Here is a 72,089-nt window from a genome sequence, read left to right as displayed (position 1 = left end):
TCAGCGTTGTCACACAGGAGAGAAACTGTACCGGCAGCAGTGTGGAAAGAGGTTCAACACCAAAGCTGATCTGAACCGACATCAACGTGTCCACACAGGAGAGAAACCGTACAGTGTGTACAGTATGGAAAGAGCTTCAAAAAATAAAAAATAAAATAAACTCAAACTACTACAGCATATTCACACAGGAACTAAACTGTACCGCTGTCCACAGTGTTTGAAGAGTTTCACTTGGTCCTTACAGCTGAAGACACATCACTGCGTCCAAACTGCTGATTAAACCTCCTTGTGTTGATTCTGGAGTGTTTCCAACCAACAAGTGTTTGGCTCCCATCCCCAGAGCTGTTAGTGTAGAGCTTTGTGGAACGTCTCCTAGAGCTCAGAGCATTTGTTCTATAAATTAACGGCAATCACTATGTATAATCAAATAAACAAATAACCATTCATTGGAACACAGCTGGTGTCTGCCCCACACAGGAACATTAAAGGACACCTACTGTCATCCCCCAGTTCCTTTCTCAGTCATCTGGAAGTACTGCGGATGGTAAGAGCGGAGACAAATGCAACAGTAACAGGTTTCATGAACAGTAATGTGTTGCTTATTCTGTATGATAGATAAATAAACATGTTTTAAAATTTGAACCTGCAAAGACAATATTTAATATTCATCAATAACTGATTGAAATAACTCCTCCGGACGAAAACATGATAAAATCGGAACAATCTAAAATTAATGTGACAATAGCAGCAAGAAAAGAGAAATGTGTGTGTGTGTGTGTGTGTGTGTGAGAGAGAGAGAGAGAAAGAGAGAGAGAGAGAGAGAGAGAGTCATTCATGACATTAAGAGGGCAACCCTTTCCGAGATCAATCTTGCTCACTGCTACTTTTATTTTATTGAATTAAACTCTATAACTTCACCATGCATTGGTTGGTCAGAACTTTATTTTTTAGAAATTCCTTATATATTGAAATCAACAAAAGATCATATTTTAAAATGAATGATTCTATAAAACCACCATTTATTTTGTAATTGTTTCTATATAGAGGTCTTCTACAATGATTTGGAAGGCTTGGAGTGTGTTAAAAATCAGCCAAAAACTAGATGAAATGTTTCCTCCTTAACCCAAATTTTCCATACATGATCTCAAATAATTTATTTTCAATATTTATATTTAAACTCTATATTTGAATTAGACACTGTATATTAATAACATGAATAATATTTTAGTTTACCTTTCATCTGAGTAACACAGACTGTTATGAAAAACAGCTGTATGATGACTCAGTGTAAAGAATACACATTTGTTTTTAATCTTTACAATTGTATTTTGATGTGTGATGTGTGGTTCATATATGTCAGAAGCTCTCCAGGTGCTTTTAACTGGCAGCATCCAAAAGCTCACTTGGGAATCGAACCTTCAAATGTACAAACCAGAGACTCTCACCCATTAAAAACCATTAATTGAGATGTATTTACACGTAATTAAACCTTGTACTGTTCTCAGGAGACTTTAGTGAGATCAGGTTGAGTTTCTCCATGAAACACCAGTCACATGGAGACACGGGAGCTCCAAGAAATATTTTGCCACAAGAGGTCCCAGCGGTCCCCATCAAAATGATTACTAGTTAAAATGATTCCTCTGGATCTTAGACTAAATCTGATCAAAAGTGGTCTGTGGCGTATGCACCATATCTAATTATAAAATATATTTTTTAGTAATATTAGAAACTTGGATTTGTAAACGTTTACTAACAACAATAAATTGTTTGTTCTACTCCTAGAAGCAGTAGTGCACCGTTCCAAGTGGATCTGGGCCTTCTGCAGAACGTCATAAACCAGAACTTCACTCAAATAGGCCCTGGTCCATTTTAAATTAAATACTCCACACACAAATTCATTATTTTATAAATTCATCCTCCTCACCCTCCCACCATTTTGCAGTTCCATTTCAAGAACCATTACTGTTCTCGAATAAATACTTGTCATTTCCTTTATGTAAGTTTCATGTAGTTACACATCTCCGCCACGAGATTGTTGTAAATCATCGTGGACTGGCCTCAGAGGCTTCAAGCTCTTGGGGGGAAAAAGATCAAAGTTTGTCATCAAACTGAACTCATTAAGATAAAGTTTTAAGATGTTATATAATACATCTTAATGGTAAACTGTTTAAAATGTATGTAGGGTGTAATTATATATTTAGTGAAATTAAATGCATCTGTGGAATAATGGCTTATATTTTATATTGCGAAGTTGTCTTCTACATTTGTGTGGATCATATAATTAAGTCATGTCTTAGTAAAATTGTAGATGGATCGGATCATATACTTTGGTTATCCATCTGACCTTATCTGATTTGTTAAAAAAAACATCCTACTGGAAACAAATAACTCAGTTCTGCAAGATAGAAATGTTACTAATGAAACGTAAAATGAATCTACTTCAATTGGAACAAAGAACACAGAGAAAATGCAAATTGTATTGTGAGTTATTTTTAAATGAAGTGGCAAAATACCGAAGGAAAAAGAATAGCAACTTATTGAAAAGAGGTAGACCTGCATTTGTCTGCAATATTATGTTTATTATGTATTTTTTTCAGATATAATTGAATAAAATTTTCCAGCAGAAAGACTAAAGCATGTTTGTATGACTTGCAGCGTAGGGCCAGTGTGGCCTCCTCTACGTCCACTGTGAAGCTTTAACACCAGGACTGAAGCACAGGGAGTCATTACAGCTTGTTCTATTTGTCCGGCGAACAGCTTAGGGTTAGTGGCACATACTCAACTCAAATACGACATGCTAAACGGCCAGAACAACAAACCACCATCCGCTGTATGGCAAATATTTACACTTTGCTATGAATACACTATGGTTATATAACATCTTCTAATCACAATACTATAATATATTTGTTAATATATTGTATATTATACTATTGTCAGCATGCAAATATGATCAAAGTATCCAGAGTTTCTTGTTTGCATGTGTTGAATGATTTATGTACACTTCACAATAAATGCATTATAATTGTGTATAACATGTCCACATACCACATTGTTTATTTATATTTATGTGAATTGATTTAGTATTCTATTATTTAATGTCAAACATGACTTGAATTCCGTATTTGATGAAGCTGCAGCTTTATATTTATGCTTTGCTTCCTATGACTCGATTCTATTCAATGTCAAACATGGATATAGATAAGTGGAGTATTTCTTGTATATGCTCCATATTTGTTTTGTTTAATGTTTCCCATAAATTGAAAACCCAATACATATGCAGAGATATAAAGGAATACATGTTGGTTGAACAATACAGGTATAAAATTATATTTAATAGCTGATAATTTATATTTATGAATTAATATAACAATCTACAGTAATCACTGTACGAAATGTAATCTTTACTGGTGTGTTCATAATATATTTATAAACATACAGGAATGAATAATGAACTTGTATCATGTGACTTTTGAGAAATGGAAAAGCCTTTTTTGAGAAAGTGTGGGTGGTCCTGAAAAGGACCTTTGGTTTCAGGGTGAGCACTGGGATTACTTGGAGCTGGTGTACTTGGAAACAGCCTTGGTGCCCTCAGACACGGCGTGCTTGGCCAGCTCTAAGGGGAGCAGCATGTGGACGGCGGTCTGGATCTCCCTGGAAGTGATGCTGGAGCGCTCCGGTCCGCTTGGTACTGGCCATCGCTCAGGCTTCTCTCAACTGGTTTAGGAACAAGAATGAATCGCAGCGGTGGAGCTCAGATACATATATAGTCCCTGCAGCGCTCGTGCTGTGTGCTGACTGGTCCATGGCACTTGTCACGTGACCATGATTCATGAAAGTTCCGCCAAAACATTTTGAATGGTTGACGTTTTTTATTAGTTTATGGAGTTATTTTCAATAAACACTGATGGTAAATTTACATGTTAAATATGTGTCATGGAGTAGAGAACAATATGCATTATAATATAATGTAATTTTAAAAATATATATATGAAGTGAAATCTTATACTATCACATCAACTTAAATAACTGAAATAAATAATTTAATGAATGAACATTTTGTTTTTATTTTACAGTTTATAAATATATATTATATGAAAACGTTTTTTTTTATAAATATAATTGATATTATTTTTATTTATTAGCAGTGGAATATGTTTATTATGAATAATAACTGTCAAGTATTATTATATTATAATTATCTAGATGATTCTCTGTACAGGCTCCACATCAGTGTTGAGCCAACAATGAGTGTTATTTTCTTTTGAATATGGATTTATTATGATTATTGTTTCTAAAATGCCATTTTTTCCATCGATAGTTGTCTAATACGTGCTGTTTATGAGGGTGTGGGAGGCTCTGAAAAGAGCCTTTGTGGGTCCAACGGGATGAAATGAATTTATTTCTTCTTTGGAGCTGTCTTCTTGGCTGCTTTGGGCTTAGCGGCCTTCTTAGCTGGAGCTTTCTTAACTGGAGCCTACTTGGCTGCAGAGGGTTTCTTCACTGCTTTCTTGGCTTTTAAGTGGCTTCTTGGGGCTTTTGGCCGCCTTCTTGGGGCTCTCTTGGGTGACTTCTTGGCGGCTGGAGCTTTCTTAGCTGGACTCTTGCTGGGCTTCTTGGCTGCAGAGGGCTTCCTGGCAGCGGGCTTCTTGGCTTTGGGAGTGGCAGCTTTCTTAGCGGGCTTTTCGGTCTCTACCTTGTGGATCTTGAAGGACCCGGAGGCGCCCTCCCCTTGACCTGGACCAGAGTTCCATTAAGCACCAGGCCCTTGACGGCCATCTCGACACGGGAGTTGTTGTTCTCCACATCGTAGCCCTCGGCAGACAGAGCCTTCTTGACGGCGGCCAGAAAGACGCCGCTGCGCTCCTTGGAAGCGGACACCGCTCTGACGACCATCTCTCTCACGCTGGGTCCCGTTTCTTGGGACGCGGGGCATTCTTCTTGGGGCTTTGGCCGCAGTGGCTGGAGCAACTTCTGCCATTGCTCCTTCTCTCCAGGCTGATTGACAAAGTTTTCTGTGGAGGCGGAATCGATAGAGGCTGAACCGAGGCGGGATTTGGACTTAAACGCATCATGAGAACCGCAGAGACTCAACCCGTGCAGTCGTTCGCGCTGCGGCAGAAACGTCTCCTCAGTTTTCTCTGCTGACCTTTGGGGATAAAATACACGGATCCAGTGATTGCTGTGTAACGTACACAAAGACACATGATTAAAGTGTCAAATTAAAAAAAATAGATTTCAACAATTCATCTCAGAATTTTGAGAATTAAGACAAAATGTACAATTCAAATCTAATAATTCAAAGTGTGGTCGAGTGGTGCTGTGGTCACAGGCTGAAATGTTGAAATTGAAAATAAATTGCAAAGGGGAATTATTCTATATTTATTAATAATAATTTGTATACAAAATATACAAACCAATTAACAATAGTGTAAATCATGATTATTGATTATTGATACAAATAATAATTATACTCATTATTTTTATTATTATTATTATTATTATTATTTAGTAAACGTACAGGATGATGTTATCGCTTGCTGGGCATTGCTGCCTATCACACCTCCTCCGGTGCCCATGGGTCAGCTGCAGGGTCATCCGCCAGAAACCACCATTCACCAACGTTTCGCTCCTTTAATTCTGGAACGTCTCCTGGTGGTCACCCCCCGCAGCTGATAGTTGTCCTCCCCTGTTGTCTGGGGCTAGATGTTCTTTCCCCATCACCTCTCCTTCCTCCTCAGCCAGAGCCAAAAGCTCCCTTTCTCAGCCTCCTCTGCTAGGTCCTTTGTTGCCCTCTTTAGCCTACCTCCGGTCACTTCTGCATCCCTCAAGAGGCGTGTGGTTGACAACCCCAAAAACCCTCGGCATCCCACCTCCACTGGGTAGATGGTAGCCTTCCAGCCAGCCTCCCGGCAATCAGCAGCCAGCTCTGAGTACTTGGCCTTCTTACGTTCGAGGCGGCCCTCATTCCCGTCGTCCAGTGGTACTGTGAGCTCGATGAGGTGCACAGATCCTGCCTTGGTTGACCACACAACTATGTCTGATCGGAGAGATGTGGTGATGATCTCTGTGGGGAACCGGAGCTGCCTGTCGAGGTCAACCCTCATGTTCCACTCCTGGTCGGGAGAGAAGGGCCTTGATTTTTCTGTTGGCCTGGTGTTTCTCCTTACCCCTCCTTCTGAGACAAAGCTGGTGTGGTCCTCTGCTGATGGTGGTTCTTTGTTACCCTGTCGACACACCTCCAGCACATCGGCTAGCTTTCTCAGGTCCTGGTCATGGCGCCATCTGTAGCGCCCCTGTGAAAGCGCGATCTTGCAGCCTGATAAGATGTGCTGGAGGCTTGCGTTGGGGGCATTGCAGAGTGAGCAGCATTCTTCTTTCCCAAACCACTGGTGAAGGTTCCTAGGACAGGGACAGGCGTGTCGCAGGTTGAGCGAATGAGGAAGCTGAGTCTTGCCTGTGGAATCTTCCACAGGTCTGACCAACTGATGTTCCGGTTAACAACTCCCTCCCAGGTTGTCCAGCTTCCTTGTCGGCCCTGCGACACAGCCTTGATCTTGGAGCGATCTTCCTCCATCCTCGTCACCTCTGCCACCACCATCTCCTTCCTCTCCTTACGGTTGACCTTGGACCAGAAGCGTGGCACCTCTCCCCATCCTAGCCCTGCTCTTCCCGTGTGGACTCTGCCCACTATCTCCCGGTGTTGCAGCCGACCGACAGCTTGGTCAACCTCGGTTTGGGCATTCCACTGATGGCCAGTTGGAACCTTGGCGTTTGTGTTCCTTACCGACTGGTCTGTGGACTCCCTTAGCTCGAGAACCAAACTTATGGACTGCAGTGGCAGCTGCAGTTTGTTCTTCCCGAACAGACCGGTTTCAGATAGGCACCGTGGCAGCCCCAACCACTTTTAGATGAATGAATTAGCTTTTCCATCCATTTTACTTGCGGTCGATTAGGGGATTGCACTCATTTTCAGGGGCCACATTACCCTCCTGTAGAGTGTGAACTGGTAGCACCAGACCTTATACTTCCCAGGATGTTGGCTTTGGTTGATCCTTGTCAAGCCGTCAGAGAGCTGTTTCATGACGGGTTTCCCCATCTGTTTATCAGACAGCTATGCAGTGTACTGCCTCCCCAGGCTTTTAATGGGTTGCTCAGATAGGGTGGGATTTTTCCTCCTCCAACGACAAAGATGGTGCTGTCATTTCTGACTCCTCTTCTGAGTGACAGGCTACGAGATTTGGAGGGCTTGATCTTCATTCTTGCCCACGACATCAACTCATCCATCCTTCTCAGTAGTCTCGATGTGCATTCTGCTGTCTGAAGGAGGCTGGTGACGTCATCCATGTAGCTCCTCAGTGGGGGTAGCCTCTGACCAGTTGGTAGTTTGATCCCTCCAACCATTTGTCTTGCTCCGATGAGGATTATCTCAAAGGCTGCTACAAACAGTATTGGAGAAATGGCACACCCCACGCTGTGGTGACCGGTGGTGAAATCCCCGAGGGAAAAGCACATCTGCAGATCGCTGAGGTACTGTGCTACCAAGTTCTTGATGCAGGTGGGCATGTGCAAGAATTCAATGGCGTAGTTGATCAGCTGAGGTGGGATTGATCCATACGGGTTGGCAAGGTCGAGCCAGATGACATGCAGGTCGATCTTCTCCTGCTTGGCCTTCTGGATCTGGTCCCAGATCATCGTGGAGTGCTCTACACATCCTGGGAAACCTGGGACTCCTGCCTTCTGGCAGTTGGTGTCGATATAGCCGTTTTCTAGCAGGTAGTTGGTCATCCTTCGGGCTAGTACTGAGAAGAAGATCTTTCCTTCTATATTCAGCAGGGCGATGTTTCGGAATTGGCCAATATCTCTGGAGTTTGTTTCCTTGGGAATGAAGACTGTTACCGCTCTCTGCCACTCGGATGGAATGAGTTGCTTTCTCCAGGCAGTTCTCATTAGGTACCATAGCAGCTCTAGTACCTTGGGTCAGTTGCTGAAGAGGACCTTGCCTTCTTCATGACTTGCCTGACTTCACTGAGCTTGGGGGCCATGATGTTGATCTCAGCTGTCGGGTGTGCAAGCCGAGGCACGTATCCTGGTGTTCCTAAGGGAACGCTCCTTTGCGGATCACTGTACTGCTCTTTAACGTGCTGCCTACAGGTTAGAACAAGATGGTTGTTATAAACATGTACAGTTATTGTGGTATATAACATACATATTAAAATAAACAGACATTTTCTTTACGGCTGGTTTCACAGTGTCTTGATCAAATGATGAGATAGAAAAATTCAGTTAATTGTTTAATTTGCCCCCAAAATCCATGTTCTAACCCTGGTGGGCAAACTTTTTGGCTCAGGGGCCACATTGACTTTTAAAATTTGACAGACGGGCCGGGTCAGCACAAGATGCATACATATCAAACATAAACAGAAAAAAAGCATTACAGTGTTAATACACTTACCTTTTAGTGGGAACAGTGTTGTTATTCACCCATTTTTGCCAGTGCATACAAGTCTGGTGTTAATTTTGTTGTGGCAATTCTCAGAACAGATCTGAGGTGTTCATCACTCAACTGGGATCTGTGGGGTGCTTTGTTGGTGTTCATCACACTAAAAGTCTGTTCACACACATACGTAGAGCCAAACAACACCAGCATCCTCTGTGCCATCTTCTGGATGTTTGGAAATTTGGCTGCGCTTAATGATGCATAAAACTCAAGAGAGTTGAACTCCTTTAAGACAGTGTCACATTCGAGATCAATCAGTTCCAACTGCAACTCCTGTGGCGCCGTTTCAAGGTCTTGTGAGAAGGGACATGACACCAGCTGAAGTGACTTGTCAATTTTTCCAAAATCAGAGAACCAACGGCAGAATTCTTCATGCAGGTCATCCAGTGATTTCCTGTATTTTTTCACATGTTGCGGAGCCTCTTTCAACGTAGCCAGTGTGGGGAAATGAGCCAATGACTTGTTTGGCATTTGCTTTGAGAATAAAGGTAGCTTGGTTTTGAAGGCTCTGACGTTTGTATGCATTTCATGCACAAACTGGTCTTTCCCTTGTAGCTTCACGTTCAGCTTATTCATGTGTGTCAGTATGTCCACAGCAAAAGCTAAATCACAAATCCAATTAGTGTCACTCAGCTCAGGAAACTTGTCAGCGTTCTCAAGTAGCTCCAAAAATGAGATAATCTCCTGTTTGAGCTCCCACACTCGTTGACATACATACTTTCCCCAAACTTAACCAGCGGACATTAGAATGGTAAAGCAAGTCCCTGTGATCAGCGTCAGTTTCTTCAAGAAACTTAATAAACTGGCGATGGGGAAGTCCCCTCGCTCGAATAAAGTTAAAAGTTTTACAACTGGCTTCACCACGTGGTCAAGCTGCATTACGGATTTACACAGTGCTTCCTGGTGAATTATGCAGTCTAGGAAAATTACCTCCTGCTCAGGGTTGTCCTCTTTCATCCTCTCCTGGATTCTTTTGAACAGTCCTACGATTTTTCCCGTTAGATTTGGCGATCCATCTGTGGTAACGTTTGCGAGTGTACTCCAAGGTAGCTTATGCCTCTTGATGACTGCCGACACACTGTCATACAAGTCCTCTCCCCGTGTTTTCCAAAAACCAAAGCCAAAAACTCCTCTGTTTTCTCAAAATTGTCATTAATCCCTCTGATAAAAATTTAAAGCTGAGCGGTGTCCTTTATGTCATTACTTTCGTCCAGTGCCAAAGAATATAATGTAAATGACTCCGCTTTTTTGTTTAGCTTGCTAGCTAGCTTCGTCAATTAATTCAACACGGCGAGTCACTGTCCTGCGTGATAAGCTAATTTTTTCAAATTTGTTCTTGCTCCCAGGACACAAGATACCTTCTGTCTCTACCATGCACTCTTTGAGAAACTCCCCTTCGGAGAAAGGCTTGCTGGCTTTTGCTAATTTGAATGCCAGCAAATAACTTACCTTCGTGCTTGATTCTTGGATGGGAGTTTGTCAGATAAAGGTGTTTTGCTGAGCCTGCAAGCCAGCTGCCAACCTCTGAGCGGGAGCCATCCGTTATGCGATGATTGGTTGTTAGCGTAATTAGCATGCTTGGTAGAAAAGTGAGGGCTGATGTATTCCTTTAAAACCGCAATCGTTTCTTGGCAAATAAGACATGCAGCCTTTGACCAGACCTAGGTAAAAAAGTATTTAGTTGTCCATTCCTTATTAAACACTCGGCACTCACTGTGGACTTTTCTTTTCTTTGGCCCACTCATTGTTGCAGATGGGTTCAGAGTAGTAGCAGAGTAATAACAGAGAGTAGCTCGGGCTCCGCAAAATCAAGTCACTGCGGCTAATGCGCAACCTGGTGAAACGCCAGGCATTACAGGTCAAGGTGAAATCAGTGCTGTCATAATTATGAATTCTGTACCAATCTTCTGTGGGCCAGATTAAAAACACCAACGGGCCGGATGTGGCCCGAGGGCCGTAGTTTGCTCATCCCTGTTCTAATGTCATTAGACTATTTGTGATTATTTGCAACTCTCTAGTGGCTCAAATATGTAACTGCATCACAAAGCTTTGTATTGGAAAATTGAATCGTCCTAACACATTTGTTTAGACGTTATTTCTCTGAAATTGAAAGAGCTATTATCTTCATGGTGACTTTGGCTCACAGAACATGTGGTGTGGTGCACATTTAAACTCAGGATCCAGGAGACCTGGACATGATTTATTGTACTCAGGGATGGATTGACATGGTTAACAGTTGGTGGATGATTTTTTTTTCATACAACGGAATATTAAAAAAATATATTGCAGATCTGAACAGTTTAAAATAAATAACATTATTATTATTATTATTATTATTATTATTATTATTATTATTATTATTATTATTATTATTATTATTAATAATAATAATAATAATAATAATAATAATAATAATGATAATAATAATAATAATGATAAATTAGGTGGCCCGCTACGTCCATAGCCAACTCTGCAGGCTCTTGTCGTTCCAGGGGATGGAGATGTTGAATGGGTTAGAAAGTACTTCCTTGTCCTTAAACGGATCCATGACTTCTACAGAATAATCCTCTCTATCTGGAAAACAATGTCCAGATTCTCCATCATCCTCGCTACTCTAAAAGAACTTCCTGTGAGTGTTGCACTGTCTGCATCTTTTTCCTTCCAGGTACAGCTGTTTTCCTTTTCTTTAGAATCGTTTTCACCGTTTCATTCTGCTATCCAACAAGCAGTCACACCTGGGAATAAAACATATTAGATTTGTAAATAAAAGGATTGGCCTAAGTCAAGAATAAAAGCACAGGATGAAACCCATCCAGATGTGCATCAACTTGCGGACTTGCTGTGATTTCTCATTTATATTTTCTAGTTATCTAGTTTCCAAAACTGAACAAATTTCATGAGCAAGTGTTGATCCATCATTGAAATACATGATTAAAGTGAACAAAGTCTCAGATTTGTTATGAAATTTAAAAAAATATCAATTAAACAATTTAACTTTAAATCTGGTACCACAGAGTTGAACAGCTGTGACTCACATCTGGATAGGCATTTTGGTGAATCGGACTCTTCTAACTTTAATGTACATTCAACACTAAATTTAAGAAACTGAACACATTACGCCAGTTCTCAAGTCTCTGCTCCTTCCTCCAGTGTGTCACTGAACTGATTTTAAATTGTTGCTTGATTAGAAATCTTTCAATGGCCTGGACCTGGTCTGCTAACTGTACTTGGAGAAAAGACCAATCCAGGAGAAGCGCCACTTTGTGACACTGCTTTCTTGCATTTTGTATGCACGACAAATGTGCTATACAATCAGAATCAGACTCAACAAATATATTTTCCCAAAACGAGGAATTTGTCGTGGTAAAGGTTGGTGCGTTGCACCGTCGGGTGCAGTTACATCTCTCAGCCACAAGCAAATGACTGAGAATTGGCATCATAGTCATCAAGCCACTGGGGAATCACATCAAACTCAACTGAAGTTATATATCATTCTGGTTATCGGTTGCTTTAGTCTGTGAGGAATAGGTGATTGATTATATTCATCTGCAATTAAATCAATCAAATAGCGACTAAATAAATTTACGATCATTCCCATTTCCAAGAAAATGACATATTTAGGTCAGTAGATGAGACCAAATGACCGTTATCTGTTTAAAAATATTGGATATGTATAATGTTTAAAAACAACACACACGATTAACATACAGAACATAATTTATTATTATGTTTTTCTCTCCATGCCAGTGAAGATGTACTCAGCTTAAAAAACTATCTTAGAAGGGGTGCACGACTAAAAAACAGTTGGACAACCATTGCACCAAAGAACATCTCATAACAAATATTTTCAATAAAAATAGTGACAATTAATGATTTGAGGTCATTTGATAAAGAACAAAACCTTTTATTTAATTTTTTTAATACACTGGCTTTCCTGTGGGTGATTGACATAGAAAAAGACACTTCCGACAAGAAGACTCCACCAGGGTTGCCATGTCTGTGCAAAAGCCAGCATTATTCCTCAAAAAAGTTAGTCTCTGGTTCATTGTCAGAAGTTTATTTTTCTCTCTCTCTCTATGTCTCTGTCAATGTCGATCAGCCACAGGAAAGCGAGGGGCAAAATATCTTGCAGTGTGTTAAAAATCAGATAAAACAGGATGAATTGTTTCCTCCTTCCTGTGACATACATGATCTGAAATTATTTTATTTTCAATATTTATATTTAAACTCGCTTATGTTTCTGATGTTTTGATTTAAGAACATTTTGATTTAGACACGGTATTTTAATAACATTAATAATATTGTAGTTTACCTTTCATGTGAGTGACACAGACTGTTATGAAAAAAACAGCTGTATGATGACTCAGTGTAAAGAATACACATTTGTTTTTATTCTTTACAATTGTATTGTGATGTGTGGGTGGTTCATGTACACTCACCGGCCACTGTATTAGGTGCACCTGTTCATTTGCTTGTTAACACAAATAGCTAATCAGCCAATCACATGGCAGCAACTCATTGCATTTAGGCGTGTAGACATGGTGAGGATGACTTGCTGAGGTTCAAACCGAGCATCAGAATGTGGAAGAAAGGGGATTTAAGTGACTTTGAACGTGGCACCTGGTGTGGCAGCAGAAGGCCACACCGGGTGCCACTCCTGTCAGCTAAGAACAGAAAACTGAGGCTACAATTGGCACAGGCTCACCAAAAAAGGACAATAGAAGATTGGAAGGTTGCCTGGTCTGATGAGTCTCCATTTCAGCTGCGACATTCAGATGGTAGGGTCAGAATTTGGCGTAAACAACATGAAAGCATGGATCCATCCTGCCTTGTATCAACGGTTCAGGCTGGTGGTAGTGGTGTAATGGTGTGGGGGATAATTTCCCGGCACACTTTGGGTCCCTTAGTACCAACTGAGCATGGTTTAAAAGCCACAGCATGCCTGAGTATTGTTGCTGACCACGTCCATCCCTTTATGAGAACAGTGTACCCATCTTCTGATGGCTACCTCCAGCAGGATAATGCACCATGTCACAAAGCTCAAATCATCTCAAACTGGTTTCTTGAACATGACAATGAGTTCACTGTACTCCAATGACCTCCACAGTCACCAGATCTCAATCCAATAGAGCACCTTTGGGATGTGGTGGAAGATTGGCATCATGGATGTGCAGCCGACAAATCTGCAGCAACCGCATGATGCCATCATGTCAATATGGACCAAAATCTCTGAGGAATGTTTCCAACACCTTGTGAATCTATGCCACGAAGAATTAAGGCCGTTCTGAAGGCAAAAGTTGGTCCCACCCGATACTAACAAGGTTTACCTAATAAAGTGGCCGGTGAGCGTATGTCAGAAACTCTACAGGTGCGTTTAAATGTGCCCTTGGGTTGGTAGCTTTCAAAAGCTCACCTAGGAATCAAACTCTCAAATGGACAAACCTGAAACCTTCATCAAGTGAGTTAACTCTTGAAGCCACTGAGTCTAAGCAGGATGCCGTCTCCTCCAATCGAAGGAAACTCCGCAGTGACTTGGAAGGAAAATTGGGACTGGAACCTGACTAAATCTGATCAAATGGGGTCTGTGGCGTATGTACCGTATAGAATTACAATATATAGTTTTTAATAATATTATAAACTTGGATTTGCAGGCGTTTACTAACATCAATAAACCATTTGTATTACTCCAAAGAGCAGCAGTGGACCGTGACAAGTGGATCGGGCCTTCTGCAGAAAGTCACAAAACAGAACTTTACTCAGATAGGTCCATTTAAAATGAAGTACCCCACAAACAAAATTCATCCCCCCTACCATTTTGCAGTTCCATTTCAAGAACCATTACTTTTCTAAAATAAATACTTGTCATTTCCTTTATGTAAGTTCTATGTAGTTACACGTCTCCGCCACTAGATGGCTGTAAATCATCGTGGAGGCTTTAAGCTATTGGGGAACACACACACACACACACACACGCACACGCACACGCATACACACACACACACACACACACACTTCAGACTTTTCCCCTGAGAGGTAGTGGACGTTCAAAATACTTTATCAAATAGCATGTCCTATACTTCTGTCTTGAAAGAATTAAAGATGATATACTTATAATCTTTTTATTGCAATATTGTCTTCTTCTAACTCGCTGAAGGTCATCTGAAGGTCTTCAGTTAGAAGAGTGAGAATTCTCATTTTGGTCTGCTTTTGTTCACTAGCTATGATTGCGTTTAGTAAAATAGAGAAGGGCCTCACATTGGTCTTTGCTGGGGCCTCAGAATCACTTAAACCGCCCCTGTGCTTCCATTACAAAGGTGGAAGATTTTACGGAGCAGAGTTTTCCTCCCGTTCCACCCTTGAATCCATGCCTGGTGTTGGTATTCAGAGTCAAGCCCAACATGATCGGAGTGTTACAGAAATTAAAGGGTCGCTTTAATCTGCAGTTTGTCAATGGGTGGGTCTTAAATAAAGAGGCAGACAACGTTGGTTTTACTTGTACAAGGGTTGGATCAGAGATGTGCTGAGGCGCAGCTCTCTGAGTCGAAGGGTTTATTGTGGGAAGTCAGAAACAATACATAGTCAGTTTGACGTTACTGGTCATTGGTGAACTATGTGACGAATGTTGTTCTCACTCTCCACAGCTGCGTCAAGGTGAGGCCTGAACACTGATAGCTGCGTCTGGACTCCAAGGCTTGGATGTCTGTGGGAACCTTATGTGAATTGTGGAAAATATGTGACTGGGGTTATATGAGGTTGTGTTCGTCAATATGTGTGTGCATATATGTTTATGTGATTACATAGATTTATATATATTGTGACATTATTTTGTTATAGGAGGATGGTGAGCCCCACCCCCCCCAGCAGAGACCAGGTAATTGTTATTGTTCAGCATTTTTTTATTTTTCTTCTATGTTTTTATATATTCAATTATTCTATTCACCACAGGTGTCAGTTGGTATTCAGATTTTGAAAAAAGCGTATTTTTCAAAAGTCTTTTGCTTTGCGGCCCACTGAGCCCTCTTTCTTGTAATAGGTAGGGCCTACTATTTTATAACAAATAATGAATAGTTGGATTTAATTCCAATTGGGGCCTAGATTAAATTTACATGAAGAAAATGGCAATTATTTATATTAGAAGATTCATCGTTCTTGAAAAGGAACTTCAAAATGGAAGGAGGGGGAGGGGAATTAATTAATGAATAAAATAAAGAATTTGTTTCATTTTCATTTTAAAAAGAGCCCATTTGAGTTGTAATTTAAGTTTCTGTCCAGCAGAGACCAGGCTATTTTTATCGCTCAGCCGTTAAAAAAAAAATAATAATCATTTCGGGGTAAAAGGATTTAAAACACGACAACGGCAGAACACACAGACATGGTTCTCAATAACTAACTTTGAGTACATCATTATAATAAATGTTATTTTTTGCTCGTGGAATAAATATAAACAATATATGTTATACAATTTAATATATAACAAAAATGATTGGAAGCCGTAAGAGGCTCTTTTCAGTGAGGGGGATCATCCAGTTCACTGAAAAGAGCCAAACTTGAACACACTGCAAGTGCATCTCTTCTCAGCGTCCGCTCTTTACCACATCTTTATTTTAGCTTTGATATCACAATCTAAATCAGAGCCATAACGTTAACAACTCTTACGGAGCACGTACCAGTACAAACCGGCACTTCAAACAAGCTGCCGGTCTCTGTTCCACCCTCTCAAGTGAATAAATCAAGTGGACATATTTTAAAATATATTGTATTATTGAATCTGCAGCGCATTTTTTATTTGTATTATTAGAACTCAGAAGCTGCGAGCACGACCTGGATCCCACAGCATGTCCCCTGCCACAGTTAAGATTTATGTGGCCTCTATTTCATCCACATACACAACATAGTCAATGGACGCCAGCTGTTAAGGTAGGAGGCATCTCCCTTCTTGAAAAGAAGGAAAATCACCCCCATAGCAATCGACCCTCCAAGAGCCCCTGCACGGAAGACCTCGGTCAGCACCTCCAGGACCACCGGACCAAGCGGCTAAAACTTAAGGCAATGCTATGGCGAGCAATTCCCCCTGGAGATCAATGACCGATGGAAGATGCTGTATCCCTTCCTGAAGGAGAACCGGCAGACGGTTTAAAGCGTATCAATGGTTGTTGATAAACTATATATAGACGGTCTGTTATACCGAGACTCCTCCATCACACCTGGTTATTTTGAATAATGAATGTGTCATACCTCCATCAATATCATTATATATTAGTTCAGTCATATTAATATATAAGTTGGAAAATTTGTAGCCCATGCTCAACATCTAGATTCTTCCCATGATGTTGATATAGGTGAGAGGAGGAATGGTGTTTGCACTGAGTGAGGCATTTTACTACATAAGAGGAATGGTCCGCACCATACTCCTCTTTAACTGAATGATTCAGAAATCTCCACCACATATTTTGTTGAAATGAATGTCCAGTGGAGTTACATTTTAACAATGATTGGTCTATGTTAGTGGCAGAACGTTCATTTCTCACTTGAGGCTCTTCTTCAAGATCTGATGTGAGTGAGAGTGGGGCGGGGGAGTGGTTATTCAAGTCTCGCTGCGGAACTGTGTTCCAGGGTTGGATGATAAACAGAATGATGGCAATGATAATGAGAAGGATGATCACACAGACGTTACCAATATTTTCCTGTTGATGGGGCATCATCCTTTTCATGTAGAAATACTGTAGTGGCATGTCCTCTTCACGGAGACCAAGGTTACTAGCACATATCCCGCCAGGATGTGATGATCTCAGTTCACGTCCGATGATTCTCTGTTGTCGTCGTTGATCTGGTCCTCTGGAAGGTTGCAGACTTTCTTGCAATGAGATGCGTGCACCCACGTTGGTCGTTCTGCCACCTTAAATGCTGCTGCAGTGGTGAGGAGGATCTGGAACGGTCCCAGGAATCTGGCAGAGTTCCAACTTTTCCTCCGCAAGTCACAAATCACCACCCAGTCACCTGGTCGGGGGTCGTGTAGTGGTCTTTCAAGTGGGATGGGTAGGGCCGCTTAGACCTGGGACCACACAGACTTCCAACACTTGGCTGAGAGACATACAATATGACAACATTACTTGGTCCACATTATGTAATTCATTCGTGGCTTTAACGGAGGGAGACCAACCTAATCGCATTGGCCTCCCTGTCAGCGCTTCATGCGGGACAGTTCTGTCACACCATGTGATCATCCTCGCATTCCCATCATTACTAATGGCAGGCATGGAACCCAATAAAGTTTGGTTTCAGCAATAGTTTTTGTCAGTTTATTTTTTATCATTCCATTTGCTCTTTCCATGGCACCACCGCTTTGTGGATGATAAGAGCAATAAAACTTTTTCTGGATCCACAGATAAGCGGATTGCAAAGTTTGCAAAATGACTACCATTATCTGAGCTTACCTTCACTGGGATCCCCCAGCGTGGAATGATGACGGTCAGTAGTGCTTTTGCCATGGCACGGGCGTCATTGGTCTTACATTGGAACACTTCGATCCATTTAGCGAACATGTCAACTATTTCCAAAGAATATTTTTTACCACGACAGGGAGTCAGCTCAATAAAGTCCATCATGAGGTGCTCGAAGGGAGCATTCGGACACATGGTCTTTACCATGTGTCAAATGTGCAAAGTAGGGAAAAAGCTGGCATGGGAGATATGGTTTTCCCTCCGGACCATACCAATCTCCTTGTCACAGTAACCTTTTGTCTTCCACAACAATAGTTCAGAGTGGGATGCCTGTTTTTGGAGGGATGCAAGGATAGAAAAAAAATCGCAGTCCTCTCCATCTGCGGGAGAGATGACCATTGTTAGAACATGAGCAGTGTTGAATACAGTGGCGTTGGCGGCTGCATTGGCAGGAGCGTTACCTTCAGATATGTAGTCGGAGGCGGAGGTATGAGCAGCGCATTTACAAATTGCAACTTGAGCTGGGAGGTTGATGGCATCCCAGAGGTTTTTCACAAGGTCAGCATTAGTAATTAATCTTCCAGCGGAGGTTAAGAACCCTCTGTGGTGCCATAGGGCACCAAAATCATATAGAACAACAAATGCATAACAACTGTCAGTATAAATATTTTCACTTTTCCCTTTGGCAAGAATGCAAGCACGGGTTCGTGCAAACAATCCTTCAGCCTGGGCTGAAAGATGTCCAGGGAGCCTGGCTGATTTCAGTCTCAAAAGGAGAAACAACCGAATATGCCACAAGCGGGTCACCAGCCGGTGACCTCTGTGCAGACCTGTCCACATAAAGTTCCATATCATAATTTAAAAAAAGCTTCAGCAGCAAGATCTGGGCGGGGAGAAACCACAATGGCTATCACTGCCAAACAATCATGCGGATCCCCATCGACAGCAGTGGGGGGAAGAGTGGCTGGATTAAGGACAGTACATCGCTTCAAGGTGACATGGGGAAGCGAGAGCAGCACATGTTGATGATGGAGAGCTGTTGCTGGAGAGAAACCAGCCGTTTTGCTCTGTAGCAAGATAGAGGCTACAGCATGTGGTACTAAAACAGTAAGTGGACTGTAGGCCACAAGAGAGGCAGATGCAGCCACTGCCATAGATACAGCACTTACCACACGCATACAAGCAGGCAACCCACTTGCCACGGCTCCAAGTTTCTGAGAATAATATGCAACACGATGTAATTTATCTCCATGGGATTGCAACAACACAGCAGATATAAAGCCATCCTTCTCATCCACTGTCAGAATGAAAGGGCGCGTCATATATGGTAACCCCAAACATTTCAAGATTCAAGATTCAAGAGGTTTATTCGTCACATACATATACATACTTTCATACATATATGCAGTGAAATTTCAATGCAACGCACCCGGTGATTACACACAACATGTCCTAGACTGAACACAGTAGCTATCTAAGAATTTCTACGAGACCAACTTACTGATTCTTAAAACGTAATGCAGTAAGTCGAAGTGAATAATAGAATAAAATAAAAATATATAGAATAAAATAAAATAAAATAGAATAGATAAAGGGAATAGGCTTACGTATATGGAGTAGACTTATGTATATGGGATAGGAAATTATGTATATACAGATACATATGTGCATTAAAGTGGCAATATGTGTATTAAAGTGGCAGTGAATAAAGTGAGGTAGCATTTGTGAGATATACAGCACAGTATACAACAGTACTGCGCAGCAATACGGTAACACCGAACAACCCAGAACAGTGACAGAGTGTGACACAGTATGCTACATACAGTACAGTAAGATAGTGACGCCTATGTGTGTGGCTCAGTGAGGACCCCTGGTGAGGTCAGCGTTGACAGTTGTAATGGCTTGCGCGAAAAAACTCAGTCTCAGTCTCTCTGTTCTCGCTGTGTGACTGCGGAGGCGCTTGCCTGACCGCAGCAGCTGAAACAGTCCGTTGTTGGGGTGATGAGGATCCTTCATGATCCTACGGGCTCTGCTACTACACCTCCTGGTGTATAGCTCCTGCAAGCGGGGGAGGGTAGTTCCAGTGGTACGTTCAGCTGAACGCACCACCCTCTGCAGGGCCCGCCTGTCCTGGGCAGTACAGTTCCCAAACCAGGCAGTGATGTTGCATGTCAGGATGCTCTCCACTGCTCCAGAGTGGAAGGACTTGAGGATCCTCACGGGCCCCGAAATTTCCTCAGCTACCTGAGGTGGTAGAGACGCTGCCTCGCCTTTCTCACCAGAGTGTCTGTGTGTACAGTCCATGTTAAGTCCTCTGTGATGTGGACTCCCAGATATCTGAAGCTGCTCACCCTATCGACAGAAGTCCCATTAATCCACAAGGGCGCGTGCGTCCTCGATTGTGATCCACGCCTAAAGTCCACAATCAGCTCCTTGGTTTTGCTGACGTTCAGGTGTAGGCTGTTGTCCTGGCACCAGAGTGACAGGTCAGCCACCTCCTCACGGTAGGCCTTCTCATCGCAGTCGGTGATCAGGCCCACGACCACGGTGTCGTCAGCAAACTTGATGATGGTTTTGGAGCTGGACCTGGCCACGCAGTCATGTGTGTACAGGGAGTACAGTAGGGGGCTGAGGACGCAGCCCTGGGGGGATCCTGTATTCAGGGTGAGGGAGCTTGACATGTACTTCCCCACCTTGACCACCTGGGGGCGGCGTGTGAGGAAGTCCAGGATCCAGGTGCACAGCGGACCATTCAATCCTAGCTCCACCAGCTTGACAGCCAGTCTGGTGGGAACTATGGTGTTTAAAGCTGAACTATAATCAATGAACAGCATTCTCACATAGGCCCCCTTCTGGCCATCCAGGTGCGTGAGCGTGGTGTGCAGTACCTGGGAGACCGCGTCATCTGTGGATCTGTTCTGCCGGTACGCGAACTGCAACGGGTCCAAGGTGCGGGGGAGGGAGGCGCAGATGTAATCCTTAATCAGCCTCTCGAAACACTTCATGACCACTGAGGTGAGGGCCACCGGACGGTAGTCATTCAGGCAGGTTGGAGAGGTGATCATCGGGACAGGAACGACGGTGGACCTCTTGAAACAGGACGGGACCACTGATTAAGCCAGGGAGATGTTGAATATTGTGGTGAACACCGGAGCTAGCTGGTTAGCACAGGTCATCAGTACTTGCCCAGATATGCCATCTGGGCCCGCAGCTTTCCTGGTGTTCACCCGCATCAAAGCCCTCCTGACCTCGTGCACGGACACTGAGAGTGCGCGCTCATCCCCAGCGGTGTAACTCCAATTAGCCGGCGAGCTAGCGGTGCTGCTGCCAGACTCGAACCGCGCATAAAAGGAGTTCAGTTGGTTGGCCAGGGAGGCGTCCACACTCGTGGCTGGGGAGGAGCTGCTCTTGTAGTTTGTTATTGTTCGCAGCCCCTCCCACAAGCGTCTTGTGTCCCCCCGCTCCATCTGCAGCTCCACGGTGTCTCTGTGCGTCCGTTTAGCGTCCCTCACCGCCCTCCGCAGATTGTACGACGCCGCTTTGTAATTGTCCATGTTACCAGATACAAGACCGTCGTTGTAAGCGGCCGTGCGCGCATTCAGAGCGCAGCGGATGGATTTATCAACCCATGGTTTCTGGTTTGGAAATATCCGAACTTTCACCGTGGGAACGATTTCATCCGCCAGCGTAGCCACCAAACTTACTACAACCTCCGTAAACTCGCTGACGTCACTTGAGTTTGTTTGGAACATGTCCCAGTCTACGTCAGTCAGAGCGTCCTGAAGCGCAGCCTCTGATTGGTCCGTCCACCGCTTCACTTCCCTCGTCATCACCAGATCCCGCGCGATCAGAGGCCTGTAAACAGGAAGCAGCGAGATCGCGGCGTGATCTGATTTCCCGAACGAGGGAGCGAGACGGGCTTGTATCCGTTCTTGTAAGGAGTGTAACAATGGTCCAGAGTTCTGTCTCCCCTGGTGGCACACGTGATGTGTTGGTGGAAATTCGGCAGAACTTTTTTCAGGTTGGCCCTGTTAAAGTCCCCAGTCACCACCACAGCCGCGTCGGGATGTCTGTTCTGAAATCCGCACAACACATCGTACAGGACCGACAGAGCTGCGTCGGTGTCCGCTTGCGGTGGGATATAAACGGCTGTAATGATGACCGTGCTGAATTCCCGGGGGAGATAAAATGGACGGCATAGTATGGTCAGCTGTTCCAGGTTCGGCGAGCAGGAGTGGGAGAGTAATTTGGTGTTGTCGGCGTTACACCAGCGGTTGTTTACCATTAGGCAGACGCCTCCACCTTTGGATTTCCCCGACTCTCCCGTTCTGTCGCCGTGGAACACGGAGAAGGCCTCGGCTGGACGTATGGCTTCATCCGGCACCAGTGGGGTCAGCCATGTTTCCGTCAGGCAGAGGACGCAACAGTTCCTTGTGTCTCGCTGGAATTGAATCCTCGCTCGAAGTTCATCCATCTTGTTCTCCAGGGACTGGACATTAGCAAGAAGGATGCTTGGCAGAGGTGGACGGTAAGGTTGCGTCCTCATTCTGACCCGAATGCCGCCTCGTTTACCTCGGTGCCTCCTCCGTGGGCCGGCTCGTGGAACAGCGACTCCATTTTTGTTGTTGTAGTTGTTGTTGCGAGTGTTCCCGCGTAGGAAATTTTTATTTATTTATTATTTTTTTTTTTTTTTGTTTTGTTTTATCTTTTTACTTATTTTTATTTTTGTTTTCATTATTTTTCAGCGCTTTCATTTATATTTTGTTAATTCAGGACCTGGGGGATGAGTTTAATACGTCCTTCCAAACGACGTCTTTCCGTGTCCCTGACTCCGGAGATTACCCTTTATATACTTGGTTCCCAGAACCAGACTCTTTACCCTTAATACTTGGTTCCCAGAACCGAGCCGCTCACCCTTTAACCTTTAAACCTCCGAGTTTTATTACCTTACTTTTCCTTTGGGAGGTAAGCACAGAGAAAAAGTATTGTATCTTCTTGACGCTGCGAGTCAGCAGTGATATCAAGGAGATGGTTAACCTACATATTCCCAATTTTGGAAGTCAAGGAGAAACTAATCCTGGAGTCAGTAGACGCACGCTTGTATCCTGATATTCCCTGTCTGTGTGAATCCTTGCTTTTCCTTTAGGTAATTCGTGGACTTTAGCTTCAGACGTTTTCCTACCCGTCTCTTTTCCTCCGTCGTCCTGTCTCCGTCACTGCTCCACTCTCCAGGGGAACCTGACCTCTGTTGCTCAAAACGAACCTTTAACGGTCCGCAGCTGAGGACTTTCTTTAGGAGTCCCAGACTCCCCCTTGCAAGGTTTCAGGTCCGATGCTCTGGAGAGAAGACGAAGATATTGGAGCCCCACGTTGGGCGCCAAATTAATGTAAAAGTTAAATTGTTATAAACTTTGTTCGTGGACGGACTGTTACAGTGGAAATCAGAGACATATGCTCTATGTTAATAAAGTATTTAATCTTGTACAAGAGTAGCAGTTTCAGTGTAGCAGCACAACAGAGTGCTAAAGAGGAAGTACTCAATTCTTACTGGAGATCTGAGTTTTTTATACAGTTTCCTAGGAGTGGCAAAACTGACGAGTCGTTGAGATGTCAGTCAGCAGACGTCGCGACCCCTCCGCATGGGTCCTGCTGATGAGACAGTTTCGCTGATGGGGCAATTTCGTTGAGACAGATCATCTGTTGAGGTTCCCTTATCTGATGGTCGAGACATGTTGCCTTTCTCCTTTTCACATTAAGGTACATAAAGTGACTAGTTCATGTATTTTTTAAGACATGAACTCTATTTACCCTTTATAAGAAAAGCAAAGTACACATACCTTGTACAAAAGTAAAAAAGTAAAAAGTACATCAAAACATAGACGTGTAAAATTTTTATAACACTAGTCCAGCTCACTCTGTTAAACATCATGTCCCCAGCAGGTGTAAGACCTCATCACTGATTACTACAACAACTTCCGGATGATGGTCTCTTCAGGAGCAACTACATCTAGTTGGCACAAGGAGATTGGCATCATCACAGGGTCCACTATCTCTGTGACACTGTTCTCCTTAGCCATGAATATGCTCACCAAGTCAGCTGAGCCAGAGTGCAGAGGGCCCCGGACAAATTCCGGACAATGACAGCCACCCATCAGGGTATTTATGGATGACCTTAGAGTCACGACAGAATCAGTCCCAAGCTGCCGATTGATTCTGAAAGGACTCGAAAAGCTGGCCGGATGCGTTCCAAACCTGCCAAATCAAGATCTATGGTGGTGAGGAAAGGAAAGGTGGAGGACAAGTTCCGGTCAACCTGTACTGAGTTGGCTGGCTGGCTGAAATCCGTGGATAAGTCCGGCCTACCTGGAAAATTCAAAGCCTGGGTCTATCAACATGGCATTCTTCCCAGGATCCTGTTGCCCCTCCTCGTCTATGCCGTCCCAATCTCTACAGTCGACACCTTAGAAAGGAAGGTGATCAACCACCTCCGGAGATGGCTTGGACTACCACGAGCCTGAGCTGCATTGCACTCTATGGGTTCAACAATAAGCTGCAGCTGCCATTCAAATCCTTGGAGGAGAAATGCAAGGTGATGAGAGCCAGAGAGGTGGTGCAGTAGAGGGACTGAAGTGATCTGAAGGTGGCCAAAGCTGGAATCCAAGTGAGAACTGGCAGGAAGTAGAGGATGCTGTGTCACAGGAGGAGACAAGATGAAACATGGGAGCATGTTGGGATGGGAGAACACAGTTGAGAGGAAGGTGACCTGGACTAAGATCTGGAGAGCCAAGCCTCACCGCACAGATTCCTCATCCAGGCAGTTTATGATGTGCTCCCAAGCCTGTCTAACATGCACACATAGGGCATAGCAGAGACACCAGAATGCTCATTGTTTTCCAAGCAAGGAACCCTTGAGCACATCCTCAGCTGCTGCATTACGGTACCAGTGGAGGCATGATAAACGTTTACATTTAGCAGACACTTTTATCCAAAGTGACTTACAGCTATTCAAACACAGACGGACGCGGCCATCAGGAGCAATTAGGGTTTGAGTGTCTTGCTCAAGGACACTACAGCATGCTAGCAGGAGGAGCCTGGGATTGAACCAGCAACCTTTAGATTCCTAGTGTGAAGGAAATTCTTCCGCAATGATCGGTGAGGTTAATCTGCCCGCTACAAGAAGACAAAACTGAGAATATCCAAGATTATATATTCTGCAGAATAAAGAGAAAGATTCAGTACTGCTCCAAAGCAGCGCTCGGATCAATCTGATATCACAGAGAAAGAGAGGAGGCTTTATACAGAAGAAACAGGGTGTGGTTTGGGTTAGAGGTCTCCGAGTCTGCCTCCCCCCCTTAACTGTATTCCTGGGTGCTTCCTCCCCTAACTGTCTTCCTGGGTGCCCCCTCTTCCTAGAATGTAAATAACAGGTACTTGCAACCTTGACCTGGCAGAATGGGGGTTGCATGACAATGTGGTTCCCCAGGAGTGTCCCTCATCTCCATAGAAGGTAAACAGGCCAAGTGTGATCGGATATTGGAATTGACATTGTAGGAGCAAAACATTTCTCTTTACATAAAAAATCTCTTTAAAACCCCCTTTTGGAGGTAGAAGCCTTTGTCCTCATTCAAAATAGTTGATCGTAATAATTTTTCCCTCACACTAGACAACCAGCTCTACCTCCTGAGCTACCACCCCCTGAAGGAAAAAGTCCTTAAGACCATCGCTGAAGCCGTCAGCACTGGACTTGAGTGGGCAAAGCAGTTCCGACACTCCAAGAAAACCATCGCCTTTGTCAGAGCTGGGGATCAGGCAACCCCTGCCAGAAGAACACCTGCAGGCATCCAGACCTACGCAAGAGGCAGGCAGCCGGCCACCTCATCCAGGTGGACGGCTGGGTCACCTGGATGAGGGTGTATTATTTTGAAAGGCCCGAAACACCCAATGATTCCAGGAACATCACTGATGATGTGTCCAGAGGCATCAGCAGATGTATTTACACAGCGATAGATATATATAAAGAAATGTATGATTAAGGCAATTATCATCATCTAACATGAAAGTATGTTAAATGTGACATCAAGGTTTCCACTTATTGTGCACAACATGGAATTTTGACGGTGGTAAGCTGAGCATTTCCCTCTCCAAATCCGGGTCATCCTCCATCACTGTAAGACAACATATTATAGATTTTTAATAATGGTCCATGGTGAAAATAATGTAATTCAAAGAGTAATGCACAACTTAATGAATATTATGAGAAAATGTCACAAATTACTTTGAATGACTAATGTAAGGGGTCAGCAGAGGTCAGACACTGGTGTAGAGAGAGACCTGTTTTCTCTCAACAGATACTCCTGCAGACACTGCATCTTTGTACCTGAAGCACACCTTTTCCCCATGATGAATGCTGCATACCCATCAGCCCTCCTGTCCCACACTTCCTTCCTGGTGTCCTTCGCTCTGACACCAAAGCCAAAAAGGTTGTTTTCTTCTGACACAGGTGGTGGAGCACTGGACCTCTCATAAATCCAGACCTCATGCCCAGCAAAAAAGAGAAGTCATTCAGCTTTGTGACATGTAACAACGTCAGATGCGGTAGTTAGTACAGGGAGCCAAATGTCATGATGCCAAATGATGAATAATCCCCCATATAGCCCCTGCACCCCTAGGCCACCAGCCCCATGGGATTTCTATGTGATGTCAAAGCTCTCCTCCAATGGGGATTCAGTGTTTGAACAATGCCATCAGTTTCCAACTGGCAAATTATTGCGCTACCCCACTGACTTACCAAAAATAACAGCAGAAAGAGGTCTACGCCCGAGCAGCTTGGCAGTTTTCAGCATGGAGCACAGCAACAGAGAGATTGTGGTCTCTTTCATCAGCTACAAATTGTCTCAGCAGAACTATCCAATACTGCAGCTGGGGCCAGAGAGCACCAGTGAAAAGGCACTTTGGGAGTTGGCGGACGAGTTTGAGCTGCGCTATATGAAAGCCTTCAGCGACACTTTGTCCCAGCTCCACATCACTCCCGCCACGGCCTACAACAGCTTTGAGAACGTGATGGACGAGGTGTTTCGGGACGGGATCAACTGGGGACGCATCGTGGGCCTGTTTGCCTTTGGAGGTGCCCTCTGCGTGATTGCGTGCAGAAGGAGATGAACAACATGATGCCCCGCATAGTAGACTGGATGACCATATACATGGGCCACCACCTTGATCCATGGATCCAGAGTCAGGGAGGATGGGTGAGTACCTCGGCTTAAACAAAGTAACCTTGTTGCCTTAACATTTTGAGTAGAGACTTTGTTATTTCAACTAATGCATTTAAATTGGGTTAGGCAAACAAAAAGAAAAAAGAAACCGACCTGGTGTCAGTTGGCCTGGTTTCAGTTGGGCCGGTACAGGCCCAACTGAAACCAGGCCAACTGACAAGCAGTCCACCAGGGGAATGCCTGGTACTCCCGGTGGCCAGTCTGCCCCTCCTTCTGACGCAAGTGGATGGATAAATGGTTATTTGTCAAAAATTGTTCCCAATGTAGCCGAAATTCAAACAACATTTGATTTCGTCATATAGACTAAAAGCTAATTTCCCGAATAAAATAGTGTGGTAGAAAGGCTGAGAACCAAACTCAACCCTAACAGCCTGTCAGTGGTGATGTGTGCAGACCAATAAACTATGAATTTATAATCACAAATAAAAAAATCATTTGTTATATTAGAAAGTTTCTTTGTTCTGTCCTTCTTGTCACTGTCCAAATTAAATAGACAAACACCCAAACAGGCAAACTAATGTTGTGCACGAGTTGAACCAAGATGTTTAGCAGGCGCAAGTAGCCTTGTTCTCTTTGACTCTTTGAGCGAAACATTTTGAGTTCCAAATTGAGTGCCAACGTTCCTTGACATTCAAAGTTGTTCAAGCGTTTTTGCTGAAGTTAGTTTAACCGACTCAACAACAACAACACATGAATAAATTGCTGTATGACACTCAAGACACAACCACTGTGGCGACTGCTGCTGGCTATGTAAAACTTTATTTCATTCTAATCTTCTTTTTTCTGTCCGTCTCGTGATCATCATGACAGCACCACTTTGCGGAGGTATTCAGCGAAGATGCTGTTGCCAGAGTCAGGAGGTCGAAGGAGTGTTTAAGGTGATGGATGCTGGTCGGGATCGTGCTACTCACAGGAGCGCTGTTCTACGTGGTCATTGTGAAGAATCGGCTTTAGAGCAGAGGACAATGGTTATTTGATTCTATTTTTCATATACAGTAGTTTGGAAAAAATATTAATTCATCATCATCATTATTTATTTTTCTATTTTGGAAAGGCTTGTTCTTTTTTTCTGTTGTACAGTTATTTCCATGCTTCAAACAAATGCATTTTAGAAATGTCATTTTTGATATCTATGATCTGTGGTACTATTTTTAGAAGAGGAAGAACACAAGTACAGAAGGTTTTCATTTTGTGGTTAAGTGACATCTCTGAACTACCACAATTCAAGTTCAAGAGATTATTATACGGTCATACATATGTGCAGTGAAATGTCCCTTTGGGACTCTGCAATTTCTCTAGTTGTTAATGTGCCTTATTACTTAATGAAAGAATTTTTTTTTTTTCCTTAAAATTAACTTAACCACACCATTGCTCTGTTTAATTATTCTATTATATAATTATAGATCCAGAATTACGATTGGGGCGCTGCCCCTTGCAGCTACCTGCGCGAGCACCTTGTATCGATCGCGCACATTTTAGTATTTTTAGTATTTTTAGAGCTCATAGAGCTTATTGTGCATAGTAAATTCTGCAAAAGTGCAATAAATGTGTCAAGTGGAAATTTAAACACACAGTTCCAGTTCAGGTTTTATTTGTGTTGAGTTAATGCTGAAGTCTTCCCACCTGCCTAATTTTGAACATTGGGATGCTTTGAGCAATAATGGCCACATGAAGATGATTTCACACCATCTCTTACTGAAGAAGGTTAAAGGAGGTTTAATGCAATTAAGTAGTGTAAAGCAATAAATGCTTACACTCTATCAACAATATATCTCAATACAAATATAATTTTAAGGGCAGCGCCACTCACACACTTGGGCACCCACACATACAGTACGTACACAATTCACACTATGTACTGTAGAAGAAGTTCTCCTGCATTTTCTGTGAGGTTAATCTGCCGCTACAAGAAAACAAAACTGAGAATATTAAAGATATTTATTCTCCAGAATAAAGAGAAAGATTCAGTACTGCTCCAAAGCAGTCTCCTGACCAGTCTGCTCCTGCTTCGGACGAAGAAGGCTTTATACCGATGAGAGGTTGTGTACCTTTAGTCAGGTGTCATTTACAAGACAATGCCCCCCTCAATCATCCATTGATCAAATCAATTCAAGAGAGCTCATACAATGGGTTAACAGCCAAACTCAGGTCACAGGTATGCTCTGACATCATACACACAATGCTCTGTCAAGTTACCCTTATCTCCACACAAGGTTGAGTGAGGATGAAATGTGATCTCGTCTTTATACTACTTTGTCTTTTTTACTTTTTTTAACCTGTGCTGTCAGCATGCAATGGCATACAACACAGAGTATTTGTATTGCATTCAGGACAGAGTTAGTCTGCAAGTGGAGTTCAAGTTCTCAACCTGCAATGCGACTCTTTATTAATTCTTAAATCATCAAGAACTGCTGCAATAACTCTTTCCTGTGGATGACCTGTAGAATGACAAGAGCACAATTTTTGGCTATGGAGAGCCACCACCAACCCCCCTCTTTGGAGAACTATTTATCATCTTTGGGTATGTAAACAACTGATCGCTACTCCAAGAGTGGGAGAATCATCACGGTGAGACAAATAACCATGGAAACAAACAACATTTACACAAAAACATGAACATTGGACGACAACATGTATTGAAAAACTGAATTAGGTCCAGGAAAACTGGAACTACAACTGGTCACGTGGCCTCTTCCTGTCATAGTTATGGAAGCAAATGAGGGAGGAAAGGAGAGGAATGCAACCAGGAGGGTGCTGGGGTGCACTCCAAGCAGGCGTGCGTGCGTGCGTTCGTGCATGCGTGCGTGCGTGTGTGTGTAAGATGTCCACCGGTAAGTGTACATGACTTATCCCCATTGGTACTGGTGCAGAAGGTCGGTAATATGTTGCGGCACCTCCAAGCAGCGCAAGGGGCCATGAAGCCCCCCGAACCCCTCAGCCCTGAGGACAACCCTCGGCTATAGGAGATCCCCGGGTACCCTGCCCTGCAGCCACGGAAGACCCCCAGGCCCCCAGAGAAGTCAGAGGGCTGTGGCGCCTCCAACGCCCAGCCCCGAGGAGCATGACCCAGTCCCAGGGAGTACGAGGAGACCCCACACCCCAGGGGCGCACACATACAACCAACCCCCGGGCGCAGGCACAAGATGCAGCCGCCGGCACAGAACCCGGGCCACGGGCGCAGGGCACGGACCGCAGGCCCAGATCACGGTCCCACGGTGACAGACCGACACTCCTCGAGCCACCCGCCCCACGGGCGGGCCGGCAGGACCCCCACACCCACCCACGCCCCGCACAAGGGGGGAGGCCCGCCCCACTGCAGTTGACCAGACGCCCACACACCGCAGCTAAGCGCCCACACACGCAGCAAGCGCCCAGCGTGGGGCACCTCGATGCCACACCCCCCTCCCCCCCGGCAACGCCTGCAGGCCACCCGGCACACAGGCCCAACGCCACCCCCAGCACCCGGGGCCCTGCAGCAGAGAAGCCGCGCCGCAGAAGCAAAAGGCCAACAGCCGCCCCCTACACCCCAACCCACACCCACAATGACAAGCAGTCCCCCCAGGGGCCCCGGAAGGGCCCGGCGGCGCTCTCCGCAGCCCCACCAGGTCGCAGCACATCCCAAGCCACCAGGCGCAAGGCCAGCGACCAGCCACCCCTGAGAAAAAAAACCCCCAGTGCAGTTAAAATTGCGGGGTTGGGGGTGCGAGTCCATCAGGCATAAGTGTTCATCGGATCACTCGCACCCCTTTTGTCCCGCAGGCCCTGGTCTGATGGAGTGTTGTTTGGAGTAGGATTGGTGTGCCAGTGTATGTGTTCTAAGCTAATGTGAGTGGGATTAAAATTTTGAGACGGACGAGAAGCTGCTTGGGCAGGAGTGTGACAGGCAAGATGGTAGCTGCCCGCCGCATCCCCAACCACATAGCCTGCACCCCGCCCATCTCGCAAGCCCTCGGCCTATTGTGTGGTGTATGTGCTGAGTATGAGTTTTGGCACTGAGAGAGATAGGGGAGTCTCGACCCGATCGATCCAGGGGCACAGCAGGCCGGGGAGCAACCACGCAGACCCCCTCCCCCCGGACCCGACCGCACCCCAGTCTGCCCACCTCCCATACCTGGTGGCAGCCAACCCACAGCGATCAGCCAAGGGCGCAGAGCGTCCACCATGCACCTCCGCCATGTCAGGCAGCTCCGCGTCCCCATCAGGGCCCTGGTCAGCCCCCAGCCGCCGAGCATGCAGACTACAGAATAGAGGGCGGCAGATGGCACCCCCACCCACAGCCCGACCCCCCAGTGACCAGCATCCCGCGCGTCGAGAGCGTCAGAGGGCAGGTACCTCGGCAGCCCTTTGTGATGACAGGAGACCGCCACCCATGATGGAGGCCACATGGTGAGTCCCGCGCCTAGCACAGCCAGTCAGGTGCAGGATTCAGATTGACAGGACCAGACGGAACGCCTAACCAGCCCATGCATGGCGGGCCACCACCCCCCAAGGGAGGCAGAGGGACACACAGGCCCAGCCACCCCACCCACAGGGCCGGTAACCCCAGCGGCGCGCCGACCCGCCAACCATGGGGCTCAAGACCCGAACCAGCCACCCACACCCCCCGCCCCCAACCCGAGCCCCAGAACCCACAACCACGCCCGGAACCCACACACAGACGCCAGCCGCAGGTACTCCCTGGTAGCACGTCCCGCCCCCCCCCCGCCCCGCCACCCCTGGAGACAGGCCAGCTCAACTCAGGAAAAGGAGCGGGCGCCACCACCCAGACCACCCACCTCCCCCATGGGGCCCCGGGATCCCCTAAGAACACTGGCCCATGCACCACGGATGTCCCCAGAGCCGCCTGGGCAGCCACCCAACCGCGGAGTCCCGGCAGACCAGGAGGACCCCAACATGCCGCGAAGCGCAACAACATTGCGCCAACTTAGGAAGACTCAAGTATTAAATAATGGAGTTATGTCAGTGATAAAAGTAGCCCATATTTCATTCAATGAATTAACATGGTTTTGAGATATTGCCAATAGTTTTTCCATTGAGATGTAATCTATTAATAACCGCAACCATTGGAATGTGGTGAGATTATCTCTCTTTTCCAATTGAGTAATGTTGTTTTCTTGGCGATTGTTAAGGCGATCAAAATGGGTTGGATGTGTTTCAGTGGTGGGTCGACTAAGGAGAGGTCACCGAGAAGACATATAGACGGGGAGAAGGGAATGCTGAGACCCAGAAGAGTTGATAGCTTCTTGGTGATGTTAGTCCAGAATGCTAGGTTAGGTGGGCAGAGCCAGAAGGCATGAAAGTAGTCATCTCTGGTATCAAGGGAACAGTGGGAGCAAATGTCTTCATCCACAAAACCCATTTTGAACATTTTGTGTTCCGTGATATGGGCTCTGTTCAAAATTTTATATTGGATGAGTTGAATTTTGGAGTTGCGGGTCATAGAACAGGTGTTGTTGCAAATAAGTTTCCCCAGGTTTATATTGGTGGGACCAGCAAGGTCTCAAGCAATGTAAAGATAAGGTGTCGTCTATTTTTAATAAAAGTTTGTATTCTGGAAAAGGGATTTTTCAAGTGACCGATATGAGTGAGATGTTCAATCATTTCAGGTGGTTGTAGGATGTTGTGGGTCAATTTGATTTAAACTTTTAGAGACTGCTGTAATTGAAGGAATTGAAGGAAGCCGTGGCCACCGATATTATACCTTTGGGTTAAGGTTGGGAAGGATATTAGCAAATTGTTTTCAAAAATGTGTTCCAGATGAGTAATTCCTTGTCTTTTCCAAGACTTAACGATTATTGGTCTGTTTTTAACCAGGAAATCTGGGTTGTGCCAGATTGGGGTGAGTTTGTTTGGAGGTAGAGTGTGACCACTTAGTTTGAGGAATTTCCACCAGGCTGACAGAGTTGTTGTGATAAGTGGGTTTTTAAAGCAATTATGTTTCCTTAAAGATTCCGTAAGAAATGGGAGATCGGATTATGATAACTCCTGACATTCAGATTGTTCAATGTCTCGCCATCCATGGGCCAATTGTTGCTCTGGTTGTAACCATTTAATTATAAATTGAAGATGGTTTACTAGATAGAAGTATCTAAAGTTTGGGGCTGCTAGGCCTCCACAGTCTTTGTTTTTCTGTAGTGTTGCTAGTTTGATTCTCGGTTTCTTGTATATCCAATAAAATATGTTGACCATTGAGTCTACAGTATTAAACCAATGTACTGGTGGTTGCACTGGGGTCATTGAAAATATATAGTTTATTTTGGAAGTATATTCATTTTCACTGCTGCTATCCTACCAATTAGTGAGATGAGTAGGTTGTTCCATCGAATGAGGTCTTATTCAATGGATTTGAGCAATGGGGCGAAGTTAAGGGGTAAACAAACCTGATAGATTGGGGGAGATATCAATACCAAGGTATCTAATATTGCCCGTTGTGATGGTTAAGTGAAGTTTCTGGATTGCAGCATTACAGTCCCCCCCAATGAGTGGTAAGACTGTGGTTTTAGTCCAATTTATTAAATAGTCTGAGAATTTAGATATAAGATTGAACACCTCCGGTAGGGATGATATTGGGTTCCGTATGTACAACAGAATATCGTCTGCATACAAACTGATTTTGTGAACAGAGTTTCCTGTTTGTATGCCAACAATATAACTGTTTTGAAGTTACCCGCCGCGAGGGATTCGATAAAGATGACGAATAGTAAAGGGGAGAACGGACATCCTTGTCCTTGAATCTTCGATGGCTGTAAAAAGTGATTTTTCTCTATCACGTTTCAATTGATTGGCAAGAAATTTACCTGATTTGTAATTGAAATCAAAATAATTTGCTCTTGTTCACGTCATAAGGAATTGTGTCTTTTGATGGATGATAGCTTCAGGTTGAGATGTATTTGTCCTGATCTCATTTCGGATTTGCTCAGAAGATGAGTGGGCTTGTTGGGAATGTAACTCCTGTAGTCGCTGTTGGAGTTTATTTTGGCATTCTTGTCCTTTCTTTTTCTTGTGAGTGGAGAATGAAATAATATTACCTCTTAGAACTGCCTTTGCTGTTTCCCAAAGCAAGGATGGTGATATTTCTGGGGAGTCATTCAGTTCAATGAAGGAAGTCCATTCTCTTGGAAATACCTTACTTTCCGGACTATAGAGCGCACCTGTATATAAGCCGCATCCGCTCTATTTAAAAAAAAAGAGATATACAAGCCGCACCGGGCTATAAGCCGCAGATATCTATGGTGAAAAATTAGATATTTACTGCATGTACAGAACGATTTTGAACTGTAAACGTACATGTATGTACCTGAACAGATTATTTCCGAACAGTGCCTTTTAACACGGCAGCAACTTTGCTGATTAAAACGGAACAGAACCAAGAGAAAAAAAACGGCATTTATTTACCTTTATTTCTCCTGTGTTTGAAACCACAAGTCACTTTAATCATCTTCGCTGAAACCCATGAAGTCGTCTTCTTCAGTGTCGGAGTTGAACAGCCTCAGAAGCGCTTCGTCACATCTGTCTCCATCAGTCTCGCTCTCCGTGTCACTGTCATCCACCGGTGAAGTTGACTCTGAAGGTGCGCCGCTCTCTTCGCGTAGCAGTCCAGCCTTTCGGAACCCGTTGGTGATGGTGGATTTTATAAATAATTACCAGTTGGTAATTTATCGTCCGCGTTCTATCTGCTAAAGAAAAAGTAACGTATTCTTCTTTGCAGTGATTTTTCGTCTATCTTATTTTTGATTCTAATTCCGGTTAGAGCGCCCCAAGCGGTGGAAGAAAAATCCACAGAATAGCCGTACCTTTGTATAAGCCGCATGGTTCAAAACCTAGGAAAAAAGTAGCGGCTAATAGTCCGGAAAGTACGGTAAATGGTTAAATTCTTTATCTGTTAAAAGTGAGGTGTTAAACTGCCACCTGCCGGGAGGGTTCCAGATTGTTTAATTTATCAGGTTGAAACTAATTGACCCGTGATTGGAAATTACAATAGGGTGGATTTCTGGATTAGTGATTTTGGACAGTGGAGTTACTTGTCAAGAAAAGGTAGATTTGAGAGAAACTTTGGTGATGTGGTGAATAGTATATGTATTCCTTAGAATGTGGGTTATTTGATCGCCAACAGTCCCCAAGAGCAAGATCACTCATATATTGTTTTATAGTGTCCGACGAACGCCAGGATTTGGGAATATTTCTGGTTTGAGAACGGTCTAAATTTGGATCCAGTACTGTGTTGAAGTCTCCTCCCAGTATGATAATTTATTCAAAAAATTCTAAAAGTTTTGAAAATATATTGTCAAAGAAATTTGGGTCATCCTCATTGGGGCTATAAATATTAGCTAAGGTTCATTGATGTTACCTAAAATCCCATTCATCATTATGAAACGCCCTTCTGGGTCTGATATTGTGGTTTTATTTTGATATGGGATACTTTTATTGTTCAATATACATAGATACACCTCTTTTTTTTTGAGTTGTATGATGCGGAAAACATCTGATTAACCCATTTAGCTTTGAGTTTGAGGTGCTCAGATGCAGTGAGTTGGGTTTCTTGCAGTAGACAGAAGCTGGGGTTCATCTTGGTGAGGTGAGTTAGGATTTTGCTACGTTTAGCAGGTGAGCCCAAGCCTCTCACATTCCAACCAACAAACTTAATGGGTGTCATTGAAGCTAGTTAGGGGGTGATGGCACAATGCATCTAAGGCAATAGCTATACTACCGTTCCCATGCTTTTCCATAGATAAGTCTGGGGTTTCCTCCTTTATATTCCTTTTCATTGCCATCATATTGTAGGAAGTTTGTAGGGATACATAACTACACAAACAAATGACGAGTAGACAAAGATAAACACAGAAAATTGCCGGATTAGACATACATAAAGTGAAAGACATTATAGAGTGAGAGTGATAGGAGAAGTAAGGAGAGAGGTATTAGGGAGGTGAGATGATGAGAGAAGTATGGAGGGGGAATAAGGATGGTGAGATGAGAGTGAGCGATATTTTAAATCCTGACATAGATAGCATGCCTACTACTGCATCTTTAAGTATATAATAACTGGAATTACAAGAATACATACATTATGATTAGAATAACCAGGGTGTGGTGGAGGAGTCTCCGTATAACAGACCGTCTATATAAAATTTGCCAACAACCATCGATCTGCATTTACCCTTCTGCCGATTCTCCTTCAGGACAAGATACAGCACCTTCCTTCGGTTGTTGATCTCCTGGGGGAATTGATCGTCCATACGCAGCGTGGTTCCTTTCAGCTCCCGTCCTTTACTTTTAACCAGCTCCTTGTGCTTGAAGTGTTCAAACTTAGCAATGATGGAGTAAGGACGGTTCCCCACGCGACGTCCCAGTCCATGAACTCGGTGAAAGGTGATCTGCTACACTGGGTCTGTCGGGAGTTTCAGGGCATTGCGGAGAAAGTCTTTCACCATATAATTTGGGGACTCGGTGTTGTTCTCCGGGATCCCAGAAAAGATGAAAAATCCAGGATGGTCTCTTTCATTATTTTATTTTATTTTTTTACAACTTCCATCTCCGCTGTGAGACGCTTCGCGGAGGTTTTGGGGAGGATCCACGTTGTCTTTTTGCATCTCCCCGACCGTGTGATGTAGGAAATCAAGGCTGGCTTGGATCTCGGTAATGTCTCGGAGAAGTGGACCTAGCATGTCCAGCTTCGTGTTAATCTCATCCAAGACACTTACCTCTACTGCGCCCGGTATGAGATCATCAGTGTCCATTGCCGATTCGGTCTTCTTCCATTTTTTTTTGATTATTGGGGTCCTGGTCCTCTTCCATCACGTATGCGTTATAAAAAAAACCTATATAATCCTCAAGGTCCTCCACTTTGGTTTTGCGCGGTGTTCCCTTTTTATATATATATATATATATATATATATATATATATATATATATAAATATTATTTGCAATTTGCTTTGTTATTTTGTCTGAGGTGGGGCTAGTGTAGCAGGGAGCCACCATGTTGGGTCTCCACTCACTACTCACTTCCACTTCCGTCTTCTCGCGAGATCACAGCATGCTCCCCCCCGAGATCTCGTCTTTATACTCCAATACACATTGTGAGAAAGAGCAGTCTCCTCATGTAAAACTGTAAGAGACTCATTTCAAAACCCAGAGGCAATGTATTTTAAAGGCTAGGTAACATACACAAAAGGCAATTGTCCTAGGTAGACATCTTTCAAATTGTTGATCATATGCATTTTTCACTCACACTAAATTTTTCTCCTACTGGAACAACACCTCAAGGGAAAATGCAATAATGTTAAAATTTCATAAACTTTCGGCAAAGAGATCAGAATATAACTATAATGTAAATTGGATACAATACAATTATACTGCAGAGGTATCCTTCAATTCTATCTTATTGGAATCTACTGGGAAAATAAACATCTTATACTAAATGTAACTATATAAACTCATAACCAAATATTACAGATATTCTTCAAGGATATCTTCACCTCAAGTTGGGCAAACCTCTCTTCTCACATTTGGCTAGAGAAGAGTAAAAGACCAGTAAGGGTTATCTACACTATACAATGACAACGCACAAGACAAAAACCCCGTAGTTGTGCAGGAAAATCCTGTGTGAAGCCATCTTCTAAATTCTTACTAAAAATTTAAAATCATGAATCACATTGTGAAATAAACAAGACAAACACAGAGATTCCACGATTACATAATACTATGTAGAACTATTAATCAATGGTTAACACTTAATAATGACATCAGCAAAATTCATTGTGCACGTAATGACTAACACATCCTATAAGTAGGGAAAAACATAATTATACAAACATCTTCACATTTCAACATCTCAGTATCCCGACATCTCCGTGATCATCATGAGGTGGTTTCCAATCATCTAGTGGTGTGGAGACAAACTGTCCCGCCGTCATATTAGTAGTCATCTTACGAAGGATAGGTACTACACATTTTAGACAGCAACATAGCATTAAACACATTATCACTACAGGTATCAATATTTTTATGAACGTTCATTGCTCACTTGGGGCTCTTCTTCTGTATCTGATGTGAGTGAGAGTGGGTCGGAGCAGCGGCTATTTTTTAAGTCTCGCTGTGGAACTGTGTTCCAGGGTTGGATGATTATCAGGGCGATGGCAATGGCAAGAAGGATTATCATACAGACGTGACCAATTTTTTCCTGTTGACGGGGTGTCATCTTTTTCAAGTACAAGTACTCTAGTGGCATATCCTCTTCGTGGAGATGGAGGTTACTCGCACATATCCCACTAGGATCGTGATCTCAGTTCACATCCGATGATTTACCGTTGTAGTCGTTTATCTGGTCCTCTGGAAGGTTGCAGACTTTCTTGAAATGAGATGCGTGTGCCCACGTAGGTCATTTTACCACCTTAACTGCTGCTGCGGTGGTGAGGAGGATCTGGAACGGTCCAAGGAATCTGGCAGAGTTCCAGCGTTCCCTCCGGAAGTTGTAGATCACCACCCAGTCACCTGGTCGGAGGTCGTGTAGTGGTCCTTCAAGTGGGATGGCAAGGGCTGCTTTGACCTGGGCACATACATTTAAACACTTGGGTGAGAGACTTACATTATGACAACATTGTTTGCTCTAGGTCCAAGAATGTAAAATAGGGTATGGGGAATAGTTCTGTGTTTTTCCAAACAGTTATGTTGAATAGACAACTATAGTCTCAGTACAAAATAAATATATGCAGTCACCCTAGCGGAACAACAGAATAATATTATCACATTGTCTAATATGTAGGAGATAATGTTAATAGAATATAGATTAGGCTACAAAATAACCGACAATGTGTAAATCATGCAAGGTTTTTTAAATTGTCCTAAAATGCATTTCTCGAATGTTGCCTGAACATAATCCCATCTACACAATCCATTAATAAACGCAAGTCTAAAATGATAAATCCTAAAACTGGACAATCTGATCACTACTGATTTACATGATGTAATTCATATGTGGCTTTTGTCGACAGAAGATAGACCTAAGCGGTCTCCCGGTCAGCACTTCATGCTGAGACAGTGCTCTCGCACCATGTGATCGCCCTCACATTCCCATCATCACTAATGGCAGGAATGAAACTCAGTCAAGCTGACCTTCATTGGGATTCCATTAAGAAAACCATGTCAAGCTCCCCAAACAATATTTTAACCATGACAAAGCGTCATGGTAAGCGTCTGTATGTCTCATCAATCAGCTGCTCGTCACATCACACTTGCCTGTACATATCATGCAACCAAATAAAACAAAAGACAGTTTACAGCAAATAGATACACAAACACAACCAGTTGTACCAAGAAAGACAAACACTGTTTTCAACAAAAAAAACAGATGATGAACAGACAAATCAAACGAAAACCCTCCTTTTTGTTGTACTCATGAGTTTAAATTATTGTGGTTGAACTTTTCAAGAACTTCAGTAGCAAGATCTGGGCGGGGCGAAGCCACAATGGCAACGCTGTCAAGTAATCATGTGAATCACCAAAAGACGGAAGAAGAGAAGTTGGAGTAAGCAAAGTGATTGTTGCACATGTTGATGATGGAGAGGTGCTGCCTGAGAGAAATGAGCCGGTTTGCTTCGTAGCAAGATAAAGGCTACAGAATGTAATCAACCCAATAACCAGACGCAATTCCTCTCCATAAGATTACAACAACACAGCTAACATAAAACCATCTCCCTCATCCACAGTTAAAGAAATCCAGCAAACCCAACATGGAGCTGGTGTGAAAAGATTTATTTGAAGAGCAACAAAAGGTTCTCCTGTCTAATTGCTTGGCAAGCATTGCCTCATTCCACGATCCAAAAACAACAATTACCACAACAGCCAAGAAAGGCCATGCCAGGGTGTGACCCTAAGGAGACAAAATTTTAATATAAATGTCATGACTCAAATAATCACTTATTTAGTGCTGGCTGGAGTTATAGAGGAGAAGAAAAGAAAAAACATCAAACTAAGAATTTTAGGAAGTCCTGTGTATCCATGACACAAGCAGATGAGTAAAACATCAATATTGCAAAGTGTGCTGCCATTGATAATTTCAAAATCAGTCAAAATAAATTTCCGTAATGTGGCAGGACAAACACATTACCGACCCGAACCCTAACCCTAAACCTAACCCTAACCCTAACGAGTTAAGCAACTAAAGAGGGTAAGGAAAAATGTGATCAACATACTAAAACATTTTAATATTTAGCCTTCATTACTATTTTTTCTATTTTAAAATTAAAAAACATTGAAACGGTCGACGTATTTCACATTTATTTTAGTGTTTCAATTTTTAGAAAGTGAATGTACACAATCCATTACCTCTCTTGTGTACAAAACAAAACAATTATTCCTCTTTGTTAAACTACTTGTTAAGTTTTATTGTGTATAACAACATCTATCTTGTTCAATCTAAAATTGCGATAAAAATAATAATAATAATAATAATAATGTTGTTTGATTATACTTAAACAATCACCAGCCTTACTGAGAAAAACAAAGTAACCGGTAAGGATATGAAACATACAAACACAGTTGTATATCACATCAAAACTAACGATTCACTCATTCAAGATCATGATTTCATTAATAGTGTTTAATCAATACTATTTAGTTATTTATCAAATCCTTTCATTTAGAATTACAAATTTACTAATGCTTTGTGCCATTGTGCCAATTTGTTACTGTTTTAACACTGCAGACAACCCACTGTGGGAAAGATAAAGGATTATCTTATCTCAAACATCACTTTGACAAAAGAACACAAAAGGGAAAAATAAAGTATCTAAAAAGAATAACTCTTTATAACCCAAAAAGTAATTCATTTCTGCTGCTACTATGCATCATATCTGTGCTCCGCAATGTCTTAAAACATATTTTGGAAGCAGCAATTATTTTTTTTTTAATATTGATATATTTCTTTTTAGCAATTTGGAATGCTTTGTGATGGGCGCAGCGGAAGCATGCTGGCCCCATAACCCAGAGATTGATGGATCAAAGCCCTCTTCTGTGAAGGCTTCGCATTCGGTACCACTTGATGTGGACTCGTGCTAATTTCATGTTACAAACAAAAAAGCTTCTTACCAACTGTCCACATATTGAACAGGTGGTCATGCATTACAGTCCATGCATGACAGCTTTTAAGCACTCATGAACGACCAGTTATGACAATTTCCCCCTCCGAAAGAATGGATTGTGGGCCGGAGTCCCACCTCATGTGCTTATAAGTAGAGTTGCCAGCAAAGGCATGCTGGCCCCGTAACCCAGAGATTGATTGATCAAAACCGTTCTCTGTTCATGCCTCATTTTTACTATCGGACCAAATGCATTTGGACCTGACCACTAGCTAACTATATGTTGAAGAGGAAACTGCTTCTTACCTATAAATCATCTATTTACCATGTGTTGATGCTGATTGCAAAACATCTTCCAACCATTCAGGAAAATTTCCCTCCACTCTTGATGATTTCACCTCCTAAAAAGGGATTGTGTGCTCAAGTACCACATGTGGTTCTCAAAAGCAGAGTGGCGCAGCGGAAGCGTGCTGGGCCCATAACCCAGAGGTCGATGGATCGAAACCATCCTCTGCTAAGGCCCTGCATTTGGTTCCATAGGATGTGGACTTGTGCTAATTTCAAGTTATATTCTCTCCATGTGTTGAGCAGGTCGTCATGACAGCTTTTAAACACTCGCGAGCAACGAGTCTTGATAGTTATCCCCTCTTTCAGCATGGATTGTGCGTCCGAGTCCCACCTGATGTGCTTATGAGCAGAGCTCACTGCTGAGGCTTCCCGCCCCTAAAATCCGGAGATTAATTGATCAAAACCATTTTCTGAAAAGGCCTTTCCGTTACAATTGGACCAAATGCATTTGGACCTGAACTCCCGCTACCAGTATGTTGAGGAGGGAGATGCTTCTTAACTTATAATCATCTATCTACCAGGTGTTGATGCTGATTGCAGAACATCTTCCAACCATTCAGGAAAATGTCCCTCCACTTTTGACGATTTCACCTCCTAAACAAGTGATTGTTTGCTCAAGTACCACATGCTGTTCTCAACAGCAGAGTGGCGCAGCGGAAGCGAGCTGGGCCCATAACCCAGAGGTCGATGGATCAAAACCATCCTCTGCTAAGGCCTGGCACTTGGTACCATAGGAAGTGGACTTGTGCTAATTTCAAATCACAAACTAAAATGCTTCTTAGCAAATCTCCACGTGTTGAGCAGGTGGTCATGACAGCTTTTGAGCAACGAGTCTTGATAATTATCCCCTCCTTAAGCATGGATTGTGCGTCCGAGTCCCACCTGATGTGCTTATGAGCAGAGCTCACCGCTGAGGCTGCCTGCCCCTCAAATCCAGAGATCTCTTGATCAAAACCTTCCGCTGATAAGGCCTTACCGTTACAACTGGACCAAATGCATTTGGACCTGAACTCCCGCTAACGGTATGTTGAGGAGGAAAATTCTCTCACCTATTATTCATCTATCTACCAGTTTTTGATGCGGAACGGAAAACATTTTCCAGCCATTCATGACAATTTCCCTCCACTCTCGATGATTTCACCTCCTAAACAAGGGATTGTGGGCTCAAGTCCTACCCGGGGCTCTCAAAAGCAGAGTGGTGCAGTGAGAGCGTACTGGCCCCAGAACCATGATGTTGATGGATCCAAACCATCCTCTTTTAAGACCTCCCGTTTGCTAGAGGTATTGATGCTGATCACACAAACATTCTTGACAGTTTCACCTCGCAAACCAGGATGTGGACTTGGGCTAAGGTCATCTTGCAACCAAAGAAGCTTTTTACCAACTCTGGAAATTTTGAGCAGGTGGTCATGCTGTCCACAAAACAATGACTGTCCAGTCATGGCAACTTCCAAACACTGATGAAGATTTCAAGACCAGTCATGACAATTTTCCCCTCCTTAACCAGGGATTGTGGGTACGAGTCCCACCTGATGTGCTTATAAGTAGAGTTGCCAGCAGAGGCATGCTGGCCCCAAAACCCAGAGATTGATTGATGAAAGCATTCTCTGTTAAGGCCTTACCTTTACTATCAAACTAAATGCGTGTGGACATGAACTCTAGCTAACTATATGTTGAGGAAAAAACTGTTTCTTACCTATAAATCATCTATTTACCATGTGTTGATGCTGATTGCAAAACATCTTCCAACCATTCAGGAAAATTTCCCTCCACTCTTGATGATTTCACCTCCTAAAAAAGGGATTGTGTGCTCAAGTACCACATGTGGTTCTCAAAAGCAGAGTGGCGCAGCGGAAGAGTGCTGGGCCCATAACCCAGAGGTCGATGGATCGAAGCCATCCTCTGCTAAGGCCTCGCATTTGGTACCAAAAGATGTGGACTTGTGCTAATTTTAAGTTATATACTCTCCATGTGTTGAGCAGGTGGTCATGACAGCTTTTAAACACTCGTGAGCAACGAGTCTTGATAGTTATCCCCTCCTTCAGCATGGATTGTGCGTCCGAGTCCCACCTGATGTGCTTATGAGCAGAGCTCACTGCTGAGGCTTCCCGCCCCTAACATCCGGAGATTAATTGATCAAAACCATTTTCTGATAAGGCCTTTCCGTTACAATTGGACCAAATGCATTTGGACCTGAACTCCCGCTACCAGTATGTTGAGGAGGGAGATGCTTCTTTCCTATTAATCATCTATCTACCAGGTGCTGATCGGAAAACATTTTCCAGCCATTCATGACAATTTCCCTCCACTCTCGATGATTTCACCTCCTAAACAAGGGATTGTGGGCTCAAGTCCTACCTGGGGCTCTCAAAAGCAGAGGGGTGCAGTGAGAGCATACCGGCCCCAGAACCATGATGTTGATGGATCCAAACGATCCTCTTTTAAGACCTCCCGTTTGCTAGAGGTATTGATGCTCATCACACAAACATTCTTGACATTTTCATCTCCCAAACCAGGATGTGGACTCGTGCAAAGGTCATCTTGCAAACAAAAAAGCTTTTTACTAACTCTCGACGTGTTGAGCAGGTGGTCATGCTGTCCACAAAACAATTACTGTCCAGTGATGACAACTTCCAAACACTGATGAAGATTTCAAGACCAGTCATGACAATTTTCCCCTCCTTAACCAGGGATTGTGGGTCCGAGTCCCACCTGATGTGCTTATAAGTAGAGTTGCCAGTGTAGTGGAAAAAACTGCATCTAACAATTAAACTGAAGAAGAGAAGTTCGAGAGAGTCGAGGTCTGAAGATATAAGACTTTTTTATCACTTGCAAGAAGTGACAACAGAATCTGAGTTGGTTTGGCAAAGAACTGCCGAGCCGCTCATGGACTCCTCCTTTTAACCTCTTTCTGTTGGTAGAGAAAGTAAATCTGTTTACTCAATTAGGATCCCTTCCTTCCTCCTATACGGTCAATAGTGCAAAGAAGCCATTTGTCTGCATTCTTTGACATCAGTTACAACAACAAACCTCCCGACACTCGTCCAGGCCACATTTTATGAGGGGATGGTTGCATTCACACACCTTCCCATGTCACATGGCCCACAGTCAACAAAGCACTTATTCATGTCTTTGCTGACCCCTGTCTCACACACACTTACTTCATTCATATAGCATATGGGCAAGATAACGAATGTTCTTTCTTATTTAATGGTAGAATATAATGAACATATTTCTTTTAAATGTACTAGTAAATTTCTCCCATATATCCCCCCTTTGGGACTTATTATGTCCCAATGTCAATTACCATTATCTTTAATAACCCCAATTTACAGATGACTACTTGCCGGACTGCTAGATAAACGAACAGTATTCACATTTGATTACCTGGAAAAAACGTCTTGCTTTCTTATCATCACAGGAATTTCAAGCTGTTTCAGGGTTTTCAACCTGAACCTTCTACTTAAGCAAGTTAAAAAAGGTTACCAAATGGGCGATACCCTATAAGTGTTTCAATCCTCTGAGTTGGTACCCATAATGAAATATATAATCGAATATAAAAACATGCAATACAAAAATTAAAAGTTAACATAAAAACCTTTAGCATACCTATATCAAATTGCATTATATTGCAAAACATCTTAACATGAGTACAAGTTAACTTAGTATATCACATAGCATAGTGAGTTCAGTTATAAATGTCATGTAAGCGGCAGCCTGTTATTTAAGTAGAGTCTTGCATGTGTTGTTTCCTCTATAAATCGTGAAAAACATCTAAATCATTATCTCTCCACAACCCATAACCTAGATAAACATCATATAAGTACTTCAATGAATGCATAACACAAAATTAAACAAACTTTCAACATGCATTGTCGTGGATGATCAGGTGATCTTCATGTATTGGTGTGCTGTATGTTTGTGGGGGGTTTTGGGCATTATTGTAGTCGTTGCTTCAGCTTTCATCAGCCTCTTCATGTCCGGTTATTTGATGAGTTCAGTGTTCATCCTGCTTAACAAGGGTGTGACCCACATGGAGAGGTTACTAGCACAATCACATGTGAGCCTCCTCAAGGCCAGGTCAAACCTTGAATTTCTCCCATTCCATGTCGTCATCATCCCCATATTCACTCTGGCTTTTATTCCCAACATATTCCCATTCTAATCCTTTCTCCTCACCTATGCCTTTGGACATAAGGAACATTTGCTTGTTTAGCCTAGATTCTATCATGGACCTTAGTATTGGAATACAACAACAAAAAATCAATCCAATCATTGTGAATACAATCAAAAGAACTAATCCTATTTGAGCCAATATTGTTCCCCATTTTCCCATTTGTACCAGCTATTTCCTATTGCTTGATCATACAACCGGTCTACAGTTATTACTTACATTTTTCCGTTTGAAGTGATCAGATGTATCTTGTTTAACAGATATATCCTGTTTTATGGCTCTTGTTGTTTTATTTGATCTTTTTTCAGGATGGACATCCTCTATTGCTGTCACCTCTGCTTAAGACATTTGCTCTTGGAGCTATTGTGGTGATTGTCCCTTTCATCTGAAAAATGGATACGGCATCATCTGTTGTTATCACACTACCCTTTACGGTGACGCTTGTTATATTAGTATTATGTCTATTATGTATATTAATTATGTCCGAATCCATAATTAATATATTAATATTTTATTTGCCTTGGTCATATCATTATTCTCTTGTATTTTACAAGAGGCATTTCGTCTTAATAAGGAAAATATTTTTGTATCTTCACGTATATTTGGAATCTGCAGTTTCGTAATTTCTAATCTGTAGTGGTTTATCTCATAGTTCCATTGATTTGTAGGTTCGACTGTAAAACACCAGTATGCATGAGTCTTTGAAATACTTATTTTGCATTGTTCTTGTCCCCAGATAATTGGTTTGAAATTCTTGAGCATCATTACCGCACATTGAAGTTCTCCATCTGCCATAACACTTAAGATAATTTGTTCATTGTCAAATTTTAATTCTTGTGGGGGTGTTTCAATATGTAAGGCTTCTCTCTCTGACCTCTTTTTCCTTACACTATTTACTATTCCTGAATACCTCGGGGCTAGCCTTTCCTGCAACACTGTCATGTTTTCTCTGTTGTTACCATCTGATTCCTGGTTGTTCCAGGTCTGCTCTGTTAGTGTGATTTCATCCTTCCTCTGAATCCGTCCTTGGGCCACTGGGGTCTGCCCAAGGCCGTAGAGGATCAGGAACAGCTTCATCAGCTTCAACATCATCATCATCCTGGCTGGGCTAGGTCTGGTCTTGGGGTGGTGGGTCAGTATCGGGTGCGTCTGCATCCGACTCCTCCCCACTCTCTTCCCTCGTCCTGGGTTGCGCAGCTTTCGTGCAGTGGTTGAGGTGGTACCAGGTGGAACTCCCTTCCACCTGGATGGCAGTTGGGGTTGCATTGGTGACCTTGTATGGTCCTTCTCTCCTGGGCTCATTCCAATTTCTCCGGAACACCCTTAGGTACACCTGGTCGCCTGGTTCCACCCCCTTGGTGGGTCGTCTTCTGGTTCTGGTACTCGGTTCTTCTCCTGTTGGAATATATGCTTATGTATGCCAGTTAGTTGCTTGATATATTCTCTAATTTCTAATTGCAATTGTTCCAGTGGAGGACCCTTATGGGGTCCTCTGAGGTTAGGTGCAGGCATGGGTCGACCCGTGAGCATTTCGTGCGGAGTTAAATGTGTCATTCTGTTAGTTTGCATGCGATAACTCATTAGTGCTAATGGGAGTGCATCTACCCAGTTCAATTTAGCACTTGCACAAATTTTGTTAATTTTTGTCTTGATTGTTCCATTCACTCTTTCCACCATTCCTTGTGATTGAGGGTGATACACACAACCCAATCTTTGTTTGACATGTAATTGCTGTATTACTTGTTTAACAGTTTTTTGGATAAACTCAGAGCCGTTGTCTGAGCTTATTTCTGTTGGAATTCCAAACCTTGGCATGACCTCTCTGGTCAAAAATTTGATTACTGTAACCGCACTCTGATCTTTTGATGGGACTGCCTCCACCCACCTGCTAAATCTGTCAATGACTACAAGCATGTATCTTTTCCCATTTACTTTTTTGATCATGTCCACATAGTCTAAGACTAGATGTCTGAATGGTCCCTCTGGTGTTGGAATGTGTCCCAATGGGGTGATTGTTTTTCTTACATTATTTTTCGCACATACTTCACATTCATTGAGCTGATTTTCAACCATTGTTTGCAAGTATGGTGACCAAAAACCTTGTTTTCTGATTCTCCTTACTACTTCCCCCCTTGTGCAATGGTCAAAACCATGCGCATTAGTGATAAGCAATCCTAACAACGCGGTCGGTGCCACTAACATCCCATCATGAGTTCTCCATAACCCAGTCGGAGTGCGCACCGCACCCCTCTTCAGCCACATGTTTTGCTCATAGACACCAGCCTTCTCTTGCATGCGGACAACATCATCTTCAGTAGGTGACGCCACAGGCATAGTCAACACTGCCTGAATCAAAACACAACTGTTAGAGGCTCTCTTGGCCGCCTCATCTGCAGCACTGTTACCTTTTGTGATATACTCATTTCCTTTCTTGTGTGCCTGACATTTGATTATCGCCACTTGCTTAGGTAGCAACAATGCCAACATCAGTTCCACAATCTGATCACAATGCATTATGGGGGACCCATCAGTCTTTTTAAAACCCCTCATTTTCCATACTGCTCCCAACAGATGACACACACCATGTGCATATGCAGAATCAGTATATATGTTCACAATTTTACCTGCCCCTTCCCGGCAGGCAGCTGTAAGAGCTTTCAATTCAGCCACCTGTGCTGAACATGGTTGTTTACAATAAGAACTTTGAATGACAGCGAAAGTTCTATCCGGGTTTTGTCGTACTACTGCAAATCCTGCATGGTTACCCAAATGATCTCTGTAGCACGAACCATCTACAAACAACTCCTCCTCAGCCCCAATTAGTGGCGTTGACAACAAATCAGGCCTTAACTTGGTAAACGTCAGAGAATCAGTCACACAGTCGTGTGACGTCCCTTCAAAATCATGCGGAATTTTGTCTGCTGGGTTCACCGTTGAACACCTTCTAATGGTAACATCGGGGAACGTAAGCAAGGTCAAATATTCCAACAACCTCGAGTTTGTCAACACAAATTTCCCCTGTTCAATCAGTTCAGTAACTTTATGATTTGTAAAAATAGTTACCGGATATCCCATCGTGATGGACGAAGCGTTGTCATAAGCATACTGTACCGCAGCTAATCCCTGATAACAGGGTGGGTAGCCTTGTGCTACTGTATCCAATTTTGAGCTATAATATGCTATGGGTTGATTTCGCTTGCATTAGTATTGCTGATGCGTACCCCTGACTCCTATTTGCTACATACAATAGGAATGGTTTTGTATAGTCTGGAGTTGCCAATGCACTTGCTCCCTGGGTATGGGTCCCCCATAATGCATTGTGATCAGATTGTGGAACTGATGTTGGCATTGTTGCTACCTAAGCAAGTGGCGATAATCAAATGTCAGGCACACAAGAAAGGAAATGACTTTGTCACAAAAGGTAACAGTGCTGCAGATGAGGCGGCCAAGAGAGCCTCTAACAGTTGTGTTTTGATTCAGGCAGTGTTGACTATGCCTGTGGCTTCACCTACTGTAGATGATGTTGTCCGCATCCAAGAGAAGGCTGGTGTCTATGAGCAAAACATGTGGCTGAAGAGGGGTGCGGTGCGCACGTTAGTGGCACCGACCGCGTTGTTTGGATTGCTTATCACTAATGCGCATGGTTTTGACCATTGCACAAGGGGGGAAGTAGTAAGGAGAATCAGAAAACAAGGTTTTTGGTCACCATACTTGCAAACAATGGTTGAAAATCAGCTCAATGAATGTGAAGTATGTGCGAAAAATAATGTAAGAAAAACAATCACCACCCCATTGGGACACATTCCAACACTAGAGGGACCATTCAGACATCTAGTCTGAATGGGTGGGTAGGAGGGTGGGAGGCAGTCCCATCAAAAGATCAGAGTGCGGTTACAGTAATCAAATTTTTGACCAGAGAGGTCATGCCAAGGTTTGGAATTCCAACAGAAATAAGCTCAGACAACGGCTCTGAGTTTATCCAAAAAACTGTTAAACAAGTAATACAGCAATTACATGTCAAACAAAGATTGGGTTGTGTGTATCACCCTCAATCACAAGGAATGGTGGAAAGAGTGAATGGAACAATCAAGACAAAAATTAACAAAATTTGTGCAAGTGCTAAATTGAACTGGGTAGATGCACTCCCATTAGCACTAATGAGTTATCGCATGCAAACTAACAGAATGACACATTTAACCCCACATAAAATGCTCACGGGTCGACCCATGCTTGCACCTAACCTCAGAGGACCCCATAATGGTCCTCCACTGGAACAATTGCAATTAGAAATTAGAGAATATATCAAGCAACTAACTGGCATACATAAGCATATATTCCAACAGGAGAAGGACCGAGTTCCAGAACCAGAAGACGACCCACCAAGGGGGTGGAACCAGGCGACCAGGTGTACCTAAGGGTGTTCCGGAGAAAGTGGAACGAGCCCAGGAGAGAAGGACCATACAAAGTCACCAATGCAACCCCAACTGCCATCCAGGTGGAAGGGAGATCCACCTGGTACCACCTCAACCACTGCACGAAAGCTGCGCAGCCCAGGACGAGGCAAGAGAGTGGGGAGGTGTTGGATGCAGACGCACCCGATACTGACCCACCACCCCAAGACCAGACCCAGCCCAGCCAGGATGATGATGACGACATGGAAGGGGAGAAGTCCAAGGTTTGACCTGGCCTTGAGGAGGCTCACATGTGATCGTGCTAGTAACCTCTCGATGTGGGTCACACCCTTGGTAAGCAGGATGAGCACTGAACTCATAAAATTACCGGACATGAAGATGCTGATGAAAGCTGAAGCAACGACTACAATAATGCCCAAAACCCCCCACAAACATACAGCACACCAATACATGAAGATCACCTGATCATCCACCACAATGCATGTTGAAAGAATTTGAGTTTTATTTCTTATTCTGTGTCATATACTTCCTGTAAGGATGACTTTCAATGCATGCTGAAAGATTGTTAAATTTTGTGTTATGCATTCGTTGAAGTACTTCTATGATGTTTGTCTCGGTCATGGTTTGTGGAGAGATAATGATTTAGATGTTTTTCACGATTTATAGAGGAAACAACACATGCAAGGCTCTACTCAAATAACAGGCTGCCGCTTACATGACATTTATAACTGAACTCAGAGGATTGAAACACTTATAGGGTATCGCACATTTGGTAACCTTTTTTAACTTGCTTAAGTAAAAGGTTCAGGTTGAAAACCCTGGAACAGGTTGAAATTCCTGTGATGATAAGAAAGCAAGATGTTTTTTCCAGGTAATCAAATGTGAATACTATTAGTTTATCTAGCAGTCTGGCAAGTAGTCATCTGTAAATTTGGGTTATTAAAGATAATGGTAATTGACATTGGGACTTAATAAGTCCCAAAGAGGGGATATATGGGAGAAATTTACCAGTGCATTTAAAATAAATATGTTCATTATATTCTACCATTAAATAAGAAAGAACATTCATTATCTTGCCCATATGCTATATGAATGAAGTAATTGTGCGTGAAACAGGGGTCAGCAAAGACATGGTGTTTCAGTCTAAACAAAAGTAGCAGACAGGAATAAGTGCTTTGTTAGCCGTGAGCCATATGACATGGGAAGGTTTGTTAATGCAAACATCCCCTCTAAAATATGGCCTGGATTGGCGTCGGAAGGTTTGTTAGTGTAACTGACGTCAAAGACTGCAGACAACTGGGTTCTTTGCACTACTGACAGTGTAGGAGTAAGGAAGGGATTCTTATTGAGAAAAAACAGATGTACATTCTGGACCAACAGAAAGAGGTTAAAAGAAGGAGTCCGTGAGCGGCTCGGCAGTTCTTTGCCAAACCAACTCAGATTCTGTTTTCACTTCTTGCAAGTGATAATAAAGTCTTATATCTTCAGACCTCGACACTCTCAAACCTCTCTTCTTCAGTTTAAGTGTTAGATGTGTTTTTTTCCACTACAACTACAACCAGAAGAGGCGTAATGTACAAAAAGAGTGCTGCTTTAAAGACTGTGCCCATTGAAAGCATGGTGTCAATCAACTTTGTGGCATGTAACAACATCTAACGCTATAGTCATTGTGGGGGTTAGCCCAGGGAGCCCGTAAGGTGAGTGACGTCGAAGTTAAGAGCTTGTTGAGAATGCCACTGTCATGCAAAGCATGACATTCAGGAGGACATATACTTAAAGGGCTTGTCAGAAGTGGGATTTGAACCCACGCCTCCATCGGAGACTGCGACCTGAACGCAGCGCCTTAGACCGCTCGGCCATCCTGACGGCACATTGGTGAATAGGGTGCAATCCAAACAAAAGTCTGAAGTCGCATTCTACAAAACTCATTCTAATTGACTGGATGAATACCTAGGAGAAAGGGAAATCCCCTCAGTGTTTGGCCTCCTTTCAAATTTGTATTTCTGATTTCCAGCTCTTTCAGCGACTGCCAATACTTCCAGGACAGCCAAGATCCACAAAAGTAAATGGGTTCGGTTCGCACGACGACTGGACAATTAAAATCGGATGCTTAAGGCAATGCACGTGCCGGGGCATGTCATCAACAGCTCTCCATTCCCATATTACCCACTCCGTTATTCATGTAAAGGGTAGAGATAAATTACATTTTGTGTCCATCAGTTTCCGATGAATAGGGCATTGATGTTCTGACTTGAAGGTTTTTGACCACATTTTTGTGAATGTAGCTATCCGGATTTTAAGTCTGATTTGAAAGAGAGGCTGTATTTCCGTAGTTGGATTGTCTCCAACTACGGAAGTGGACCACGTCATGTGTCAAATATGATTCTGAAGAGGCCTTCAATTGCATGTTCCTTGGGGTGTGTATATTTTGTCCGCAGAAATGTAAGTACTGTTTCTAATGTAAGTACTGTACTTTCATAATATCCCATTTGTGATGCAACGATCTTGAAAAATCCAGATCAGAGACATGTCTTCTGTGCTCTAATGGATCATCCGTGCAATACAGAGACAGTAGAGGGGCTTTCAATTCTGAAACCAATATTTCTTGACTTTATTTAACGATTTGTTTTGCAAGGAAGGCTTTGCTATTTTCGAAAATGTTATCGCCACAATAAAAATTATATTGTGACTTATATTTCAAGATGAATATCTTCTGGTTTGGGGCAACTTATAATTGATTAACATCCCATAGCTTATTATTTTTAAGACTGTGTTGTGAAAATGTGTGTATCAAATGTGAAACACCACTTATATAGGATAATGTATCTGTAAATCCCTCAAAGGCAGTTGTATTGCATTTCATGGTGCAATGTGCATTATGCCTACCAAAGTGCTAAATACATTATTTTGATTAATTCACAAATTAAAGCTCTGCACAGGCAATCATTTCTCACTAGTCTATATTACCCTAAATAATGACAGAAACTATGTTTTTGCCTCCAAAAATGCAGAATAAAAAAGGTTGCTGTTGAAATTAACCAAAGCATTTATTTTAAAACTTTGTCTAAGTAAAAAGATCTAAAATTGCATGACAGCATGCATGTGATCAAAACATTTCCAAAAATTACTGATATATCAAATATCTTCCATTAAGGCTAACTCTGCATTAAAATTACGACATAATTTTCAGAATCATTTTTCGGACATGGATTCTGCCAGCGAAATGTAATCAATTTAAATTGAATCCAGCATGGTTGGAAATAGACACTTATAATAGTAGATGATGAAGGGATTAATGATATATATATATATCTATAGATATAGATATATATATATAGTCGTGCTTAAACGGTTCTTCAAAGGCCTCAAATTTCAATGCAAATATGAGTATCCAGTTTGTACGGTGACGTTCCCCCACAAAGGTAAAAACTCACGCTCCACACAACGCCTGTACGGTGCACCAACGTGCCTGGTGTAGTTTGGGCGTGAGAGTTGTTGACTATATGGGAAGGTGATCACAACAATTTAAAATAGAACACTAAATGCAACAACTTCCCTGACTGAAATAAATTGAATAAATATATTTTTAAACAGAGATCTGTGATGTCCTATTTTTGATTGATCGGGAATTATTGATAGAGGTTAATGTGTAAGGTTTTATTATATACTCCAAAATATATTTATTTTTGTTGTTTTTTTGAGTAATTATAAATTGCCATTTTTCTTATCACTATACGACTGTTACTCTATCATTAGTGCCAATGGTGTTACATAGGTGACAGGCAAATCTGAATCGATGAATTCAAGTTCTTTTAAAACTAGAACCGCCACAACCAGACTTTTCCTAAAATTGTGTTTTGTAGCATCCCCTATTGCTAAAAACAGTAAGGATAAAAACAGATTTAAAATATGGGCATTATAGAACATAGCTATTTTCGAGAAGTTAATTTTTCACTGATCTGAAACATTCCCATACCGTCGCTGACGATGGACTCCCGTTTACTTGGTTTGTGGATCAAAAGGGTGAATATATGCTATCGGTGCTGTGTCATCCTCATGGGGGAAGATTCCGCCCGGTGGCATATTTCTCTTATAAATTAGAACCGATCCTACAAACTGATAAACCAACACAAATGACACCACAAAGATTTTTGCGTTATCATGTGCGTCTGCTTGACATGCCAAACATAAAAATCCAATGCTGTTCCCCACTCAATCAAGCCACACTTCTCGCCCCCACTGACATCACAGAAAATACAAATTTGAACACATCACACCTGTTCTTTATCTCTACACCTGTTAAAACCAGGATAGATTAAAAAAATGCTGCTACTTGTAAATAAAGCAATAAATGGCCGTGCACCTCAGTTTATAAAATAACTGCTAATTCTACACAAACCAGCAAGAACTCTCAGGTCCACAGTCAGTGGTCTTTTAACTATGCCCTCATTGTGCCAAAAGAGTCAAATAAGTTTGAGTTTGGTAGCATGTATCCAGGTCAGAGGAACACAAGACGATATCATAGCTCTCTAGCTATAGTGATACAATTCTTATAATATAGTGAGTTCAGGCCATGGTTTATTCTTTGTTCTTTTATTAATTTTTTATTTAGCGCAAAACAATTCCGTAATCAGTATCGTCTAATCTATATTTCTCCTTCCAAACAAGAGTGCAGAGCCAACTGTTGCTCACTGGCACCATTCAAAGGGTTTGTTTAATCAACAGTCTCCCAGCAGTGGAACTGTCACAGAACCAAAAGCCCCCGGCTTTTCAGTACCAGCCAAACATACAGAAAAAATGCAGATACAGTGGCAATATTCCTGTGCAGAGAACAGAATCTGTGTGTTAAAAGTCACGGATGGAGGTAGGAGGAAGTGAGCTGCTAGAGGGTTGGAGCATACTGAGGGAAATTTCTGGAAGAGATTCCAACTGCATGCGCTTTGCTGATGACATGTTAATGTGTGTGTGTGGCTAACCCCACCCAGGATCCACTGCTTTGTCACGACACAGCGACATCATAATTAAATCGTAGTAGTTCCACCCATTCCAAGCTACACACATTTAGCATAAGATAATAGCGCTGATTATTAACTAATACCCACATATAACCATGACAAACTTCCAACTGACTGAACCTGACTGAACCCACCTGACCCCAACTAAACCACCAGAACCGTCTCGCCCGCTACCCGACATCCCTTGAAAAGGAGAAAGAAGCTCAACATCCGCCTGAGTACAAACCCCTTCATCAGTTCCAACTTGGGGACTGGGTCCTCGTAAAGAACCTACGACCGTCATCTGGGCACAATCCCTGTGTCCTGCGACTGTTCCAAGTCCTGTTTGTCACCAACACCGCCCTCAAGGTCAAAGGCCGTGCCTCCTGGGTTCACGCCTCCCACAGTAAGGAAGGTCCTCTTCCCCTCGAGCTACTTGTTGAGAAGACAACGTGAGCGTACACCGAACGCTGCTCACCCTGCAACTGCAATGGAACCACATCAACCACAACTGGGGCCATGGCACTCTTTTCACCTTACAGGGTTTTGTTGCCTACGCAGCACTGTTTGTTTCCTACTCACCATTGCTATAATTGTTGTTTTCCCCATATACATTGTCCATGATCATACTTTACTTCACATACTTTACCGTCCTGAGAATATAACTACCCCAATCACAGTTAATAAAATATATGTTCCCGGCAGTACGACACATAGCACTGACTCAGCTCCCGGCCTTAATGGCACTCGTCTACTAAACTGTGTTTCTGGTTATGTGGCCATAGTGCATACACCCATCTCCCAGTTGACTGGAATCACACCTTTATCGTCCCAGTTTTCCACAACAGTGCTGACGTCCACATCACTCGCACTAAACACGCGCTACCCACCTTTAGCCCCATGACCCCGTTTGGGCCTCCGACGTCCCAGAGGATCACAAATTATGGATTGTGGGCCAAAAGGTCCTACTCTCGCTCTTCCCTTCAACCAGGGTTGGTGAAACTATGCTATACTATGCTAACTTTACTTTATCAATTTCCCGCCTTTATGAACGAATCTCTCCACATAACCAAGACCACGACACAAAAACTTTGCGTGCTCCGCCTATTGTCCCTACAAAACCGTATAGTGCTGGACCAGCTCACAGCAGCACAAGGTGGGGTCTGCGTCCTGGTTGGAACGGCTTGTTGTACTTTTGTCCCCGACAACGACGCGGACGGCCATGTCATAGACAAAGCTTTACATAAGCTTATCCAATTGTGCGACGTCACTCTTAAGGAGGAGGTCAACGACACTCAGAGTGGGTTTGGGTGGTTTCTCATGAATTGGCGCCACTGGCTCACTCTTTGTGCCACCGCTTTAGTCGCCGTCCTTGTTTTTCTATGGACTTGTTTGGTTTGTATAATACCATTACTACACCGCTTGACCACCCAAATCGTTAAGACCTTTCTTGCCATCCCTTTTGACGACCCTGAGCCCCCTCTGGAATCTTGGTCTCCCGCTTATGCAGGCCTTGATGACAATTAAGACACCACCTCCTCACATGACACCCGAGTTTAAAACCACACATGACGGACTCCATTGAATCTTCGTGAATTTGTTGTGTTAATGTTTTTTTTTTTCTGGTTTGCTCAGAAATATATATATATATATCTACTCAGAGAGCTGCTCCTTAGCACCTCTTTGATCCGACCCTTGTACAATTAAAACCAACGTCTGAAGACCTTCAGATGACCTTCAGAGTTTGAAGAAACCAATATCGCAAGGAAAAGATTTTAAGTATATCATCTTTTATTCTTTCAAGACAGAAGTATAGGACATGCTTTTTGATAAAGCATTTTGAACGTCCACTATCTTTCAGCGGTAAAAGTCTGAACTGTGTGTGCCTGTGTGTGTGTGTGTGTCTGTGTGGGTGGGTTAGGTTTCTTTTTGATCATTGGGTGGGACACATTAAGTGGGGTGCAGAAACACTGTGTGGAAAAGCGCCACCAAAAAGCAAAAAGACAGAGTGGATGACTGATCAGTGGCATCTTGGAAGCTCCTATATAGACAGCCTTTCGACAGAGGCTGAGGCAAAGTTCCACGAACAAATTATTAATTTTATCCATTCATTCCCACCATCCTCAGCCCATTTTGCGTTTCCTTTTCAAGAACGATTGCTTTTCTAAAATAAATATTGTGATATTCTTGCAAGTTTCAAATTGGCCCTAAATTGAATTACATTCAACTATTCATTATTTCGTTATAAGATAGGCGCTACCAAGAGGGAGAGAGCTCAGTGGGCCACACAGAATTTTGCGACAAGATAATCTTGTTTCAAATTGTGAATATCAACTCACAACTGTGGTGCAGAAAATAATTAAAATCAAAAAAGAAACCTAAAAGATTTTAATGAAATATATAATGTGATTCATAATTAGCATCTTTTAAACCAGTTTGTACACCTAGAACACCAAGCTGTGTATTTATAAATACTATCATCAATGAATAAAAAAAGCACAATGTGGATATAAATAATTTAATTTCTGAGACAAAATACATAAAAAAATCACTAGCTTACGGACACAAACTACTGCTTTGGATTTGCAGTGTGGCGGAACTGAAACTTGATTCTGATTTGACGAAAAACTCGGGTCAACGCTGACCAATCAGATCGTTCCTGCAAGGCTTTATTCCAGCGCTGTAGAACGATCCGATCACCTTCTACTCGTTAGAAGCCATTGTGATCATGTCTGGAAGAAGCAAACAGGGCAGCAAAGCCAGAGCAAAGGCAAAGACTCGCTCTTCCCGTGCCGGTCTCCAGTTCCCCATCAGCCGCGTTCACAGGCTTCTGCGCAAAGGCAACTATGCCCGGCGCGTCGGTGCCGGCGCTCTGTCTACCTGGCAGCCATGCTAGACTACCCGACCGCTGAGATATTGGAGTTGGCTGGAAACGCTGCCCGTGGCAACAAGAAGATCGCATCATCCCCCGTCACCTGCAGCTGGCCGACGAGGAGCCCAACAAGCTGCTGGGTGGAGTGACCATCTTTCAGGGCGCCGTCCTGCCCAACATCCAGGCTGTTCTGCTCCCAAAGAAGACCGAGAAGGCTGCCAAGTCAAAGTAAACCTGCTCGATCACTTCCAAAATACAACCCAAATGTTATTTTAAGAGCCACCCACATCTTTGTAGAGAGTAAATCTTGTGAACCTACTTAACTTTCCTATAAATCAAGTTACGGTTATTGTCATACACCACATCAACATCACATAATCTAGCTCGCTTGTAAACTCAATATTAAAATTCCCTGACACCAATTACAGCCATTCTGTTGAATAGTATTGTAATATTGACGTAATTCATATATTAAGTGTCTGTTTAAGCAGAGTTACAAAATAATTAAGATTCAATGCCATTGTTTTATTGTCCGTTACTTTTGGCGGCATGTTCGAATAACAGCAGCTGCCCGGCGCTGGACCAATCAAGTCACAGCGCGGTGCGTCATTACTGAGAATTTGGAGATTTTATCTTTGCAATGTTGTGTAACTTTGCTAAAAGCTTCCAAAATATCGCATTCATAAGTTGAATATTTACATTGCAATGCACCTATTTCACTGGTTGTTTTTGTAAACATTAAGGTGTCTGAATGAGGGCCCTGGGTTCTCAAGAATCAGAGCCCATTGTATAGTGATTGTATGGTATAATTACTAACGTATGTTACTTTTAATTTATTGCATCCATGTCATACGGAGAACAAAAATAACAACGTGTCTTTTCAGAGGCCCTATGGGAGAGGAAATGTGTTGATGCCTCCAGCCTGGCCAGAGGAGGAAATGTGTAGATTTACGTCGGACCAGTGCTGAACTGTGACTTATGCATTGTGAGCAGATGGGCTACATGATCCCCGTACTAGTGTAAAGGACAAGTCTTTTACTTCTTCCCCGAGAGAATACTTCCGGCTTTGTTCTCTCCTGGACGTCCTAGGCAAGTCTGGTTTGTTGCTGTGTAATAAAACTATTATTTTAATCAAGTCAGCATCAGTGGTCACTCCTTCTTCATCAACACATCAAAATCATCCAGAAACTACAAAGTGGCGTCAAGAACCAGGATGTGTTGGGCCTCATCTGCCACTGCCGCCCCGCTTCAGAAGATACCACTTAATGCCTCAACGGGGAGTTTTTACTTACGATACGAGCTGTTACAGTATGTGGTCTGAAGCGGTTTTGTGTGCGTTTTGTGCAGATAGGAGCACTAAGAGCAGAGCAGATTGTGCAGAGATGAGTGATGATGTGTTGATGTGCAAACTGAGTTTCCATCTAAATTGGGTTTATTAAGTTGTAAAAGATGTAAATAAGGGGGATAAGAGAATAATAAATCAAGAAAAAGAGAATTAAGTTGAAATAGAGAATTGAGACGAGAGAAATAAAGATGAAGTTAAAGGTAAACATTAAAGGGTTAAAAGATGTGGAGAAAGTTGAAGTAAAAAGTAAAAGTTCTTTAAATAACCATGCAAGATTAACGAAGACGGCCTTAAACAGAAAGACATGTGTACATTAAATGCTGCGTGAAAGTTGGCCGAATGAAAATATAATATAGTCAATTCTAGGTGGGAAAAACAAAGAGGAAATAACCCTGACCAGGGGAATTGACTAAATATAATATTATATGAATGAAGATGAAAAAGATGAAAGTAAAGTGAAAAAGAGATAACAGTTAAAAGCCTAAAGTGAAATGAAAAAGATGAAAAGTGAAGTAAAAAGAATTACAAGTTAAAGGCTTAAAAGATGAAAAATAAAGTTTGAGAAAAGTGGGGAAAAACAGGGCTGAACCTGCCTGAAAATTTTGATGAAATTAGAAAAGTATAAATGAGTCGACGTCAAAAAATAAAGCTAAGCGCTGTTGAAGTCTTTGGAGGATCAGATGTGTTGTTGGACAGACATATCTTTTTCTTTTTTTCTTTTTGTGTGTGTGAGTGTGAAAGTGCCACAGCTACAGATGTGTGAAGAGCTTTGTGTAAAGTTTTGTGTATGTGTAAGTGATATATATATAATATATGTGTTATTAAATAGGCATACATATGTGGTGAGCAGTTGAATAATACATAAAGAGAAACATTTCTTGCCCCTCAAGTGATAAACATATATGAGCCTGTTTACGGACTTTGTAAAGTTGCAAAGGCTTCCAGTATGAACTGGAAGACTAGAGCCACAGTCTGCCTACACATGCATGTACACATCCAGAAAAGAAAAGAAAATCTCCTGCTCTGAATTGGAAGTAGGATTTGTGAATTGTTTGATTAGTGTGTGGGTTTTTTCTTTTTCTTTTTATGCTTGGGGTGTGTGTGGCGGTGATTTCTGTGAGTCCTGTCGGCTTAAAAGAGCACATAGCCTTGTTGGGGTGAAGGGAGACGCTGGTTGTTGATGCAAGAAGAGAGGTTTCGTGTTTCGGCTTCTGGGTGAGAAAAACAGCTATGATTTATGATGGAGTGAGCTGGGCTGTTCCTACCGGAGCCAAAACAGGACGTTCACTCGCTGACGACCAGTTCATACTGGAAGCCTTTGCTAAATTTAAGAGGCGGAGCAAGGTGTGGTGCTTCATACAGAATGGAACTTAGTTAACTCCTCTTGACAAGAGGGGCTGTGTTTAGCCCCCACCCCCTACTCCTTTCTCTTAGTAGTTAGAAGAAAAAATAATAAGATAACATAAAATTAAATAGATAAATAGAATAAAAATAACGAATTAAAGGTGATATCAGATTGACTAATATACTCTTTGGACTTTAAATACATTGCATGATTAAAGGTAACCATTGTTTTATTTCAAGTGCACGCAAAATAATAAAGTTGATAATGTATGTCACACTGAATTGTATTACAGTGTGTATAAGAATATAGAGTGAGCCTAAGACACTGAATTCTTCTGTTGTTCTTTATCTTTTTTCATTCTTCCTCTCTTTTACTATGCTGAGTGAAAGGTGGGGGAAAGACCGAGAAGATGGAATGAGTCCGAAGTGAATCAGCCAAAGGGCAGATGACAAGACATCTGGCAGATCTTCACAGACACTGAGGCTTGCGGATGACAACGTTTTAGAATCCTGAATCCAGTTGAACCAGTTAAAGGCCTGTACGGTTTTATCCACAAACTCTTTCAACAGACCTCACCTGCATTTACCTATATGTCTATACATTTAGTTATAATATACGTGTTTAGCTTGTTTTCACCTATAGGTTTGTAGTAGTTATTTTTCATACATGGCATTTGCAATTATTAAGTGAGAGACTTGGCAACGGACTGACTAATTAAGGCATTTGCCTAATTAATGGAGTATTATTGATTGATTGATCACATGTGGAAAAGCTGATTGATTTAAATACTGTCGAGTGCTGTAAATATTGGTTTCATTATCTGAGTATGGTTTATCTTGGCTGTTTTAGGAGTGAACATTGATATAATTTTGATAATTTAACATAAATGAGTGTGATCAGATGCATCAGATGGTGAACAAGTGAATTGGCTTTCACAAGTGGGAAGCGATTTAGTCTCCTTTGTGGTTGGCAAATTCAGCTGTTTTTGGTTGAGTGTGATTACACGGTGCTTTATAAACAAATTTTAAAATAAGTCAATTCGATTTACAATAAAAGAAAAGTAAGAGGGTCATTAGGATGTCAAAAATGGATACTAAAATTACACAAGTAATCACTCCTATTGATGTAGAGCGAATGAATATTCCCCTTATTAAAGATATTCCAAAATATCAGGTAAATGGAGCAAGCGTTGGGCGGACATTGAACAACCATGGCCAGTTGAAGGAACTCTTAACCCGGATGTGATTAAAACAATGCAGGTGCTTGTGTCCACATATAAAGTAAATCAAAAGAAGGGCAAGAAAGGAAAGAGACGCACAGAACTTTGCATTCTGCAGCTGTTCGTATTGGAGGGACAGACATGGTTCAAAGCTGCACACACACTTTGATGGTGGCCGGTGAAATGGATTCTCTGCTTTTGACCCATCCTGGGTTGTCCTTCCTCCGGGGGCACAGCCAGGAGCAGTGGGCAGCATACATGGTTGGGGACCAGGTGATAAATGTCCATCGCTGGTCAGACGATGATGGGTGCATGTTTTTAGTGGGGGTCCTTACTGACGTGAGGTGGAGGAAACCCCATGTGAGCACGGGGAGAACATGCAAACTCCACACAGAAAGGCTCCTATTTGGGAGATAACCCACCGGAGCACGGTGCCAACAGCCAACAGCGCCCCAGGCGGATATCGAACCCAGGACCTTCTTGCTGTGAGGCAGCTGTGCAATGCACTGCGCCACCGTGCCACCAGCCAGAGAACAAAGTAGACAAGAAATAAAGAAAAATGAAAAGGAAACAGAAAAATTGATGGAGAAGATTCCACACCCTTCTCACATACAGCATCTGTACAGAAGCCCCCGCCTTATGAGTAGGAGGTGAAGTGCACTGATGTTTATCCCAAGCTCCCAGTGATTACACAGGAGGGCAGCTTTCTCTTCAAAGATGAGGATGAACAAATAATAGAGATGGGCAAGGCTTAACAACCATAAAGATGTACCTGAGTTCCCACAGTACAAAGAAGAGGAACAGGACCAGGAGACTCTCAGAAATCTCCACCAAATACAGTTGGTGGATAATAATAAGAAGAAAAAGAAACAAGCTGTGGTTATGCAGAGCCAGTCACAACAAAATCAATTACCACCTCAACCACAGCAAGGACAGATTCAGGTTCTACCACCTGTGGTCCTCACTTTCTCCTTTCTACAGCCAGTTTTTGACCAACCACATACATGGAGAGGTAGAGGTAAAGAGTACGACATTGAGAAAAGTGTGCCACATGTGACTTTAATGGTGGCTGAAGGATTTGAGCAGAAGCATATTGGAGAAACCGTGGCAGAAGCTGAGGAAGCCATTTTTTCACCAAAAAAGTAGAATCTTGCTATCTGGATAAGTGAAGATCAGAAGTTCATGAAAATCATGATTTCAGCTCAAGGACAAGGACAACCACAAGTGATACAGATGACACATGAGTCAATGTTCAGCGCTAAATTGGACTCAGACAGTGTGATAAAGGAGATGCTGCAGCAAATTCCAGAATGTTTGTGGTCACATAGTACTGACATCGAACTAGTGAAGTCAGCCCAACCGGTGAGAGTTGAACTGAGACCAGGAACCAAACCTCCTTGGATGAACCAATACCCACTAAAGGAGGAGATAATCAAAGGGATTGAACCAAAAATTGAAGGACTGTTAAAAGCAGGTGTAGTGGAAATATGTTTGGATCCTCAGAGCAATACGCCTATATTGCCTTGAAAGAATCCAGATGAGTCCTATCGCTTGGTACATGATTTAAGAGCGATAAATGAAGTGGTGCAGGATTTTCCAGCAGATGTATCAAATCCACATGCCTTGCTAGCCCAAATTCCTCCAGAGGCTACATACTCACATACATAAAAGTCAAGGGTTGTTTGGATTCACATACAAAGGACAAACCTTCAAGTACAAGAGGCTCCCCCAAGGATTAGAACATAGCCCGCACATTTTCAATAAAGTGTTGCTGGATGACTTGGCTGGGATTGATGAGATCTTGAAAAGTACTGTCAGTATGTGGACGACATCGTCATCTGTTCACCAGATATGGAAACGTGCCATGAGGACTCAATCAAACTGTTACAGCTATTTGCAGACAAAGGACACAAGGCTTCTCAGAAGAAGCTACAGTATTATCAAGAAAAAGTAATTTATTTCGGTCAAACAATAACCCATGGACACAGACGAATCTCTGACAGTCATTTGGAAGCTATTCGAAAGACACCAAAGCCTAGAACAGTCAGAGAGATGATGATGTTTCTTGGTATTGCAGGATATTCTTCAGCTTGGGTAGAAGAATATGCCTGCCTAACAAGGCCTTTCAGAGCCATGATCAAAGAGACTGGGAATGCTCAACTCCATTGCAACCTCACCTGGACGCAGGAAGGTCTTATGGCATTTGAAACGATCAGATAGAGGCTACAAGAAGCTCTAGCGTTAGCGCTGCCAGACTACTCTCAAAACTTTTTGCTGTATGTGGCTACGTCCACTGGAGGCAAATATGCATGTGCAGTTCTTTGTCAGCCCACAGGTACAGGAACAAGCCCTCAACCTGTTTCATATTATTCTACTGCCTATTCAGAAGTATAATTGGGGGTACCACAGTGCTACAGAGCAATGGTGGGAGTTTATCTACTCTATGATAAAGCATCATCAGTAACTATGGGTTACCCAGTGACAATTCTCCCCCATCAAAGTCTCTGAAATCTTTTGAACTTCGGTAAATGTACATTGACTATGTCTAGGCAAAGAGACTATCATAGGCTCTTCGAGCAGGAAGATGTCACCTTAGTATGGTGTGTCATGGTAAATCCAGATGAGAATTTACCAACACCAGAGGATGGAGAGCCACATGACTGTGTTCAGGAAGTAGAGAGATATGCAAAGCTCAGATCAGACTTGCAAGCTTTCCCACTGCATGTGTCAGATGTGGAGTATTGGACTGATGGGTCCTGCTATCGTATAGGAGAAACATTTAGTGCTGGTTACGCAGCAGTCAAAGCCCAGGGAACTTAATTTGTTGTTGAGAAAGCAGAAGTAATACCACAACCTGCTTCTGCAAAGCTTGCTGAGCTTCTGGGCCTGACTGTAGCTTGTCTATTGGCCGAAGGCAAGCGAGTGACAATATATACAGATTCTGCATATGCACATAATGTGTGTCATTTATTTGGATCAGTGTGGAAAAATCAAGGATTTAAGAAAACTGATGGTTCTCCGATACATCATCATGCCCAGATTAGGAAAATGTTGCATGCAATGATGAAACCAAAGGAAATAGCTGTAGCTAAGTGTGCCGCACACAAAATGGACACGTCAAGGGTCACACAAGATAACAAAGCGGCTGATGAGTCTGCAAAAGCAGTTACAGGGGCAAACAAAGCAGGCAAGGTTCTTCTGGTCACCCATGAAGCGGACCTGGAAGATAAAATCACGCTCAGAGAAGTTATTGCGATGCAAGAAGAGGCGTCAGCCATAGACAAACAATTATGGTTGGACCGAGGGGCCACACAAGATTCTGCTGGTCTGTTTGAGAAATCATAAAGGACTGATGGCAGCACCCCCTGACCTACTAGGTCTGATGATTCAGGAAGAGTTATGGATGGGTTATCCCATGTTGCTCCTTACCTTCCATGAGGTAAGGAGAAAAAACACGAAAGAGAATGGTTTTTGGTCACCGTAATTGCTTGAGCAAATTGATTATGTCAAAGGCAGATGTACAATCTGCCTTCAAAACAATGTTCGGAGGGGTGTGATGAGTCCACCTGGTCACATTCCAACTCAGGTCCTATGCGTGAGTTGGTTGTGGATTTTGTTGACATGATAAGATCAATAGGAGGTAAAAGATACATGTTAGTCATCATGGATAGATTTTCACGGAGGCCTGATGCATGTCCAACCAAGCGTAAAGATGCTCAGTCAGTTGCCAAGCCAAGTTCTTATGTCGTAAGGTCATAAGCAGGTGGGGACTGCCAGATCGCAAATCCTCAGATAATGGGAAAGAGTTTGTGGATAGAACTTTAAAATTAATTTCGAAAAAAAATTGGGAATTAAACAACATTTAGGAGCTGTTTATCATCCACAAAGCCAAGTTGTTTGTGAAAAAATGAATGGTGTGCTGAAAAAATCGCATTGTTAAAATTTGTCAACACACAGATCTGAATTGGTTAATCATATATTGGAATAATGTTAAAGTATAATGCAAAAGGGAAATTATTATACTGTATTTGATGTTTGTGCAAGATACTGGCTGGTGATTCTTTCTTTCAGGACCAGTCAGAGGATGGCTGTGTCCAGAGATCCTAACAACCTGATGGACTTGAACACTCAAACATGGACACTCCAAAATGGAGGAGGAAAATGAATGGCGGACCCTGAATGAGGACATCATGATCAGGGGTGTTGAGTGAAATATCATTAAAAGTTGAGTTTTTAAAAGTTGAATGTTTTTAATATTGGAGTTTGTTTATTACAATGTAACCTGTATTATTGATGAATATCCTGTACTCTCCATTAGATATTTTTAGCAAGACATATTTCTTTGATTTTTTATTGTTTTCTTTGAGTTGTCTGTAATAGGATGAATTGAATACATTGGGACCTCAGGTATTTCCTTTTTTGCTTTTTTTTTTTAGGGACATTGGTGTTAAGCAGGGAAAGGTCCACTGGAAGGTCCAATGGGTCGACCAGCCTGACTTTGGACAAATTTTAGATTTTTTTCTGAGGTTCTAAATGTACGCACAATATGTAACATCCTATACAGTTTTCTAAACCCTTCGGCTTTTCTCTCAATTGATTTGGAGTACCTTAGGTGGTTGCCTGGGCCGAGGGACCGTGAGAGAATTTTCCTGTCTTGATTGTTTGCTGGATGCACTAAGAAAGGAAGCTGCCAGATGGTGTTTTCGCTCTCACACTCCACAAGTTTACTGTAATGCTACAACTAAGCATGGTCAGAAGGGTATTTTATAATCAATTTTGTTTGTTATTAAGTGATTTATATTAAGCCAATTAACATCAAAGGTTCAATTACTCTTCTCTCTGTCGAGACGTTGTATTGTCTCGAAGGGGGGATTATGAGGTGCATGAATGAGGGCCCTGGGTTCTCAACAGAGCCCATTGTATAGTGATTGTATGGTATAATTACTAACGTATGTTACTTTTAATTTATTGCTTCCATGTCATATCGACAACGAAAATGACGTGTCTATTCAGAGGCCCTATGGGAGAGGAAATGTGTTGATGCCTCCAGCCTGGCCAGAGGAGGAAATGTGTAGATTTACGTCGGACAAACGCTGAACTGTGATCTATGCATTGTGACCAGGTGAGCGACATGATCCCCGTACTGGTATAAATGACAAGTTATTTTGTATTTAAGTAGTATTACATGAAAAAAAAAATGAACTTTTATAATTTCCCATCTTACCTCTTGAATCCTAAATCTAGTTTCTCATTCTCTTTTTCAATCAAAAAGGAGCATGTTATTCAAATTGCTCTCATATTATAACCAGTCACTGCATTACGCACAATATAAGTCTTTTTAATAATCAGATAAAAGTAAATTTACGGATTCTTATTTTCAAACCTCAGTCTCTGTGTTCTAGTCCTCGAAAGCAACTGGAGCATGCCCAGTGTCACTTGCAGATTCTACCGAATCAATTTGAGGGAGTCACAGAGCCTCATTTGCATCACGAATCGATAAATTAATTAAATTAATTAAGGAACATGAATTATAAACTTTTAAATTTAATTTGTTATGAAAAATGTAGTGTCGTCAAACCAAAGCTCCGTGAGGAAAAAAAAGGGGAAAAAGGGGAAAAAAAGATTTAACCTGCGACCACCGTCTGTGTGAAGTCAGTCTTAACCACTGAGCACCATGTCACTACAAAGGTAAAGCTGCCGCATTAGTATAATTTAAAAAAGACAATATTGATGAAAGCAGCAGCTGAGGAATATTGTGTCAATCGATGGGTTATGTTAAAACAACATGTAATCCTATAAATCTCTGCATATGTTCATTGGGTTGGCCCACACTGTCCAGCAAAGGCTTTTCTATTACACAATGGTCACGTGATGATGATTTACTTGGTCATATATTCAATAGAAATGTTATATTTTGGTTTTGGTTCTGCTATACATTACTGATGTATAGTTACACACTAGTTTGTCTTGGTCAGAATCATTTATTGCATATTTATGTATAATTGGAAGTATTACAGGTATTAACGAATACATAATTATGATTTATTTTTTTACAATTTATTCATATTTATCACATTAAATGCCATCAAACCAGAGAACTGGGAGGAAAACCATGTATAGATGTGGAAAACCTCCTAAATACTCTAAACCCAACGGGTGAATTAACCTCTTGAATGTATTCCTACAAATCTCTGCAGGCTCCTTGGCTTTTCGATTCATAGAAAACAAAGCATAAATATAAAGCTGCAGAAAGTCATCTACATCCATTTATGACATTAAATAATAGAATACTAAATCAATTCACATAAATATAATAAATATACAATGTGGTATGTGGACATGTAATACACAATTAAAATGTGTATTACATCTATTCTATTGTGAAGTGTACATAAATCACTCAACACATGCAAACAAATCTCAAGAAACTCTGGATACTTTGATCATATTTGTATTCTGACAATAGCATAATATACAATATATGAACAAATGGAACTGGAACTGGAAATGGAACTGCAAAATGGTAGGAGGGTGAGGAGGATGAATTTATAAAATAATGAATTTGTGTGTGGAGTATTTAATTTAAAATGGACCAGGGCCTATTTGAGTGAAGTTCTGGTTTGTGTCGTTCTGCAGAAGGCCCAGATCCACTTGAAACGGTGCACTACTGCTTCTAGGAGTAGAACAAACAATTTATTGTTGTTAGTAAACGTTTGCGAATCCAAGTTCATAATATTACAAAATAATATATTTTATAAATAGATACGATGCATTTGCCACAGACCCCTTTTGATCAGATTTAGTCTTTGAGATCCAGAGGAATCATTTTGATGGGGACCGCTGGGACCTCTTGTGGCAAAATATTTCTTGGAGCTCCTGTGTCTCCATGTAGCTTGTGTTTTATGGAGAAACTCAACCAGATTTCACCAAAGTTTCATGAGAAGAGCACAAGGTTCAGCTCCGTGTAAAAAGATCTCAATTATGGTTTTGAATCCAAATTTGCCACATCCAGCCCAAATTCTTGTTGTTCCAGAGTCTTCCTCGAGTGGTGTGAAGTAGAGGAGCAGAGTGTCAGCCTGCAGATGGTGATGTCATCTTTAATCGTAGCCTCATGTCAAGACAAACCAGTGAAGATGATGTCAGAGCAGCTGGAACCAGGAGGAGGAAGTGGTGTGACAGGTTCAGACGCTGCCGTCACAGGTTCCAGTCCAAGTTTTCCATCCAAGTCACTGCAGGGTTTCATTTGATCGAAGGAGACGTCGTGTTGTTAAGACTCAGTTGCTTGAAGAGGTGAGTCTCTGGGTGAGCGTCTCTGGTTTGTACATTTGAAGGTTTGATTCCCAAATGAGCTTTTGAATGCTGCCAGTTAAAGGCACCTGGAGACCTTCTGACATATATGAACCACCTTCTTTACACTGAGTCATCATACAGCTGTTTTTTCATAACAGTCTGTATCACTCACATGAAAGGTAAACTACAATATTATTAGTTTAATTAATAAACAGTGACTAATTCAAAATGTTATTCAATCAAAAAATTAGAAACATAAGCAAGTTTTAATATAAATATTGAGAATGAACATTTGGGTTCGGTTGGAAACATTTCAACCAGTTTTTGGCTGATTTTGAACACACTTCAAGCTATTTTGCCCCTCGCTTTCCTGTGGGCGATCGACATAGACAAAGACATAGAGAGAGAGAGAAAAAGAGACACTTCTGACAAGAAGACTCTACTATGTGCAAAAACCAGAATAATTCCTCCAAAAATGTTGTTTCTGGTTCATTGTCAGAAGTGTCTAATTTTCTCTCTCTTTCTATGTCTGTCTATGTCCATCACCCACAGGAAAGCAAGGGGCAAAAAAGTGTTTTTAGTGAATTAAAAGTAAATAAAACGTTTTCTTCCTCATCAAATGACCTCAAATCATTTATTTTCACTATTTATATTGAAAATAGTTGTTTTTATTTTTTTGAGAATTTTAAATAGTTTATGGTTTATATTAATGCTTGATTGGCAATATATTATGGGGTGCCATAAAAATAAAGTACAATTTGGTTAAATTTTTCTAGGATCTATTTTTTGAATTTTTAGGTCACTTTCACAAAATAAGTATTGTTTTTCTCAGAATTACCAGTTTCTCCAGCCATTTTCCAACCATTGTCTGTATAATGGGCCATGAGGCAGCAGGAGGAGAGGCAGATGCCCCCTGCTGGTACCAATACGCTTTCCAGCGTGTCTTTAGGCCTAAATTCAGACTATGTTATTCTGGCCTAATTTTCCACTCGCTGAAAGGTTTTTCGAGATCGCCAAGCAAAGCTACAGATTGGAGTAAAATCCTAGCATTCTGCTGTGAGTGACAGGCGTGTGGTATGGACTGCTCACAGTACGATCTGACTGCTCGCCCAGCGTTGGCCGATTGCTCGCAGACGCCGGCAAGATATCAAGCAGTTTTAATATCAGGTCGTGTTGGAATTGAGTGGGTAGTGATCCAATGAGAACAGACATGGAGTGAGGCGGATAGAGGAGTCGAGAAGGAGAGACTGAGAAATTGGAGTTCAGCGGAGCTGCTGCCACAAACACAACATAGCCATTTCACTTTTCTTCTCTAGGTTTTCAATATATTTTGTATTTAAATTCTGCTTTTATTCATTTTTTTACGGGAATCAAGAATATAATAAAAAATAAATAAACCAGTCCAGCGCAAGGTATCGCGTCATTTCCGGTGTCACTTCTTGTGTGTGTTTCGTGACAAAACGTAGTTTGGAGACCTGACAGGGATTCCTCCTAGCGAAAGATCTTGTAATGTGTGACCCCCTGTTGCCAAACAGTCAAGTTTGCGAACCACAAGAGTGCAAGATTACTGAATACATACAGTAAGTTGTGAAGTGTAAACACTACAGCCATCTGACAACTTCAAAAGTCATGTAGTTTGCCCATGACATTAGTTGTTTCCAGTAGCGATTGCTGTGTCAAAACGTTAGGAAATATAAAGTATCTCCATTTCTGCGACTCTACGGTCAGAGATAAGTTTGAGACATCCACGCTGCCTGATTTATACACCTCTTTGAGTGAGGCAAAGTATCCAAACACAAGACAACTGGCCCAAAGTAGGTTGGTCCCGTGTGGATCCACCTACATCTACTAGGAAAACATATGCGTGCTATGCTGAGGATTTCTATGGCAAAAATTATACCAGACTAAAATGAGCTGACAAAGCAGGGAGAACAGCTCCTTAACCATCTGTCTGGAGTTCTTTTTTCCTTGCAACATAAGCCCTTTTCAACTCTGCTCTGCAAAGGAACTGCTTGTGCATACTCGTTAGTATAGTGGCCAGTATCCATGTTTGTCACGCTGGAGACCAGTGTTCAATTTCCGGACAGGCAGGCAAAACAGTACCTTCTTTTACTCATGCTGGAATAACATTCTCATAAATGGAGGCCCTAAATCCATGGCCATGAATCCAGCCCATCAGCATTAACACTTGGCCACAAGTAAATTGTTTGTTGTTGTAAAATGCAAGGACATTTTGACCAAACAAGGAAGAAGCTGCAACGAGATAATTGAGTCTTCTTCTTTTTCCTTCGGCTTCTCCCGTTAGGGGTAACCACAGCGTATCATCTTCCTGCCTTACACCAACCGCCTGCATGTCCTCCCTCACCACATCAATAAACCTTATCTTTGGCCTTCCTCTTTTCCTCTTGCCTGGCAGCTCCATCCTCACCATCCATCTCCCAATGTAACTCTCATCTCTCCTCCACACGTGGCCAAACCATCTTTATCTGGAATCTCTCACTTTTCCACCAAACTGTCCAACCTGCGCTGTCCCTCTAATGTACTTATTCTTAATCCTGTCCATCCTTGTCACTACCAATAAAAATCTCAACATCCTCAACTCTGCCACCTCCAGTTCAGCCACCTGCCTTTTTGTCACCGCCACCACCTCTAAACCATACAACATAGCTGGTCTCACTACTGCCCTGTAGACCTTCCCCTTCTCTCTTGCTGGAACCCTTTTGTGACAGATCACTTCAGACACTCTTCTCCACCCACTCCACCCTGTACTCTCTTCCTCACCTCTCTCCCGACTCTCCGCTG

General features: G+C 42.5%; 2 pseudogenes across 2 annotated transcripts; one reads left to right on the top strand and one right to left on the bottom strand.

The window, feature by feature from the left end:
- Positions 1-4,399: 4,399 nt before the first annotated feature.
- On the bottom strand, positions 4,400-4,981 carry LOC307247671 (histone H1-like; annotated as a pseudogene). The gene has a single exon. The product of its transcript is annotated as a histone H1-like (transcript).
- A 21,800-nt stretch (positions 4,982-26,781) lies between these two features.
- LOC307247670 (bcl-2-like protein 1) lies at positions 26,782-58,320 on the top strand (annotated as a pseudogene). The gene is made up of 2 exons: positions 26,782-27,185; positions 58,198-58,320. The product of its transcript is annotated as a bcl-2-like protein 1 (transcript).
- Positions 58,321-72,089: the final 13,769 nt, after the last annotated feature.

Source organism: Zeus faber (genome assembly GCF_960531495.2).
Source record: "Zeus faber genome assembly, contig: SCAFFOLD_30, whole genome shotgun sequence".
NCBI lineage: Eukaryota > Metazoa > Chordata > Actinopteri > Zeiformes > Zeidae > Zeus > Zeus faber.
This window is presented reverse-complemented; position numbering and strand designations above follow the sequence as displayed.